Source organism: Zosterops lateralis (assembly GCF_965231275.1).
Source record: "Zosterops lateralis genome assembly, chromosome: 6".
NCBI classification, from domain to species: domain Eukaryota; kingdom Metazoa; phylum Chordata; class Aves; order Passeriformes; family Zosteropidae; genus Zosterops; species Zosterops lateralis.
The window spans coordinates 28,139,680-28,211,768 of NC_139761.1; the positions used below are offsets into that span (position 1 = coordinate 28,139,680).

At 35.0% G+C, this 72,089-nt stretch overlaps 1 long non-coding RNA gene across 1 annotated transcript; it reads left to right on the plus strand.

Moving 5' to 3' along the window:
- The first annotated feature begins 20,072 nt into the window (after window positions 1-20,072).
- On the plus strand, window positions 20,073-50,153 carry LOC310910224. The gene is made up of 5 exons (XR_014590257.1): window positions 20,073-20,158; window positions 23,227-23,370; window positions 41,540-41,654; window positions 48,323-48,470; window positions 49,260-50,153. It is a non-coding gene; the product is annotated as an uncharacterized lncRNA (long non-coding RNA).
- The last annotated feature ends 21,936 nt before the right edge of the window (window positions 50,154-72,089 follow it).

The window sequence follows — 72,089 nt, forward strand, 5'->3', positions numbered from 1 at the left end:
AGTTTGTAATATTTTTTCCTTTGTTTTGTTTTTTTTAATATTAAAAAACCCCATACAAAACATTGTACCAGGGTTATTTTGACTCACAGGTCTCTTACCAGTAATTTTTTATATTACATATTATTTAGTCAACCTATCAATTAATGCTGATACTATCATTTGGTCCGTTCTATTCAATATCCAATACTTCCTTGATGCTGCAAGAAATCCCATGAACAGCCTTCTACCATGCATAGCTTATTGTTCCATGTTCTTCAGAGGTCTTGGTTTCTATCAGCTTTTATTTTTTTTTATATATATATATATAGGTATGTATGTATATATGTGTGTATATTAGTTTTCTTAAAAAGGTAATAAATTTCAAAAAAATAAACCTTATTTCACATATCTGAGATATGCAGCTGTTTCAAAGATGGAATACAATTGCTGAATAAGACCTAATGGCGATTGCATTACAGGTAATTGGGACTTAGGAGTATACTTTACCTGAAAATATTAATACCTGATTACTTACATGCAGCCTAACATAAAAAATAGGAAGTTATTTGTTCAATCCTACTATAACATATTCTTATTGTGCATGTGATAAAAATTTTTAGCAATTTTTCATGAGTTTGTAACAGGGTCTACAATTTCTCATTAAATGAGATTGAACTGCAGCTGCAGACAGCTGCAGACAGCTGCTTGAATATGGTGACAGACATATGAGCCCAGGATACTAAAAAAGACAATTGCTCTCCATGTAAGTTGCACCCACCCTTTATGATTTTCAGCTACATTGCTCACAAAAACCATTTTGTGGGTTTTGTTTTAAAAATTATTTACTGTGATCTATGGAAATATTGCTGTGCTTTTCTATTGCAAGTTCTTGGATCAAAAACATATACTATCTGTTTAGAGTATTTTGTATACCTTTAGCAACAGAAGCAAACATGTCTTCAGGTCTCAATTTTTACCACTATGTGACTCAAAAAAATGATAATAAAAAAGCAGTCTCTGAGTATTACCTTTCTTAGTCTAGCTCATCCTTGGAAATTTCCCCCATTATTACTATCCAGGCTTACCCTTTATTAGTTTGTCAGATCTAATAGAATCACAGCACAAATGGTTGTTACTGTCTTTCAAGGCATTCTGCACCTCATTTCTGTACTACTTCACCAGTTTGGTTTTGAACTGGCAGATTAGGCACTGTTAAAATGAGGTAGGTGGTCAGAGATCAAGAGTAGATAAACCTCAACACAGACTAGATCTGATGGTGGGTACTTAAGATCAACACAGTGAAATCCAGCTGTGAGAGTGAAAAAAGAAAGAAAACTGACGCATTAATTTAAACATGAGAACAAATGCAATCCATATATTTTTAATACCTGCATAGAATGTGCTATCAAAAAATAAAAAGGATTTGCACTGTGTTTTTTTGAGGCAGAACAAATGAATAATGTAGTTATTATTACAGTTGTCTTGCAATAACAAAAAAAATCCTTTTTGCTAAGGTGACACAGGATGATGTCTTTCCAATAGACACACACAACATAAGGAGAGAATGTAGTAGCTGAAATATTTCTAAAATCTTGGAAGAACTTTCTTATTGAAATTGGAACAATTTGATATGATTGCTGCTCCTATCAAACCAACATAAAACCACATTAACAAAAACAAGGCATTAATTGTAATATTTCTATCATTATGAGTTGATTAGCTTTAGTATCTCCTTTGGATTTAAATGCATAGTTCAGAGGCAGTAGTGCTGTACCTAAATTGATTTCCCTCAGAGTAGTACATGATGTGGTATTTGATGCCCTTCAAAGGACACTATTAGCCAAGCTATAAAGTGTCTGATTTTATTAGCTTTGCTGGATTTTATCAGTTTGTAAATGTGTTATTTTCTCCATTTATTGTGCCTATGGGATCTAGAGATAGAGTGAGCTTCAACTTAATGTGTTGTTGGAAGGTAGCAGTGGTCACACTTTAGCACTCTGTGCTGTGATGCAATGACATTGAAGGTATAGTCATGAAAACGTTAATGTCAGGGCCATTTATCAAGGCAATTCCTCGCTGCTATAAACTCTGCTGTGACATTGAATTCAACAGTAGGTTTTTGTCTTAAATAGAGTATTCCTGTGCTGTATAACTACCAAACCCCAATAAAGGAATAAGATGTAGCTAATAAGAAGAAAGTAAGTCAGAGATGTCTGACAAAGGAGAGAAAGTAAGTTGATAGCATGGAATTCTAGGATTTAGGAGCTTCAGGAAAGGTTTAGTTATCATCACTTTTATTTAAGATTTGGGAGGTGATATACTGCAGCAGAATCCAATTTTCCTTATAACCCTTATAAATAGCACAAGTATTTACTGGGGTGATCAGCCGAATTCATCTTTTTTGCAATATGCTGCTGTAAAGGGCCCACACAGGACAATTTAATATCATGCCCAGTGTTTTTCAAAGCCCTCTTAAAGTAGTTGCCAAATGAAAATATAAGTATGTACCACATCTTTTGTGCAGTCCTGGTCTCACATCAGTCTGTCTTCACACTCTATTTTGATTGCTAGATGGGTCATATTTACAAGAATATGTATTTTAGAAAATTTTCTTACCTACTCAAGATTTTATCTGAAAACCAAGGCAGATACCACTTGAACATCTCCACAAAAAATGATAAGCCCAGAACTCTTGTCTGTGAACATACTTGTGAAGTATGTTCACAAGTTTTGATTAGAAATTTTCTTCATAACAATGAAAAAAGAAATACAAAGGAAATTAGAACAAATGTAAGAGGAAGAAGATGCCTATAAGTTATTACATGAAGTATATACTGTGGACTTATAAAGGGTCTTTTAATGTACTTGCATATATATAAAATATTATATATTTTAATACTCTGTTTAGCTCAGTAGCTTTTAATGACAGTAATTTCTTTCATTTAATAAGTATTTCCAGTAATTTTAGGTACTTGCATTTATTCCTCTGTTTAACTACAGGAATTAAATTCAGAAATAGGACTATTGATGCAACAGTAAGACATATTCAAAAAATGAGCTATGAGAGTGAATAATTTAATATTTTGAAGTTAAAAGCTTAGAATGGACATTTTAAAGAGTAAAGTCTCCAAGAAAAAAGGTTGCATAACACATGAATGGATTTAGAAAAATTGTTAGAACAAGATAGAAACCATGAATACAAAAATTATTTAAGGCCATGAAGATGATTCAATATACTGAGCTTCTATTACATTCATCAGTGTACAATGCAAAAAATGTAAATACATGACTACAGATAGGAATTATTAATGCTACTTTGTTTCTCATCCTAAAAACAGCTTTGATTTTTAAATAATATCAAATTTGTAGAAACAGGAGAGTATCTATTTACCATCCCTATTTACCATTCCTTTTGCTATATCTGTAGTTAAAGCCTTTTGCTTGAGGTTGTATTAGAGACGATAATCCACCAGACACACTACCAATGTACATGAATAAAGTTCCATGAAACTGAAATTGCCTAACACTGTCCTTGACCAAAGAAAAAGATAGGAAATTTACTTATTTTTATTATCATATTCTTTATACAGCCATATTTATATATTCTCAAGATCAGTCTACCTTTATGTGCTTCTATCAAACATGGTTCTTCTGCAATGCTGTCTAAAATCAATGCAAGATAATCCATTTTAGAAGAGGAATAAAGATTCAAGCTGTCAAATTTCAAAATAAATTTTGTTGGTGGTTCTCAGTAACCATTTGGAAGTTAATCATAAAAGCGGTCAGCTTGAGGTAGTTATTGCTTGAGATAAATAATACTTGGCAGGTTTATTTTAGTTTTCTGCCTACAGGCCTACCATTCTGCCACTGGCCGTTTGCCTTGATGTCTGTCATCTGGTTTTGATCTCTTCCCCATTAGTGTACAAAGTAGATCAAAACTAGGCAATAAGCCATTTGGACTCTGTAAGGTCAAACGTTTTCACTGCAAAGGATATGAAGGCAACTGCTTGCCAATTATTTTAACAAAATGTGAGAGAATTCAGAGCAAGTACATCTTCAACTGGATTTTAGCCATGAAAACACATAATCTCCACTATAGTGTTGTAAAATTTGGAAACAGATACCTAACAGAAGGCTATCTTGAGATTAAGAAGAGACAACTGTTTGGCTCATTATGAAGTCAGATGTATTCTATGGCATTTGAGTGGACAGCAGAGACCCTGACATTACGCATGGTCCATTAGAAGTGAATTTGAGTTTGGCAATTACATTTGCATAAACAAAATATTTAATATATGCGTGAATTGTCCTGAAAATAATGTGCCACCTCTTTAATATGTAAAGTCTTAATTTAAAATTAAAGTATTATCTATTTCACTTTGCAATTAAAACAAATGATACTGGCTCCCTTATTCTGATGATACATCCTCTGGTTAGGCCTTTCCTTGTCTTGCCATAGTTATGATGACAAACAGCACAGCAAAGTGTTATATTATAGTATCACATTTAGTGCATCATAGGTAGTTAAGGGTGATGCATCTTTTACAAAGTTTGGTATTATACTTTTGCTATTCTAGTTTGCATTTTTCTGCAGCCTGCCATCCTGGGCTATGGTGAAATACTAGCCACACTAGGATCAGTGACAAAACTCTCACTGATATCAGTACGGCCAAAGTTTCAATCAGGATATTTGAAATAATGTGTCTCTTTCAGCTAGTCAAATATTCCTGTCTTATGCTTGATGGAAAAACAATGTAAAATGTTTATGTGATGCTTCAATTAATTTGATTGATGGAGTGTTTATTTTTAATAAAGAAGGGAAATTCAGCCCCTGGACCTTATATAACGGCATAGATTACTACTTTGGGTTGCAAGTACCTGTTGCAGATCAGATCGTGTCACACTTGATCAAAAGCAAATTACTTTTGCTTCTTGGTTAGGCACATGGATAATTAAGTCTCTAAAATACTAATATATTCAGATTAATTGTCAGCGATTATTTTTCTAGTAACCTGATATAACATTACTTCTTGTAGATTTGCACAGTGGTATTGCCAATACTGTTGACTACCTAAAATATTACAGTGCACGCATGTCAATGATTCATTCAAGAGAATTTCTCGTACATGTATGCTATGAATACCAAGGGATTTCTACCTGCAGTGAAGTTTCATCAGCATTTTCATTCTCTTTTGTTCACTAGTCTTGCTCACCTTGGCATTCAATAGCTGTGAAACACAATGTCATTTTTAGACTAGGGATTTTCTTAGATAGTAAAGATTAATCTGTTTTACTGAGCAATTCCTGATAAATAGTATTGACAACTGCTAATGTCTATGAAGAAAAAGAAATTGCAAATACTACAGACTAAATTAGAAATTAGCTCTGCTAGTAAACGTAACAATGATTTATTCTGGTCTCAGCATGATATGAGACAGGGGATGTATTGCAGAGTTTATTTATTCATTTATTTATTCATTAATTGAACAAAGTAGTTTGGACAAAGTAACATTGACCAAACTGGAGACATTATTCCTGAAAGATACCAACATGAAAGGATATGCTATTTGATAAAAGGAAAAGGCTAAAAAAAGAAACCTTGATAGAAACTAAGTAGTAGCTCATGCTAGAGCTTTTTGTTTACAGCCAGACAATAAGTTAATAGTTGCAAAGTTTTACTGAACTGTTGCCTTAAAACTATATAAAATAATTTCTATTTAGAAAGACTGAAGGTCTTTCATAAGTTTTGAGCTGCCTCAGGAAGGTACAAGTTTAATCCAAATTGGACAAAAAAAATACAATTCAAAGTTTAGGACTGTCTTTCAAAAATATTTTATGTCTTTCATTGCTGCGTAGAATAAATCAGTGTGTTGAAATACTTAATCTGTTTCCCATGAATGGATGGAATCCATATAGATCAAGTAAATACAATTCTCACTAAGAATTAAATTTACTAGAGCAAGAGCTAAGGCTTTTAGTGGGTAGTGAATTAACAATTTCGTATCAAATAAGCATGAAATGTATCAAAATATATTTAAGTGGTTTCCTTCTTTGAAATAAAAAGTCTTACTTGCTCTAAAAAAAATATAAATATTTCCCTTTAAATCTCTATGAAGTTAAATATTTTATCCCGATTCTTAGAATATTCTTGTCCACACAGTCTTTTAGTTCAGTGATTTTGCTTTTATGATGGTAGCACTGAAATACTTTTCAATAGTTGAAAAATAGTATTGTTTTTTCTCAGCATTTTCAATATTCAAACTAACATTATTACATATTCCTTAACTATCACTTGTGTTTTTTAAATAATTTGTCACATTTTCACTAAGTGAATTTGATTCTCTTCTAATTCTGAAAGAGCAAAAATGCTTAGAAATGCAATGTTTTCCCTAGACTAATGTGGGAAGTGCAAAAGGTCTGTTGGAAATGTTAAAATCCACTTCTTCTTTATTGCCTGTATTCATTAAAATTTTGTAAGTAAAATCAATTTAAAGTAAGTTTAGAAACTTTTTTCTTTAAATGGATGAAGTTTAGAAATGACTACACAGCTCCTAGACAATTGATTTGACAACTATTTTATCTTTAATCAACATTTCCCATTTTTGAAACATTCATTTTTAGTAGTGCCCTGCAGTTTTCTACTTTATTTAGTTTTAATTTTATTTTCAAGACACAAACCCAAAGCAGTCACTTCCATGGCTGAGAAAAATTATGCAATAATTAAGTGTACCTAAGAAGAACCCAAGCAAAATTTGAATTTATGCTATGTTATATAATGTAGATGTATGACATCACTATACTTTGATATGAGGCTGTTATATTTCTGGAAGCACTACTGTTCAGGCATTTACATGCACAATTCATTTTATGGGAAGCTGAAAAATAAATCTTTTTCAGCAACTTAAATACAGTTTACAGAAAAGACCTAATGACTGGACAGAAACAAGTAAATAATGGTATTTATTAAAAGCAAATGTGGTGAACTTGGCTGTGAGGTGAGGTGCCCAACATAGGGAACAGCATTTTTCACTATAATGATTTCTTTTTCTACTTTGTATTCTCTCTCTTAAAAGTAAAAGGAAAAAAAATATACATAAGAGTGAGGATAACTTTGAAGTATATGTTTCCATTAGGCTTAAAAATTCCCCAGTAACCTGTAGATTTTAGTCACCTCTAAATTTATATTTGTGGTTTGTTAAATTTTAGAACATATTTAATAAATGCAAAAATGCTAGTATGCATTGTTGAAGTGTTACTAAGTTGATACAGCCTATTACTGTGCTGGCAATGAGACATGACAAGGAAGTAGTGCAGTTGTAGCCATCAGCAAAATTTGGGCATAAGTCAGACATACAGCAAAGTGCCTCCAGCATTTGAAAAGGGTGTACTTTTTAGTGGTAATAAGGGCCAATCTTGAGTTAATTGTTGGAGCTTAAGAGATATCTGGAATTGCAGCACTTCAGTGCAGTCCAGAGGCTGACCCACAGCACACAACATAAAGCTCTAGTAACACCAATCAGTAGGTATTGGTTGGGATGATGGCAGCTAGCATGTACTGAAAAACAGATGAGGATTTTTGGGTTTGTTTCCTTTCTCAGCAGTTCTTTTTATACTCCCTTGCAACACCCTATTAGCTATTTTTATAAAATGGGGTAAAACCTACTTGTCTAACTTAGGGGTAGGGGAAAAAAGCTTGAATCTGTTCAAATTGATGCAACCTTTTTTTATATAAAATATTTTGGGGACACGTCTAGCACAAAAACATGAAAGATGAGATCCATATGCGCTCCAACTCTAACTACAAGTGCAAAAAGGAAAGATATCAGTCAATCTCTAAAATTCATTGGATTGAGATATCTCAGAAAAATAAAGAGGTAGCGTAGAGAACATCACTTCAAAACGGTGCAAGAACAATAAATTTTATGTGTTCTGTTGTCACTTTTCTTGTAATGTATCATTCTACTCTGATAACAGGAACATCATGAGGTAGAGGTCATCAGGAAATATGTACTGGTGTTTGTCTAGGAAGACAGCTGCCCTAGTTGCTTACAGTTTTCATCCTGAGGACATTGTTTATCTTAACAGCCATTTCATTACAGCTCATAAATAGATCACATCAAAACTAGTCATAAGAAACCCCTGCATTTCTATGTCAGCCTAGCTGAGACCGACACTGCATCCTGTGATTTGAAAATGAGCTATTCCAAAATGCTTTAAGGATCAGAATTGAATTTAAGCCATCTATAAGGTCAATTACACAGCCTTGGGGAGAGTAATGTTCTTTATGAAGTGGGGAAATAGGCAGGAAAAGGCAGTTGTATCAAATGCATGGGGAAAATATCTATTTAATATTTGTGGGTTTTATAAAAAAGTATCCACTGTTGTATTTTGCACGTGATTTGATTCAGAGAACAGTTACAGCACCAAAATCTTTAATGTATTCAAAACCACTTACTTTATAGGTCCCTGTCAGCTTTTATCAGAGTATTGTGGTTTTTTCCTAACTCCTCTGGCTACACATATAGCCAGAATTCAAGATTCCCAAGAATTTCAGGGCAAAAAGATGTTGCTTATTAATGCAGGAATTTACAGGAGAGTTTATAAGGGTCACAATTTTCTTTTTAGTTACCTTTGCAAGAGGTACAAATCTTTTATAGTTAGTCTGTAAATAAATAGAATTGCAACATATGTCTAAAATTACAAAAATTTATAAAACCAGAAAAGGTTTTCCTTGTTTTTCTATTAGAAATGGGTGCTTGTGAGCAGATTTAACAAACATGACAAAATCAAATTTTTTATTCCTATCTAATTTCATCATAGAATGGCTTAGGTTGGGAGATACCTTAAGTTCATCTAGTTCTAACCCCAACCATCATGGGCAGGGACCCCACCCAGTAGATCATGTTCCTCAGGGCTCCATCCCAACTGTACTTCAACACTTCCAAGCATGGTCCGCCCACACCTTTGGGGAACCTGCTCTAGTGTTGTAAGGACTTTAAGAATACAGTTTCCTGTCTCAAAACACTGTCAAGGACACAGAAGGAATGTGACATAAGATAAACCAACACAGTGGGAATTTGAGATAAGCATAGAATATGCAACTAGTTTGTGATGTGAGAGAGGCTGCATTTTGGTTGCTGCCATTAAAGCAGCACAAAAGGAGAGATTAGTTACTCAGGAATCTGAAGATAAAATAATACTAACTTTACAAGATTTGGTGAAAGAACTGTACTATTATTTAAATGAGGAGAAGGAGAAGAGGCAGCAGGCAGTGTGATCCCTTGTAATGCTCCAGAGAGAGCTTTGCAATGTGCATGAGAGGAAGAAAGAATCTTACTGGAAAAATTGCAGGGTATGGAACACTTCTGTACTGTTTTCAGAAACACGGTCTTATAACTCAGATTTTTTGTGTCCAGTGGAGGATTTTGGAGAAGGTGAACAGATCTGTTGTTCTGATAAAGAGCAAGATGTAGCATTTGCATTAACATTTGTAAATGAGGAAGTTTGCACTGACATCTAACAATGAGGAAGTAACATTATGACCCTTTCATTAAAAATAAACCCACAAATGATTGTCTAGGTCGGCAAACTGCTATTAAAAAGTGCCAATATGCAGCTACCAAGATATCAAAGTTTGACCATAAATCGGTTGAGACTGATATCCAGTCAATATCAGTGGAGTGGGATGGTGGGAAGCTGGGTGTACTACCCAGATGGCAAAGAGTTAAAATCATTGGAGTAAGTAGAGCAAGTGTTATCTGTCAAACTGATAAGGTTAATTTATGGCTCCAGGGTGAGAAGTAGATGCCTGCTAATCTTAACCCTAAAAGAAACCCAGAGACTGCACTGCACTTGCTCTGAGCAGCACTTACAGTCCCTAAATAAAGAATTGCTGGTGTATCACAGTGCTGAATTTTTGCCGCAGCAGAAAATGGATTTTCTGAAGTTACAGATGATTTGGCTCCACTAACAGCTGCAGCACCCAACATCACAAACCTAATGGCCACAGAACAAGCACCTGTGTACTTGGACATTGTCAGGATGGTTTCACATTCCCTTTCTAATTCTCTTATCTGGCCAGTTTATTGCAGGAAATTGAATGATAATGCTGCACCTTTAACCACTGCTCTGCTAAATTTTCTGGAACCGGTAACTCAAACTCAGATAGCAGCAACCGTAGATATAAAAGACATATCTTTCATTATTCTAAGCCAGAAACATGACAAGGCTCAATTGGTGCTTATCCGGAAGGGAGAACAATACTTGACAGATGCCCTCAGAGGTGTAAGCATTTACCCTCCACAGCACAGGTCGAACTTCTACAACTGTTCTCACTCTCTCTGGACATGAAATTAGCCAGAGATATCTTGAAAAGGTAGGGGGGGTAACAACAGCAATATGCAAGCATTTAATGAACTAGAATTTCAGAGTTCACCTGAGAAATATAAAGTCCAAGCTGTTAGACAGTTTGAACCACTAAAGGGTGACTTGTCCAGGGACCAACCCCTTTGAGACTTGCATTGTTTTCTTTTTCGAGGAATAATGCCAGCACACCCTCACTGAAGGAATCAGTTCAGAGTGGGGCAACTGCCAGTGGATTTACACGAGAAAGTTCACAGGAAACAGAAGGGGAGATGTGATAATGACTCTTTCTGGAAGTCCTTTTAACTTTTTGGTTACTTTAGTAGTAGACACAGGAACCAAATCAGCACTTAATAGGTTGTTTCTTCTTTTTAATAATTGCTGTGTAGTAGGCTGAAATTTCCCTTTTCTTTTTACAGAAGTCTGTTAACAGATGAGACCAAGCTGCATGGAAGCACAAAGTCTGAGGCAAATAACTAATTAAGTACCTCAGCCTTCCCCATGTCTGTTGCCACCAGTCCTCCCTTCTCATCTATCAGTGACCTTTCTTATTCCTGACCTTTCTTTTTTGACCTATATACTTGTAGAATCCCTCCTTATTACTCTTCATGTCCTTCGCCAAGATCCATCTGTGCCTTGTCTTTCCTTATCCCATCATTACACATCCAGGCTACATTCCTCTGTTTTCTTCAGGTCACCTGTCCCTTCTTCAATTGACAGGATTTCTTTCTTACTGTTCAGTTTGAGGAGTAAATCCTTTCTTAGCCATGCTGGTTTCCAGCCTGCACTGCTTACCCATCAGGATGGAGAGCTCTTACTCTAAGAAAAGTGGCCTTAAATTAAAGAGCTGCACACTCTGGTCAGCTTCTCTGTCTATAAGGACAGTTTCACAGGAGATTTCATTCACCATCTGCTTCAACAGCTAGGATTTGCTCTTCCAAATTTCAGGGTCCTGACTTTGTTTCTTGTCCAGCTGAGGTTCTTCCGGATCACAGACTCAACCATGACGTCGTTGATACAGCCAAGGCTATCTCTGATCTTTCTTATCATTCACACTGATAAGCACAATGTTGGCCCAGTAACTCTTCTTCTCTGGGATAGTTTCTCTAATACCTGGACCAGGAGTTCAGATGCTCTCCAGGAGTCTCCTGAATTGCCTACACTCTGCTTTTCTAGCATCTATCCAGGTGGTTGCAATCCCCCACTGGGACAAAAGCCTGTGAGCACCATGATTCCTGTAGTTGAAAGAGGAGGCCTTGTCAACGCTCTGCCCCTGATCAGGCAGGCTGGGACTGACACCAAATACAAGGCATCCCTTGCTGCTCCTGTCCTTGATTTCTACCCACAGCTCTCAGCCTGTTCATGGCTCTCATTCAGAATCAGTTCTTTCTTATCTGACCATTCCTGAAAAGAGAGAACCTTCTTAAAATCCTGAATCTGCTGAGTTGGAAGGAACCCAAGAGGATCACTTGTCTAGCTTGTGGCCCTGTGCAGGACACCCAAGGACACTTGGATGAAAGGGCTCAACTCCTGGCCCCTGCATAGGACACTTCTTCACAGAATCTCTTCTCTTAAAGTTTCCACTTCCTCCATTTATATTCTGACTGTAACAGAAGCATTATTTTCAAGATTATATTCAAAATATACTATGGGATTTAACCAGATTTAACTTTTTTTTTTGGTAATAAAATTAACAAAAAATGTATATCTAAAATACCTAGATTGCTTAAAATCCTCACTGAGAAAGGTTTATATGAGGTGATATAAATAGCTGTGATATTATTTTAACATTAAATTCTTTAATATTTCTGACATCTGCTCTAATTTATAAATGCTTGATTCTATATAAATGAACATACACTGGTATATAGAAGTTAATGCACTTTATGACTGCATTGACCTATAGATCATATAAAGTATTTATTTAATCGTAATAGTGAGTACATGCATGCTTTATTATGGCTGCAGAATATTCAGAATTAAAGGTGTTTTTCCCTAAATAAGAGCATTACAGCATTCCCACGATACAAAGCAAACCAAGTTCAAATTCTGTAAACCTATTAACACTGCTTTCATTAAGTTTACTGCTCACCAGAGTGAAGAGTACAGTGTCATGATCATGGCTAGATAAACTCTTGGGTGAAGTATAACAGGCCTGGCAGGTTACTAAGTTCAGAGAATTCACAGTGCATACTGCTTATAGCACCAATATAGCAATTGTAGGTGGTAGTAAGGGAAATTATGATTATACCAGTGCCTCTAATATCAGATCTTTATGCACATATCTGGTAAGTCATTCTGGTAAGGAACATGAACTTGAGATCAGTGAAGCTTCCACCAGAATGATCTGTATTTGTGTCCAACAAGCAGGAAAGTGCTACTTTTTTTTTAAATTTTGCTTATTCTTAATGCAACTTCACTAGGTTTAGCCTGCTAAATTATAGCACTTAATGATATAGATTTTCAAAGTGTCATAGAAAAATTTAAGTCTAAATCCTGGTATTTAATTTAAGACTTCTCTTTTATATCCTGGCAGCTTAGGAGATTGGGAGACATGCAGTTTTTAACTTCTGACTTTTTTAGCGGTAAAGCTTCTGGCCAGAACTCATAACTGATGGTCTGATTGACAGGATGGACTGATTAAGACTCTCGCAGAATTAAATTCCAAGAGTCTCGGTGCAGATTCTTCTTGACAAAAAATTTTCAAATTGTATTGAGCTTCATTATTTACCACATACATTTCCTTCTGCTACTGATGAGTGTTTCCACAAGTTGTTTCACTGTATTAACAGGGAACACTCACCTCAAAGGTGACCTTACTGGCCCAGGATAATCATCTAGCTAGTCACAGTGTCAGACAGTGAATGGAATCTATTCCTATAATGAGTGCACCAGGGATGGCACTTCACGATAAATGGATACAGCTCTGAAATGGTGTCCAGGCTATAGCCAGAAGGGAGGGCTTCTATTAAAATTAATAGCTTGCTTGCTCTGTTTTTATCAGTGTATTACTGAAATGGTGTTCTTTCAAGGTTGCACAGCTGGTTTAATGCTGATTATGTTTTAAGCTGGAGTGGATCATTAAAAAGGATAGAAATGAGTGTCGGGTTATTCATAACAGAAAAAGATGCCAAGAACTATACAACCAAAGCATTTATCAATAAAAAAAAAAATCCAAAGATAAATTTACTGCAAAACCATTTGTTTCTGGGCTCACTTTCTTCTTCTGTCGAAGAAAAAAGCTCTATTTAAACAATTTCAACACATTAAAACAAGTCTCCAATTGTTACTTCTGTTGCAGAAAGTCCTACATGAAGATAGGAAAGCAAAATCCCATAAGTTCCCTTATTTAGATCATACAATTGGCCATACAATTAATAAACACATAAATTCTGAAAGAAATTGTGCTATTACAAAATCTATGTAATAGACTATAAAGTTCCATGTTATAAAGTTTCATTTCATTTATTAGTTCTTTCCAGGGAACGGAGATTTACTGCATGTACCAAATGCAAAGTCTCATTAATACATCTGCAGTAATATTTGACCACACTAGTCCTATGAGTTTGGTCAGGAAAGCTTATTCCCTCAGTTTCTTTCACAACCTTTTGGAAGTAGTAAGAAGCTAATTTTATGACATTACTGGAATGCTGCCCAGAGAGATCAAGAGATGCTACCTTCACATTTTTCAGTGAAATCTGCTTTGGTTCCTCTGTTTCCAAATTAAAGGAAAATTGCCTTGTTCCAAGTGTTTTAATCCTTTTTTTTAAATCTAAAACTGAGACAAGTTAAGCCATTTAGATGGTCTGTTACCATTTCAGAAGGGTTTATGAGACACCACTATACATACACAAAATAATGTGATGGCATGCAAATCTGTAAAATAACCTGAGACAAACTCTTTCGGAATTGATGGTTTTAATAAATGATATGATACAAAATGTATTTCTGTGAGTCAATGTCTTCACATAAAAATTCATACCAATGTGTAAGTATCTGCAGCCACTACATTTTGTGGAAGTAAAATATGCAGTCAATGGTGCCCTTCGGCGAGCATCTTATGTTGTCTCATTTCATCAGATGAGGCGTGAGCAATGTAGAATCAATGTATAGAAAATATTGTTTCACAGTACAGAACAGACATGGATAGAATTATGCTTTTCAAAAAGCAATTTTATAGCTTATGTAATTGTCTATAAGGAAAATTAGTTTCACAATATTTTGCTGACCAGCCTACTGGTTATTCGCACTGTCATAATATATAAAATGTCATTACTGTTATACCACTGCATCAGCTTTTCTAAGGTACTGCAAAGCAGACACAATTAAGAAATAACTAATGTCCTCAGAATCTACTTCTCTCATCTCAGAAAACTCTTCTGTGAAAAATAGATTTTTTTTCCTCTAAGCCAGGATTTTATGTGTCTTTTAAGCACTTTTTCCAAATCCTCCTTATTTAAGATTTCACATTCATTACTAACTTTCAAGTGGATGAAAATTATTTTGCCTGAACTTCATCCATTTAATATCTGTAGTTATTTGCCTCAGGCTCTATCTTTGGAGACGGAATAAAATCCAAACAGGAAAAAAAAAAAAAATCAAGAAATATTTTTTGGATAATACCAGGATAGAATAAATTGGTATGGAGTAGAATTGAGATTTCTTAGCTCTAGAACTCAAGAAAAGCTGATTTGTATTCTTCCTTATGGAGTTTATAATCCCTGGGAATGGTTGAAAGCTGCGTTCAGAGAAGGTTCAGATGACATTAGTAAAAATATCTCTACCAAGAGTGTGGTCAAGCAGGCTTCCTGGAGAGGTGGCTGAGGCCTCAAGCCTGTCAGTTTTTAAGAGGCATTTTGACAAATTTTCTTAAAAATATGCGTTGACTTTTTGTCAGCCCTGAATTCGTAAGGTATTTGGACTATATTTGTATTTGTATATTGTAGGTCTCTTCTAAGTGAAAATATTCTATGTGTAGAAGTATTTATATATACTATATATACTTTAGTAATATGATATGTGGAGCACTTCCCAGATTAACTGTTCCAGTGTAAAAGAAGCCTAATGCTTTTAGAGTCTTCAGGCAAGCAGTAATCACAAATTAGGTGTTACAACAAGAAATGTAAATAACAAATATGATTTTTAACATTTCTCAGCATGTGAATATAGCCTTTGGGAATCTCATTTATTACCTTCTATTTACATAGTGACTCTTACAAGAATTTTAAGTGGAAGTAGCTCTAAAGCCTTACTGCATTAAATATATATGACACTTATGACTTCTCTTTACTCTGAAAGACTGTTGCCCTCTCAGATGAAGAAAAAAAATTGAATGTATTGCCTATTTTTTCCCACTTTGTTTCATATTTAGGACTTATTAAAAAATCTTTTAGTTCTGGACTTCATTTATACTATATTTATGACTTGAACCAATTCTTTCACAAAAAAGATATGGACCTGCTAGAATGGATGAGAAGGAGGGCCATGAACATGATGAGAAAACTGGAGCATCTCTCCTACAAAGACAGGCTGAGAGAGTCGGGGTTGTTCAGCCTGCTAAAAGGAAGGATTTGGGGAGGTCTTACAGAACATTCCAGTGCCTAAAGGGAGCTTATAAAAAAGGGAGGAGAACTCTTTAGAAGGGCACATAATGATAGGATCAGGGGGAGTGATTTCAAACTTTAAGAGGAAAGATGTAGATTAAATGTTTGACAGGAATTCTTTCCTTGAGAGTGATGAGACACTGGAACATGTTGCCCATCCTTGAGTGGCCTGTCCTTGGAAGTGTTCAAGTCCAGGTTGGATGGAACCCTGAGCAACTCAGTCTACTGGGTGGTGTCCCTGCCTGTGGTGATTGTGGTTGGAATGAGATGGTCCTTAAGGTCCCTCCCAACACAAGTAATTCTGTGATTCTGTGATTCTATATAAAAGTGAAAAAAGAGGTAACAAACAAAGATGAAGATTCTGAGACATCTGGGATCATAAAAACATTGTCAAGCTGAAAAACCATACCGTTGAACAAACAATGACAACAGTCAAAATGCATTGGAAGATAGATGTATTAAGAGGATTGTAGTAAGTAAGGCATTTAGTTGGGGCCTATGGGTTAAGGGATATAATTGCAAACACTAACAATGATAATAAGAGAATAGAAGAACATGACTGATGAGTAAAAATTCAAGGAACTAAAATAATTTCCTTTTCAGGGGAAAAAACAAAACCAAAACAACCCTGCCCCCTCCTAAACCTCCAAATAAAAAGGTCTGCAGGGGACTTAATATGAATTTTCAAATATGTACAGTTTGATTTATTTACCTGCTGCTGATTTTGCCTTCTTCTGTTGTTCTTCTGTTGCAATTAAGGTTTAAGTAACTGTAGAGCCTATGATAAAGCACAAGTCAGTATTTACTGATTCCATATAGCTAGATTTTTCATATAAAAAAAGAAAAAAACCCAGGAGTTTTTTCACTATATCCACTGAGGTCAAATTCAGCTGAATTTGAAAATTAAAATAGTCAGTTTGGGCATTAACAAAAATATACTTTCTTACTATGAAAGAAATTAAGTACTGTCAGTAGAATTTTAAAAAAATATAAAATCTACATTTTCTTAGAAAGACTTCATAAAACATTTGCAAACCAGAACATTTATTTTTCAAGTAAATATTTGAGTCATGTTATATTTCAGTTTGGTACCTGAACTATGACTTCTATGCATAGCTTGAGCTCTTACTCCACTGGAGTCAGTCAGCTGTATCATATAAAAACAAGCATTTGCTTCTGCACTCTGCAGTAGATTTTCTCTGAACTACTCTGAGGTTACAAGAGGAACAGAAACTACCTTCACCTTGCTGGCAGATTCTGTCCATCCCTTACTCCCTACAGGGGAATTAAGAGCTTTGGACAGGGGAACAGAACATCAGGAGAATGGCTGGAGTTCAGCACTAGCTGGTGTCATGAAAAGATGTAGAACTTGGGCACAGTGGCTTGGGGTGAAAGTGGGGCCTTTCATGAAATTGCTGAGAAAACATCCTACATTCACTTGTTTTTCTCCTGTATGAAATGAGAAAAACACTGAAAAGTATGTTGTTTCTTCTGAAGTGCAAAAAAATAGCATGCATTGATAATCACTTTACTTTGTGATACTGTTTTAGAAATATCCAAATAATGCTAATAATTACTGAGTTGGTTTGCAATGAAGACAGTCAAATAATTTATTGTATCTCTGCAAGTAAACAGCTTGGGCTTTTCTATATAAATCATGTTCACTGTTCTGCCTAATACTGTGTTGTTCCTTATTCTCTCCCTGCTCTTGAGATGACACTTGCCACACGAATGTGAAGAAGGTTATGAAGTCTGTCTCCAAAGTACACAGATTCTCGGGGATCTTGGAGAAGAAACAGGGATAAGAAAACTGGAAGAGTGTTTCAGCAATCAGCGAAGTCTGGGAGAATAGGGAATCTGACAAAGAGTAACCATTTCTCGAGTTATATCTGTGACTGAACACAGTACCAAGCCCATACAGTAGTATTCTGGACTTGGGTGCAGTGTCCTGTATTACTGCAGTGCTTCTCCAGCAGCTAACATGTACAGCTTCTCAGCATATTTAATTAGTTGAGGTACAATCCCACAAGTCCATATTTTCCAGTTCCAGAAGCATTCTGTTTGGAAATAGCTCCGGTAGCTCTGAAGAGTATAGCACACTTGCATTGAGCTATACCTCAAGAGCTTTACCACTGTCAAAGTTTTCTGGACATATATGGACTGTTTTTATATGGATACCACCAAAATCAAACTCAGATTTTTCAGTCATATAATTTAAAGATTATATTGCAGCAAATAAGAACATACAAAATCAGATTTTAATTACAACCTGTGACATTTTCTGCATGAAGCCTATACATTTATTTCCTCCAAGACAGACTGTAAAATATCATAACCCATCAAATAAGCATGGTTTCATTATTACTTATTTATTTTGCTTTAATATTCCAGAAGATTAATAAAATGTTCTTTTAAATCCTACTGAATGTAAAGGTCAATTAGTGTATTTTTCTGGTACTCTGAAATTCTGAAGAGAAGTAACAAACCCTTCTGCACTCAAGAAAGAATCAGATCAACATCATTGGTATTCGCCTTAATGTCTGATAACTTGCCAAGTGTTTTAGCAATAGATTGCACAAATACTTTGAAGTGCTGGAAATCTACAGTAGTATATACACATATGCAATACAGAATTCAAAGTAACTGATTTGGTATCTCCTTAGATTAGATTTAAGGGTCTCTCCACTGATGCAGAAAGAAGGCATAGCAGATGTAGTATAGCAACATTAAAGAACAGTCCTATTGTTATGAGAAACCTGAAGTTTCTGAATTCTTCATTATATTGCTGGGAGATGAGATTTATCCTAAGAGAGTTGGCAACTGCAGAAAAGAATCTACGTGTACAGCATTTCAAATCCTCTTGAAAGTAAATTTCAGTGTCTGCTTTGTTTAGCTGCAGCTTGCAGTGTAAGGCTTGGTTTCCAAAAACAGTTCTGCACACACCTAACACAGCTGTGGATGCAGAAATGAAATGGAAACATGTTTGTATGTAACAGAAAGGAACCTCTGCCCTTGAGGTATTGTGATTTACGTATTGTGATTTACGTAATATTCAAAGATAACGAAAGGTATAATTTATCAAAGTTGCTTTAATGCATTCAATATATTCTTCTGAATACAATAATACATTCTTCTGAAATTAGAAAAGGAAGGTTTGTTAAACCATGACGTGGCAAAACTGGTCCAAAACCATCTATTGCAAAAACTACCAAAGGAAGAACATTATATTTTTTTGTCCAGCAGACCTTATTTTCCCTGCATTCAAAATGTTATCTCCTTTCTCAATAACAGTTATTTTTGTCAGCTCCATTCTAAGTTGCAAATGGAAAAAAAGGAAAGAAATTCGATTCAGTGAATACTATCAGTGCAATCCTTAGTGAAGCCTTAAATGCAGTGCCTAAAATTATTTCTGCCAGAATTTTTCAGTATAGTTTCTTTTGCACATACACACAGAGAGAAAATTTGTTATTGGCATGAAAAGAAATGTGCTGAAGATCTGCTTTTAAACTCCAAGATAAATGAGTTCAGAAATTCCTTCAAAACAAACCTTTTTTTTTTTTTCCATGCCTGGCATATGAGTGCAAGTTCAGGGTTTTTTTCTTTTTAATAATTTGTTTTGAAAACACTGAGACATTGGACAGTGAAATCTCTCATTAGTATTTTCATATGATTATTATTCAGAATAACATGTAGAAGGTTGTGACTAATGGTTTCTACTGCATCTTGAGAAAGATACAGCTAATTTGCAAAGCATGTCTGATACACAATCAGCCACAGGGTCCGCTTAGGCCGTGTGCAACTAGTTAATGGACTATGACTTTGGGAAAACACAGCTGAAAACCAAAGAAAAACACTCCAGCCACAGTATATTACACTGTCCGCATTAAAAATTTATGCTTTATGTGCATGCTTCTGTTACAGAAGCTAGACTCCAGTATACTCATACTTTACCAAAATCTTACACTGAAAGGTGGAAGCAGAGTTTCCTAACCAAATGTTGTGCTGGCAGCTTAAATGGCTGAAGTATGGAGTCATGCTGCAGAACAAAGGCTCTCTGCAGCGGGAAGCAGATAATGATTACTTTTCTGATGAGTTTGTGAGTTGCTTCTCTGGTATGCGTTTCTCTATGATTTATTAACTGTCTTGGAAAACTCAGCCTGAAGTTCTCTTCTTGCTTGTTTTCAATCCACAAGCCAGACTCAAAACAATGCAGAGTAAGTTTGATTTTCATTAGTAAATTCTGGTTAGACTAAAGAAGTTACAAAGGCCTCAGAGATTTAAATCTCTTGCTTTGTGAGTTTAACTGAGTCACAGTTATACACTAAAATTGTGTCTTTTCTTTGATGCTTCTGGAATGATGGATGACTCACATCGATATTAAACTCATTAAGTATGTCTTTTGGGAGAAAAACAACTACAAAACAGGTTTCATTTTAATTCCCCTGTTCTTCAAAGTGCTTATTAAAATAGAATATAATCTGAGTCTCTGAGAAAATGGTAATAAAATGTCCTAATTGAAAGCTGTATTCCTTATCTTTAATAAAGAATATTTCTCTGCTAGTAGACAAGACTATTTACTTATAATGTAGGAAAAGGTCACTTATATTTCTTTTGCTTCTATATTTTTGACACCAACGTGGATTTTTTCATTGTTTGGACTATTTACTTAGCACTTCTCTAATACAAACTCCTTTGGCATTTACTGGACCCTTTTCCCTGTAGTCTGAAGTTCTCTTCCTTTTTAATTAGATTGACCTTTTGGTTCACTTGGTTGCCCTCAAAATGACTGAGAATGACTTCTCTTTTAGAAGACAAGTTGAAATAAGCACAGAGAGACTGAAAACAGTCATGCGAAATAAAAATATTTTATGCAGCTATCCCAGCACTATAACTGAATAATCGTTATGTTCATAGCCTCTAACACAAAGAAATACTAGCCTCTGCAAATTTTGTGACATTTTAATGATGACAGTTTCTTTCTCATCTCCTTGAATGAATACTTTTATACTGCACTTTGTGACTAATGTTTCCAGAGTATATTTTTACTGTCCCATAATGATTTGCCTTTTTACCCTTTGAAGTTACAAAGGGTAAGCTTTAATTATGAAGTATAAGTTCATTTGCTACTGTTTATTGCACAAAGTCTATTTCTCTTCTTTCTGCCACCATCATAGAAAGAAATTACTGTTTAAGTTACATTTTCTAGGTTAAAGACTGAAATAAATGGATTTTTTGTTTTATTCTGAGGGTGATTAGACATCATTCAAGTAGTTTAGAAAGAAATAGGAAGACATTCCTTTACAGGCTTATATAATTGCCCTAAAAATTTAATAGGTGAAGCACAAACTCTTTTTCATTTTTCACTAGGAAGACAATAATCAGAAAAATTTACATTTTCATTTACAGCAGTTACAGCAATGTACCTGAAGCTAGGGAGTGAAGAACATCTCTCTTGGTGTCTTGAGTGGTGAGAGGAAATTTGTATCTCATCTCTCCACTCACTTGAAGATTCTCTAGTTTATAAGTGAATATTGGGTCAGGAAAGTTTCATTCCCAGGCAGGTAATTCTGGAGAGTTCCCAATAATTGAAAGGCATCTGAAAAATTAAGTATGAGTTACTCAACCAAAATTAAGTTATTATGTAAGGGCTTTAGACTATTCAAAGAATCTGTGAGAAAAATCTGTCTTTTTGGTACTTCTGCATAGAACCAGAAAAAATTATCTTTCTGCATCTGAGTTGCATTCTCTTATTTTCAGGGGCATGGTTGATTTTCAAGAAAAGTGACTAGAGTGGCTGATGTAGCTAAGCACTGAATACTGTCATACTTCCACCATATGGCCCCTTGTGCTAATGGCTTGTGTCTTTCCTGCCTGTATATGAGCTTCAAATCCGGCCAGCTCTCTGCCTTGGAACAAGAGGTCCAGCTACCAGTGTTGAACTGCCACGAGCAGTTCCTGGAGGCTTCACTTCTTCCTCTTGGTGCTGATCTATAAAACCAATAGTTCAGTGAGAAACATTGCTATTTTTGGAACAGTAGAATCACCATCTGTGTTTTTTGTTGTTGGTATATTTCTGCTTCTCTAAAGCCACATGTGGCTCCTATATTCATTGATCATCCTCTAGCCAATGGAAGTTTCCTAGATGCACTTAGAAGCACTTCAGTTAATATCCCACTTCTATTATAACCTTTCAGAATGTCCACTTCATCCATTTTAAACAATAATAAGCACTGTTATTTTTCAGGATTACACCAAGACATTTTAGTTCTTGTATATAATAATCTAGAACCACTACCATCAAGCCTGATCACTGTTGTCATATGAGGAAGCAGAAACATTTTGCTTACTTTGTTTCCCAGTCTTTTTGCTCCATTTCTGAGTATTTTTCTGTGTAAAAAAAGGTCACGGAATCTTAGCTGTTTGATCCAAAGGATTTGTCATAAAATAAATTTTTACACCTCTTTAAGCAGACAATTAATGTACTCTTACAATTGGGTTTTTATCCCATCTGTTTCTGACCAGTTACTTAGCTGCAGCTGAAGAAACAACTGTGCCATCATTAGGGTATTTATTAAGCAGTGTAGGACTTATACTTCCACCATGGTTTCTATGGAATTTTGTGTAATGAGGAGTTTGCTTTTGAAGAATTTTTAGAGTGCATGTTCCTTTTGTCAGTCTAGTGAAATTCAGATTGTTGTGGGAAATGTTTATATAAATAGTTTTGTAAATGAATACAGTGAGTTTTATTCTTTTCAGAGGAAAGGGAAAAGCCCTTCATCTTCTCAAGGATTAGATAGGTGTAGCTTAAATAGACAAAAGGGAGTAGTAGATCATGTTGTCCACACTTTCAGTGATGGCAAGTGAAAAAGATAAACAAAATGAACAGCTTTTCAGACAAATTATGTTCTGAAGAGATTTTATGTGACTTTAAAGAATGAATAAAGATTTAGTGTTCTAAAGAGCAACAAAGTTTAAGGAAGATAATCCATCCAATCTTAAGGCACTAATTAAGTAAAATATTAATAAAACTTTTCACATAACTGAAAGTAATCAGTGCTTCATTCCTTAAGGACCCAGACAAATTATTAATTATCAGCCAAGTTTAATATTTTCTCAAAAGCTCTGAGACTTTTTATAGCAAAATAAAATTACATTTTTTTCATAATTCGTGCCATAACAATTTTTAAGAAAAACGACTGTATTTTTGAAAGCTGTTATAAACTAAGAAGATTGTCTTACATGTTTAAATTATTCTCTATATGTGTGTATTTTCACATTACAGGAGAAACTGGACCTACTTTTCTAATAATTCCTGAAAACCATACTAAGACATACCTTAAACACATTAAGAAAAATCTTACTTCCTAAACCTCCACAGTATGCTGTTTCCACCACAAGGTGCAATGTAGCAGAATTCAAATGTAAGGTATGGGTTTCTCATGAATTCAAGAGTTATTATTTCTATTACCTGTAGAACTGACTCTTTTCTGCTTCATCAATATAGTGACTTGGTTGAAAATAAGTGTTTCTCAATGTACATTTTTGAAATGGTTTTGTTTAATGTCCTCAGGAATTTGATGAAGGATCTTTTAGGACATAACTGAATTATTTTAAAGACATTCAGCATATCGTAATATGTTTATGTATTTTATATTGGTTAGTCCTCATAGATACAGAAAATTGTGAATTTACAGCACTTTATATAAAGCTATGACTTCACAATTTCCCAATACTTTACTTAAAAATGTGATAAATGATTTTTTTTTTTTTTGGTAGATGCACATGTAAATACTACAGCCCCACTCCCCTCTGCGACTGAGTAAACCCCTAGTGGCAGAATGAGACTCACTGAATAAACTTCCTTAATGGAGGAAAACTCAGAGGAGACAGACAAGCATCCCTGTGAAACTCAGGGATGAATGCAGGATGTCTGATATGTCTGATCACAGATGTTGCAAAAAATGACTTTATTTCCCCACAAAGAGGACTGGAAGATGGCCTCAATTTCAAAATCTATCAACAGCTGAGTAGATAATGTGGTGGTATAGATTCTTCTCCCTGAGTTCATTAAAAGAGTGTGAAGACACCAAGGGGCTTGAGCTGGCTGCAACACACATATGCCTTCCCAGCCAGTGAGGGGACAGTCAAAGTTTATACCAGCGTTGCCAGCCATTATGAAATCCATCTTTTACATAAGGTGTACAGGCTCAACATCATCTCTGAGTACTTTTAGTTCTCATACCCCCAAAATCTTACCATTATAATGATGGATTTCTTGGCAGCAACCTTCTGACACAACTGACAGAGAATTTGCAGGAGGGAATTCCAACTGGACTTATTGAGACCATTATTAAACCTTTAATTTAGTTAATTCCCTTAGATATTGTTTTGTAGTATTCTAGGACTTGTTTCTACTGAAATTTTTTTTATTTTTTCAAACTTAAGTATACTAGTGACAAACTTTGCCATACATTTATAAAGATAGATGATTAAAACCAGAAGACAACATTTAATTTAAAAACATAAGTTTAAACCCAATGTTGTTAAGTGTGCACCAATACAATACTTTACAATCACAATTGAATTATTTAATAATAATATTAGAATGGGTATGAATCTTAATCCTAAAAGTAGTAAAGAAAGTTGGATGAGCCACAGACATGGATATTTTCAGAAGAGCTTTATTGTTACTACCTCCAGGAGTTAGTGTGCATGGAGTTCTTTGTCGTTTGTCACATTAATAATTGAGGTATTGTGCTCACCTTTATGATTAGCATACAGCTGGTATTCTGGGAGCTTGTGAAATTCCAGGAGCACATGTAAAAGCATTTTTTCATTCAATAAAGATGGAAATATCATTGCCAAAGAGAAATATTATCTTTGGCTTAACTTTTTAAAGTCTCTTTAATTCTGGAAATTTTTATATTTAGAAAATACCTGCTATTGAATATTCTCAGAATTACGGTACATAAATGCATTGAAAGATGAGCAAGAAGTGCTACCTACTGGATTTTGTGCAGCATTTACCAGTACACTCACTGTACTTTTACCGTCTCATAATCTTCCACCATACAGAAATCCAATGAAAACAAAACTGGACTCTTTACTTCAGTTTCAAATTTTCCTTAATTTCATTGTAATGACATTTAAAACTATACTGTATATATCTATGAATAACATAATGTGGTCTTTCAGAAATCTTATTTCCTTGTGCATCAAATGGATGATGAAAGGCTTGCTGATCTGGCTGTTCACATGAACTATCAGACACAATTCAACTGTATTCTTTAATCCCAGAGATAAAAATCTTGCCATTCTGGCACAATGAGAGATTATTATGATCCATATCAATAAAGTGCCAAAAAGAATTCTGGGAATTCCCATTATTGGTACATCCAAATTCAATTTAAGAATGTTGCTTGTTTACCGTCTTTGGGAATGATTCATAGCAAACTTATATTTTGTGAAATTTGCCTTTATTGCTTTATAAATCTCATTAAAATCAAGGACTTCCACAGGTTTATAAATTTAAATTCTATATATTCAAAATATAAAATGCAAAGCTATGACAAAAACACGTCTCTACATATTATCAATACAAGACAGTATGCAACAATAATCATGGCATTCTGCTTCCAATAATACTAATAAGGAAGGAAATTTACCTCTTAGAATCCTTTTATTGTAAATGAATGCAGAAGAAATGAATGCAGAACAAAAGTTTTCCCAGAAAATTTTTTTTTTTCATTTGTGAAGGGATAGAAGGAAAAGTGCTTGGTTTGGGCAACTCTATCAAACAATCTGTTTTAATACTTTGTAGTTGGTTAAGCAAATACTGATAGAATTCTAGACAATAATGAAATTTAGGTACTTTAAAATTAATTCTGGATTTTAGATTTTTTTAAAACAAATTCTTTTCAGAATGCATTTCTGAAAAATAATACTGACAGAATTTGGAAAATAATTTGTCACTAGTGTAACGATATCCATTTATAGCTAATGTGTTAACTTTTTTACTAATATTTTAGGGTATTAAGAGTAACATACTGCTACATCACTTTGTTATAGAGATGGAGAAAAGCTCCATTTACAATTATGGCCATGTAGAATTACTCTCAAAATGTGGGGGTAGCAGGGAAGGATCAAAGAAACTGTTATAGTGACTTCATCAGAGATTTCAAACAGGGTTATGCAATTTCACAGAAAAAGAGCAGGGAGTTGTAGAATTAAGATCTAAATTAGTAGTATTTTAAAGTATTTTCTACAGACAAAATCTGTACAAAGTTTAGGAGAGTGAAAAATGATGCTAATCACTTGATAGTGCAATTACCTTCCAGGTTACCCCTTTATAGAATATAAACTTGATCTGTTCTTGCTACTGTTAAAGCAAGGTTTAACAGGAAATGCATAGATTGGTTAATATATCTGTGGAAAACTTCTTAGTTTTTGTTATCCTGGTTGAGGTTTTGCAAGACTGATGCCATATTATGGGGAAAACTAATTCAAAACCCATCTTTTCATTTATAACATTTTCCCAAGTTGCACTTCAGCAAGATTTTAGCAAGATCTTGTTACAATATTTACTTCTCTAATATTTGACAATAGAGCAGAAGATCATCTATTTTTTGAAATCTTACTCAATTGAGTCTCTTTACTATTGCTGTTTGGAAGTTTATACTCTAATTCTCCAATATGTTCCTACTAAAAAACAGGGATGCAAGAAAAAGGGTAGGGTCATAAAAATAGCTAAGGAAATTACTCCATTGAAGTATCAACTCCACTATGCCTGAAGCCTCAGGGCCAGCATCTCACTCACCATTGAGCACTCAACTAAACCCAGAGATAATCCTCAAAAGATAGGAAAAAGGAGCAATTTATGCTCTTAAAGCACTGAATTATCTCCTTTGATTTGGTGTTTTTTTCAGTTGACTGTATGGAGATTTGGCATAACTTTTCTTCTTATATTTTGTCTGAAATGGTGTGGGAAGGATTCATACAAAGCATTAAAAATGGCAGTAGTGGAGGGGAATGGTCTAGTGCAGTTCTGCTCTGCCCGGTCATAGGACCCTGTGTCTGACTGGATCACTCTCTACAAGAGGTAACAGCTCATTTCAATGACCAATCATTGCTTTTGGAAATGAGGAAATGTTCATAGCAATTCAGCTTATCAATCAAGAAATTTAAACTAATCTTTGCTTCAGGAAATTAAACATTTTCTTGCATTTGTTATCTTCCTTAAAAAAAAAAAAAAAAAAAAGGTGGATTTGTAGAGATGTTTGATATTTCATTGGAAGTATACAGCTTTACAGAGCATGCTTACAAAACTTACAGGAAAAGGAACTGTGCAGATGAAACTGATGAAATGCTATTGAATTTCATTGATTTATCATGCAAAAGCCAAGAGTATGTGGTGGGAGAAATTGTAAGCTTTAATAAGCTCCCTGGAAGCTTGATAAGGATATGTTCAAAAGGGAGAGAGAAAACTATTTAGATAAAGCCATATTCTATGAGACTATAATGTGATTATTTGTCTGATATTCAGAGGCATTATAAAAATTATGCAGAACTGGCATTTGGCAGGATGACCAGATTAAGTAAAAATGGGAGCTTTTGTAAGGCAAGCTCTGTGTCTACAGATTTTTATTTTCAATTTTAATTTAAATTTGGTGCATGAGAAAGAAGCAATACAAAATACAGACAAAAATTTTCACTTCAGATTTCAGCCTATTCTGCTACAGGAAAAGAAAATTGGAAAAGGATAGAATTAAATAAACAGTGCCCTAAAGACCAGCAAAATCCATTAATAATGATATAAATTATATTCTCCATATGTTTGATCCATTTAATGACGATTATTTATTAGTATTGAATTTCATTTCATATGATATGCAAGATATGCAAGATTCTGTGACCAAATTTCTCAGTGATTCGTAATAGATTAAGATAAACTGCTCTCAGGGAATCCCTATGTGATGAAACTTCGTACTTTCCAAACTCACCTTAGTTATATAATATGTACGGCTTTTTGTGGGTTTGATGTTGTTCTGAACATTGTGCATGGGATGAAATAGAAATGCAGGTCTTGGCACAGTATTTCATAAGTAATGGATTTTAAAGTAAAGGTCTCTGAGTCGTTGTGTATCACACTTCACATAAAAGGCAACAGCTGCACTGCATCATCACTGCAGCTCCAGATGTTCAGCGATGACAGAGTTTTCTTTTTTCATTACATATCAATGATGTAATGCTTGATAATGCATGTCTTACAGACAGAAAAAGAGAACACATTAATTTGATGAATGTTTCAGATAGATAACAGCTGCATGTTTTGAAACGTCGTCCTCAGATATCATTCACATAGTACTTGCTCCCAGAAAAGAAAAGAAAACAAATCTTTCTCTATCATGCGCACTATTTTAAACTTCATCATCCTTCCTAAATAAAGAGTAATTTTTTAAAGTCCATCTTCATCAGGAAAGATTTTGAAGCAGCAAATGATGATCAACAGATGAGTCCATAATAGTAAATGTTAACAGACAACAGGTATGACCTTGACTGAGTTGTGTCAGAAATATCTCAGTAACTAATGTCTTTGTCCCAGGGTGACAGTCTTGTAAACAATAACATAAAACTAAGGTTTTGTTTTCAATCTTTTAGTACTGGTAATAGTGAGCATTAGCTCAGTTATTCACAGACCCTCTTTTATTTCTAGTAAGTAATAATTTGCATCATCATGTAAGGCATCCTTTAGTCTTTTCAGCAGAAATAAAAATAATGTTTTTATATTAAAAATAAAAGGGTGCTCATTACTCTTTCATTTCTCAGAATTCCTTAAGAAACCCATTGCATTTCAGTGGCAAATCCTTCAAACATACATCTGCTAAAAATATAAAGTAATATGATGATTTTTCAACATAAATCTGCCATTTATTGAGTCGCTAAAGGAACAACAAAATGCAAATTTATAATAGCTGTTATTTTATCCTTAGGTAGTCCAATTATTCAGGTACCTATCTTGTATACAGGAGTTAGCATGAAACATCTCTGTTTTTAAGAGCAAGCAGTAGTATTAGTGTCAGTTATGAAAAAGGATGCAAAGGGTGCCTTAAGGCATGATTTGTGTATATATATATATATATATATATTTAATAGATAGATTCAATAATGATTGTAGATTTAATTTTTTTTTTTTTTTTTTTTTGATATATGTAATTCCTACTTCAGTTGTGAAACAGAGCAAGCTAATATCAGATTTAGAATACACCAATGGGTCTTAGTATTACCCAGTTATGACCATCATTTAAGCTGCTGGGATAAAAAAGGGTGCGGTACTTGGGGAACACAGGGGAGATAATGTCACTATCCATGAAATAAAAGAAAGACAAATGTCACATTTGGGACACTGAGAAATGAGGTAGGAGGAAATTAATATCTAATGAAGTCACTACTTTTGCTGAGATAATAATTTCCATAGCCATTGCTGCTACAAATTGTAGCTTTCAGACTCATCACTTTGAAATATCCTTTAGGTTCAGGATTGAAGTCAGAGGTGGAAAAATATTCCACCAAGATATGCTCTACTGGTAAGCAGATGTTCCTGTTTTTTATTGATCAAATGTGTTCATTATAGGAGGTATCAACAGCGTCAGTTGTTAACGAAGGTCTACTAACTGAAGTCTAAATTAAAATGTGATTGCTAAATTAAAAAAATTGAAGAATAGAGACTATGAATTTTGTTCTAAGCTCACCCTGAAGTGATTTATGGATTCAAAATATGTTTCATTTTCTCAGGAGAATAAAACATTAGTAGGAAAATAAAATGACCTATTAATAATAAAAAAAACCAACCAAACAAACCAAAAGCAACAACAACGAAAAACCCAAACCTGAAAAACAAACCCCCAAGCCAGTTATAAGAAAAGTAGAGAAATAAGATGTTGCAGATGTTACTTAGTAACCGTTACTGCTACAAATAAATAGAAGAGTAGAAGATGAATCTGAGACAACTGGAAATACGCTATTAAAAATATCTTTTGTCTTGCACTTGAATTGTTCTCAGGACATGCAGCAAAGACAGGATCATATTATAATATACTGTGCCTCTGTTTCTGCTATTATTGCATTTTCTCAGTTGGAGAAATCTCAGCTATCTCGCTAAAAGCTCAACAAAATATTTAAGACTGTTTCTAACTTTAAGTAAGTGCTCCATCAAAGCATAATCCTTGAAGTAACTTACTGAATCTAGACATGAAAACTTGCTCCAGACAATAGTAAGTAGTAAAATTTAAAAAATATTTTTATAGGGCTTAGGCTAAAATAAAAAGGCTTTGACCTTGCTTAAAAATACATCCTACTGAGGATACTTTTTCACATGAATATTTAATTCATCTACATTTTGGCTTTCATGTTTACTTTCTAAAAAAAGTAGGTCTTCAATTTAAAGTAAAAAAGTGAAATTTATGGTATTGAAAACAAAATCTAAAGTGAATATGAACAGCGATCCCCACAGCTATAAAAAAAGATTTATACAACATTAATCATATACATATGTGTGTGTGTGTGTGTGTGTGTGTGTGTGCGTGCAATTTGGTCAGATAGCATATAAAAATCCAAAATATGTAACTAGACAACCCAACAGCTTTTTCTTAAAAAATGTAAAATTTGTCAGAAAAAAGCACCAAGAGAAATAACAACATTAATTTCAAGATGTGTTTTAAAATGTAGCTGCTTTTGAAGATATTGTGAGATTTTCTTTTTGTAACTGCAAATTAATTCATTGCTGGAAGCATGATTATTTCTCAATATAAAAGTACATAGTCCTTCTTGTTGACCTAATTGAAACATGCAGAAACTCCCTTATGTGTCATGAAACAGATACATATCTCCTTTCCAACATATTGCAGTATAGTTATCAAACTGATATGTCCACCATGAATTTGATAAATTATTCTCCGAAAGTATTATAATAAATATATAATAAATAAATAAATATTTTTTATGCTTGAAGTTGAGTTTAAAGTATTCATAAATAAAATCCTATTGTGAATCAAAAAAATCTCATTATCTTTAAGACAGTCAGATAATATCATATTGAAACTATGTAACAAAAAACCGTACTGGAAGAATTCCTGTATGACTTCCGGACATTAATGTTAACTAGATTTGTACTTTTATTTATGTCATCTCAGTGCCCTAAATATGAAAGAGAGACATTACACCAAAGTGTTTCCAGTGTGGCCCTCAACAAAGTATAATTTCCCTGACAATTTTATCTTAATAAGACCATGTTTTCAATCAGAATACACTGGGCATGTCAAAATAACATCAAGATGTAATCTGTGATACAGATTCAAAGAAAAGTTTTCTGGATATTTTTGTTGTTTTGCTGGATTGCTTATCAGTATGTGCAGCAATTCTTGTTAGAAGACATCAAGTCAGAAAATGTTTGGAATATAGGGTTTATGTTTAGGAACCAACTTCAACTGGCCTTTGTGGGTTATGATTCACCATTTTATGTTGCCAGTAATTTCAGCTGCTTACAGGTAACTTTCAAGACAGTGGTGTATAGAAATGGTCTGTGAAGTTGGTCATGAGCAATTGTAGCAATTTGCCAGTGTTTCAGTACTTACAAACAGGTACTGAGAAAGAGTAACTTGGCTTGGAGATTTCTATGGAAATCATACATACATCTTGGTGTACAGGTGTCTTTCAAATATAATTTTAATATGTAAATTCAAGAATAGTTGAGATGTTCAAGCACCTCACCACTTATGGGCTCCATAAAGAGTCTGTTTTTATATACAATAGGATATTCCCAAATAATTTTTGAGAATGAGGTTTGAGTTTCTTTTTCCTGAAACACTGTCAAAAATGGTGCCTCCTCACGTATTAACAGCTAATCACACACTGAGAGTTCTAATGAAAAAGCAAGTTCATATGTGAAACAATAGAAAACATTGTTAATAGTTTGTTGGTGAGTTTATGGAGAAAGGATTAAAATTGTATTTGACTCACTAAATACTGACATTCTAATACTTATTGTACTTAATGAAAATGCTACCACTCCTTTTAACTGATTGTTTCGGATTGATACAGAAAATGTATCTTTCTAATCTCATCCTGTAGATGAAACTTACTGAAAAAGCTCACAATTAGGCAACCAACTGACCAACCAAAAAAAGATAATTGAAAAACAGATCAAATTATTTTGATAATATATTTTTATTGATATGAGCCATAATAATTCTTTTCATAACACAAAAGAAAGGAAGGTATAAAGAAAATACTATTCCATATATAGAATCTCAGAATCACAGATTCAATAGGGTTTGAAAGGGTGTCTAAGATCAAGTCCAACACTTAAAATAACACTCCAAGCCCACCAATAAACTATGCTCCTAAATGCCACATCCAGATACTTTTTTACCATTTCCAGGAATGTTGATTCCACTACTCCCTCGTCCCTGTTCTGACAGAGAAGGCATTTTTCCTAACATTCAAGCTACACTGAATGTTGGAAGAAGTTGAAGCTGTTTCCCTTTTCCTATCACCAGTAGAATGGGAGAAGTGACTGACTTCCACCTCCTACAACTACCTTTCAGATCCCCTCATCCAGATCATCAATAAAAATATTACCAGACCATTGATAAGAATATTATACAAGCCTGGCCCCAGTACTGAGCCCTGGGGAACTGCACTTGCGACCAGCTGCCTGCTGGATGTAACCCAATCGACCAGCATTCTCCAGGCTGCCCAATCAGTTTTTTATGAAGCAAACCGTGGACTAACTCAAGCCAGGACCTGCCAGTTTCTCCAGTAGAAAAAGAGTTTATTTTATAATAACATAGGAGACTATAAGCAGATTATTATTATTTATTAACTGTTAGGACTTTTTTTATAATATATTTTTGCATTACTGATTTAATTTGGTTTAATTAGGTTCTGAAAAGTTTTCAGGCAAAAGATATTCTTCCTAATTCAGGCAAAGTTTTCAGGCAAAAGGCTTCTTCCTAATTACCAGTTATGGCCCTTACACTATTTTAGTGCCACTTGACCTTTCTGCAGCATTTAATAATGGGAACCGAGGGATAAATTTTTGAGACCTACAATAGCTCTGGTGTTTTTGACTTTTTCAGTTTGTGTCTCCCTCCACTTTACTATTTATCCAGAGTTTGACAAAATGGTCTTCTGTGCCTCCCATTTTGTAACTATTTAACTGAAATTTTCTACTTGGATTAAGGTTTCCTATAAAATACTGCATAAGGTTTTGCCACCTTTGGTTCCTATCAGCATACATGGAGAGTAAAAAATTGGTGTTATTGTGAAGTTCATTCAACTGACTTTTAACCCTCTAAACAAGGTTCAGAAAGACTTAGGAAAAAGGAATATCATCATTTTAAGACTAGAAAGTCATGTATTTCACAAAATCATGAAGATTATGTATTTGGTTCTGTTTTACTCAATAAAACAAAACTGAAATGCAATAAATGATGATGTAGGTAAAGGGTGATATTTGCCTATGTTCAACAGCCTCTTTTGTCCTGTTGTTACAGTGAGCTGGTCCTATGTACTAAAGTAAAACTTATAATTTAAAGCAAACTCAGATGTTCACCAAGAGAATGTGGAATAATGAATACCCTTTATTTCCCACCTTACAAGATTAGCTAATATGGTGCAATCTATGCCTGCTTCTCTTCTGAATATTAAAAATTAATTTCAGCTATTGAGAACAAGATTTTCATCTGCTCATGTGTTTCTATAAATTTGGGGTGATTGACAAAAGTTGATTTTGAAAGAGGCTTTAACAATGGCAGTAATGAATGGCAGATGAAAAAGAAATAGGAGAAGCTGATGGGACTCTAGAGGGACTTGAGCATTAGATATTGAGCTAGGTTATATATTGACATTTAGGAAGGGTTGATACTTAAAATTAGAGTAGTCTTTAGATGTCTTCACAAGCAAAAACCGAAAAAAACATAATCTGAATTGAGAAGTCATCTGTTCACAAGAAGTTAAAAAAATATTGATAACCAAGTTTCCCCCAACAAGCTTGCCTTTTTTTTTTTTTTTTTTTTTTTTTTTTTTTTTTTTTGTCATTTGGACTGTATTTTTAACTCTTCAGAAGACACTAGATTAGAAACCAACTTACACCAAGTTTGTTTATGTTTATTGACAGCCAGGATAGTGTAGCTTTTTCTGACCGCCTACAGAGGAAATCAAAATTTTCTTGGCTAAAGACAAGCTACTGCTTCTCTAGATGTTCTCATGCAATATCTGAGAGGTACTTTATTCAAATTTCTCTTATATGGTTTTTACGGGTTAACTCTGGTAGGCAGCTATGTTGCACACAGCTGCTCACTCTCTCCTCCCCACAAGGGATGGAAAAGAAAATCAAAAGTGTGAGAAATCTCATGGGTCAAAATAAAGACAATTTAATAGGAAAAGCAAAGACTGCACATGCAGGCAAAGCAAAAATAAGAATCAATTCAGTACTTCCCATTTATTAGCAGACAGATCTTTAGTCCCTTTCCTGGAGAGCAGGGCTTCATTACGATTAGCAGATATTGGAAGACAAACTCCACAACTCCAACCATCCCCACCTTCTCCCTCCTTGTTCAATTTTTATTGCTGAGTATAATGTACTATGACATGGGATAACCCTTTTTTCAGTTAGGGTCAATGAGTCCCTTTTCAATTTCTTGCGTACTTCCAGCCATTTAGCTGGTAGAGCAACATGAGAAGCAGAAAAGGTCTTGAAACTGGTCAGCAAACTCCAAAGTACAGCACTATATACCTTGTCTTTCTTATGAGATGGCTATGGGAATGAAGACAATGAGCTGTTTTGATGTTCTTACAATGCTAAATTGACAAAGCTTGGCCAAAGACAATGTATGGGAGTGAAACAGAAACAGCTTACTTATAGGACAGAGCATTCTTGTGGATATTGGATAGAACAGACAGAAAACAGTCTGACTGTTTCTAAAGCCTTTAAAAATTACTTCAATATTCAGCTTCATGTATTTTGTTTAGAGCTTTGATTATGCAATGGAGATATACCAACATAACGTGGCCTTTAGCTCCTGTTTATCATATTTGAAAGATTATCTCAGCCCAAACCAGCACAATTCTCTTACAGAATATATATCTTAGGATGCAGTGAATAAAATTATATACTTATGATAGCACAGCTGTACACGGGGGCAGTATGCCTTGCAGTTACTCATTGAGTCTCATTTGTTATGCATTGGTAATAATGCCAGTCTCATTCCTGTAATATTAATGGAAAGAACATGCTGGCATTTTAAATAGAGCCTCTGATTTGTGGTGTTATTCAGCTGAATAACTATTTAAAGCTTGCACGCAGAAATATTTGCTGTACAGCACAATTACTGAAGTGCATTATCAGCATGAGAGTGTTATAAGATCTGTGGATTCTGAACTTTAAAGATGGGAAATGTAAAATTCCTCTTGAAGTGAAAATATTACTAGGCAATGTGTGATGACAACAATGGTGATACATAGATAACGGCACCAAAGAAATTTAAGGTTTTTTAAAAAATTATTAGTTTTTGCTGTAAAGTATACCTTGAAAATGTTGAAAACACTCTTTTGCAAAAGGAGGCAATAGCAGAAAAGATTTTACAAGTTGATAAGAAACATACTGAAAATTTGCATGAGCCACGAGAAATTCCTGACTTAAACATGGAGAAAAATTATTATAATAAAAACATCTATCAAAAATTAGCTTTTAATTGTGTGACAAATAAAATGAGAACTTACAAGGAGACTATAATACACTTTTTAGAATTACCTTTACTATGCTTTATCCCATTACTTGTGATTTTTGAAAGACAATAAAGTTGACATAATTTGCCTTTACCGTTTTTAATGAAAAATAAATATGCAAATGTAGTTCAGGGTTTTAATTTTACTAGTCTTTTATATCCCTAAAATATATGCTTCACGTCAAGTAGATTATCTAATATGTATAGGAGTTATCAGAGTAAATTAGTCACATATCCTGCAAACATAAAGTATCAACACATTAAGCATTTTACCTATTATTGCAGTAAGAATCAGATATTTCAGTTCTTCAGCATTGTAGTTCTCAACAATTACTATGTATAAAATATACTGTGTTCTCTAGAATTTTGAATTCATTTCTATGCTAGAATTCCAAACATATATTACTTTGAATATGATTACTATATTAGAATATTTTATTATCAATTATGATATAAATACAAACATATGACTATTATAATAAATAAATTTAAATAGCTGAACTAATTCCTTTTGATTTAATTTGGTCTTGAGGAAGTATTCTGCAATCGTCCCCTCATTTTGACAAACTGACATAAGGTAATATAGTCCAAACATCAAGGTATTTTAATATTAACTTCTGCTCTAGATTGATATATACACTGAAAACCAGAAATTCTTTAGCCATGTTTGCCAATAATCACTTTTTCAGTTCACTTTAGTTCCTGTCTCCTAGTTTCAAATTCGGAGTAAGGCTCTTTACTCTCAGAACTTGTCCTTCTTTATGTAGGTCCTGCTTGGGTCGGTCATTCATCACAGATCCATCTGACTGTTTCATTAATGCAATTTTTTACCAAATCTCTTAATGTCAGCCACTAACAAATCTCCTAATGTCAGCAACTTACTGGCCATAATGTCTACTTATGGTCACTAAAGCAGAATAACAAAAAAACCCCAAACAAACTAGTTTTACTTCATATATATTTAAATGCATTTATTATTTTAACTTAAAAGAAAATGTTCTGTTCTCAGATTTAGAGATGGCTGACAAAATTAATAAGATTCATTAATTAATAGTTTGAAACAAGTATCTCTTTATTCCATTAATCCAGGGATTAAAAAGGCAATATATGTAAATGGTAATCTGGCATAATCATTCTGGTCAAAATGGAAGCCTTATAATGTAAGGAATATTATCTCAATTTACTTTGTGTTGCTACTTCTGCAAGAGTGATTTGCAAGGGGAAGCTTCCAGAGAGACAATCAGACTTCCAGACCTCTGTGATCATTGTACCAGTGACAGTGGAACTAAAAGCAAATTTCCTTTAATCATCTGAGTAATTTATAACATTATCAAAGCTTTATATCTTGTTCCTGCTTTTCCACCTACACATTGTCTTTGTTGCTTCCCTTAATCCAAAACGAAAAATATTTTCAAACAGAATGTGTAACATTAGCACATTTTGGACTGAAAATGTAATTCAGAAAAGTTGCTCCAATTAATATTTTTGTTGTAAATTTTATTAGCGATATCCAAGGAGGAAACAGCAAAAATGGACATCAGATGAGCAATCACTTCAGTTTATCTTAGTTTAGAGCTAAAATAAACTAAGAGGCATAAAACAGAGCTGAATGGTTAGTCTAGAGCTGAGATAGCCAGACCTGAGATACCAGCAGTCTGACAATACTCCCTGCAGTGCAAAAAATTCCATCAGTCTGGCAGCAATGAATTCTTTTAAGGAGGGGCTCGTGATATGTGCCTGATTTCTGTAGCATGCATATGTAATTTGTTTGCTCTTGGCTAACAACTTTTTTTTTTCCCCATTTTTTGTTTTTTGTTCTTTCCACCTTATCTCAATCTTTCTTGAAACAGATGACTCTTAAAAAATAAACAAAAAATACTGGCAGCTTTCAGGCTACCTTTCCATCTTGAACTTAACAGACAAATGGTATGAAACTTGTAATCACAGTAGTCAAAGCTGCCTTTGCAATCTGTTGTTTGGCAATTTTCAATTAAGGGGTGGAAAGATTTAAATGTTTTAAGAGATGTAATTTTCCTATGGCAGCTCAGCACTTCAGCTATGATCTTCAAGGAAAGGAGTGGGAGAAGCCAAGGAGGAGTAGAGTTTTAGAGGTGGCCAAATTATCTTAGCACTTTAAAAATTTGGCAGTGTTCATGCCCTGACTCTTGCAGACAGACCTCACAGCCCAATTCAGGATTCCTGAGTGCAATATATGGAAGGATCTTCTGGCAGGAATCATAGCAAAATCGACATCTTAGTTACAAAGGAATTACACATCAGGTCTTGGCTCTGTAGAAATTTCACAGCACCTCTCTCTTACAACCTTAATTCTACAAGATGCTAGAGAATTGGATAATGGCATGAAAACAACATAAACCAGATCTCTGTATTTAAAATCTGGGAAAATGTTGAGACTGAAGCCATATTTGGATATATTCTGTATTGAAAACTATTGAAGTTATATTCAGCATAAATAAATCAAACAAGGATTGTCAAAAAATAGCTCTCCAGATGGTCTTGTTAGGTCCTGCAGTTTTCATGCCCGGAGTGCCAGCTACTGGGGGAACCAACGTGCGTGATTTTAGTGCCACCAAATGGAGTCAAAGGAGGGGGCATAGAGAACTTTGGCCTTTGGTGATGGTGACTGGAGAGAATGGGTGGCCTCAATGCCAGCTACTGGAATGGGTCAAAGGCTCTGCTGCCCAGATACTGAGACAGGCATATTGTGTATCCTGAAAACCAGCTCTTGGGAGGATTGGTGTGAATGAAGCTAGTGAGGAGGTCAGTGCTGGTGGCTGGAGCAGAATTGCACGTTGCAACATCTGTACCCTAGTGCCCCTCTGCCTGCTGCTGGAGAAGGTCAGGTGTCTGTACCTCACCCAAAATGATGTGTGATGGGGTTTGTGTGCCTCATTCTCCAGCAAGCTTGAAGACTGATGAGCCAATGCCCTTGGTCCAGCAATGAGTATCAGAGAAAAGGGTCATGCTGATAGTCAAGGGTGACCATGAGACAAGTGGGAATTCAGTGTTGTTTCACTCCAATCCTCCTCAAAGGATCTCTTAACAAGAAGCTCAGTTACCCTGCCTCAGGGGTGGGTTGTAACACTTGCCCCTTCTCTTCCCCTTAAAAGGAGGTTGCAGACTGCAATGATGTCTCCCCTCAGTCTCCTCCAGACTGAAAAAAGCAGTGATCTGTCTTCCTCATAGGGCTTCCCCTCCAGATCTTTTATCAACCTCATTGCACTCCTTTGGATGCTTTCTAATAGCTTCATGCCTTTTTTATATTGTGGTCACCAAAACTGCGCACAATATTTGAGGCTGAGTACTTAAAAAAGTAAACCAGTTAAAATTTTAACCATGCGGAAACCAAGGCAATTGCTTCTTCCTTTGTCGCATAGGAGCATCAAAGACAACAGCTGTAGAAAAAGCCCTGAAAATAAGGAAGCAGTTAATGCCAATTTTCAAAAGCATCTTTTATTCCAAATATTAGAAAAACTAGAATTTTTATCTAAAATATGAAATCTACCAGAATAGTCCAAAGTGTTCAGTCCATATGATTGTCCACAATAAAGCTGGTTGGGACTTCAGAAGGTTTATAATTCTAAAATTTTTCTGTGTGGGGAAAATTACTTTAAAATACTAAAAATAAAAAAGCTTATTTGTATGTCACAGTCTGGCTCACTGCGACCCCAAGTCCAGTCCCCCTGGATGAGTGTGGCAGAAATAGAGGGATGGGAATAATGGAATTGCCTGAAAAATAAATAACCTTAATAGCGAAAATAACAAACACAGACCACACGATCTCAGGGGCAACATCCAAAGATCAAGGGGAGTGGTGAACTATACAATATAGAGGGGTATCTGAGGGCAGGGGTCCAATCCCAACCAGAAGCATGGCCCATAGTGGAATGATTCTAGTAACATACTAACTTCCATCCTTTCAGTATTTCGCCTCCCATGGTCTCAGGTTGAAGGCTCCTGCATAAGCCACTGTAGTTAAACCCCTGCTCATCCCAGCCAGTTTGGCTCCCACATTTGTATTCCAAAGTGAACCTCTGATCCAAGAAAATCTAAGGCAAAATGGCATATACAGTAGTATAAACAGTGTTTAATGCACTGTCCAAAGTTTTCCTCATTTTTATTCTTCTATGATGTCTTCCTTTGGGAAACTAGTCAGTTTTACATATGAGTGAACACTCTTGGTCATGACTGAGACTGTGTTTAAGGGTGTGGTTTATTGTTCTCAGTATATACTAACTCACTGAGTGTCAGAAATGACTTAAAATTTTTCTTCAAAGTTCCAACCTCAAAATAATTACATGCACAGAGAAGGGCCAGATGTTGGTAAACAGAAAGACCCACAGAATGGATGTGGCTGCAGGAAATCTAACATGGAATAAAGCAGAAGTGAAGCAAACATTTAAAACTTTTACAAAGTGTATTTTATGTTTCCTTTTTATGCTTCCTCTTTGGCCAGTTCTTGTGTGCAGAATCCTATTGTTAGAGGCAGTAAAATGATTCTGTGAGGAACAGCTGAGAGAAGTGGGGTTGTTCAGGCTGGAGAAAATGCTATGGGGTGATCTTATTTTGCCCTTTCAGCGCAGGAAGGGAGACTACAAGAAAGGTGAAGGACTTACAAGGAGGGCAAGTAATAACAGGAGAAAGGAGATGGTCTTCAAACTGAATGATAGTAGGCTGAGATTAAATACTAGGTTGAAATTCTCTGCTGTGAAGGTGCTCAGGCACTGGTACAGGCTGACCAGATTACCTGAGGGTGCCCCATCCCTGGAGGTGTTCAGGGCAGGTTGAATGAGCCTTTGAGCAACCTGATGCAGTAGAAGGTAGCCCTGGCTGTGGTGTGGTGCTTGGAGCTGGATGCTCTTTAAGATCCCATCTTACCCAAACATTTTATGGTTCTATTTCATAATGGAACAGAACCTACAATGTGAAAAATACAGAATTAAGGTTATTCATGTTATTGCTGATATGCATGTATAATCTGGCTTCAGTAATGTAGCTAGCACTAAAGATTTTCCCTGTCTTTCCATTAGTAAGTGAATTATATAAAGTTATCTCCAAAAATACAGACAGAAAAAAGTATAATTTGCAGTTATAAAGTTCAGCTTTATTATTCTCTTTAGTGATAACATTTTTCAGATTACTCATTAGCAACAAAACTGTTTAGATCCCTGTGCTTGAATCCAGACATATAATTTATTCAATAAGTTAACCAAATATAATTTATTTTTCCATAGTTTAATCACCATTTTTCCTGTAGCAGTTGCAATGGCTAATAATTTCAGCTTTTTTGTCTCCTGTGTTACAAACATTTTTCAAAAAACAGCAAACATACTGATGTAAGAGCATAAAATAGTAAATTACTTGCAAAGAAATATTCTGCCTTCCATCTAATTCTGTATTTTTATATTAAAACCTCTTAACTCACTAGCTGCAAATGGTAAGTAGATATCTTCAAACTACTTCAGTCTGAGTACTTGATATTAGATTGGTATGGTCTGATCTACAGTAAAAACAAGTGATTATTTTCCCTACAAAAGTTTTTTCAAGAATTTCACTATTTGTCAAAGTCCAGCCCCATTTGTTGAAGTACCTCCCCAGTAACTGCATCATGAAGTTACACTTTCATAACTATGAAATTTGTTTTGGAAAAATGAATCTTTCTATGTAACTGAAAATTTAAAGCTATTCTGTAGTAATATGTATATATTTTTTCTGAGTGACATTGAGTTTAATTATTTGACCTTGCTCACCGTTTTATCAATCTTGTCTTCTTTTTCCATTTTATACCAGTGCATCATATGAGGAAAAGGCTGAACTGCAATGCCCATGACGTATGTAATTCTAGCCCAAGAAAGTGAACAGACACAGCTCTGAACAGTGAAGAATTTTATGACCACTATGCACAGTTAGTCAGCATGTAACTACTTCATGAAAGAAGATTAAATACTGGGAATAAACTTGTAATACAAATCACATACAGAACTATGAAAATGCAGGTGTATACAAATTAGTGGCCAGTCAAAATGAAGATTTCTTCAGAAAATAAGGAAAAATTAAAGTATCAAAAATATTAAATTATCAAAATCAAAACCTTTTCATTTTAACCAGAAATTTCTGAATGAAGGTTTTGACAGCAAAACTCCACATCACAATATGGGAAGGAAACTGCTGCAGAAATTATTTGGCATGACAGATAAAAATTAAATGTATGCATTTTCTGCAAGATTTTTTGAAGATAAAGTCTCATACAATTGAAGAAAAGGATGTGAATATATCTGCTGTCTGTGACCTAAAATTAACCAGTTTTTAGTTAAAATCATTTTGAATTGTAGGGTGTTCCCACAATAATACTTTAACATTCCTAAAGTGTTATGAAATTTCCAACATTTACTGGTTGCCTTGGTTGCAGGCAGTAACAGATGTTTCAAAACATAAGCCAGGTCATGAGCCACAGGACTGAATAAACAACTTTAAAAAAATAAATATATGAAATGCTATATTAATTATACTAGCTAAGTTGCAAAATTTCCACTGGCTTGACTCTTTCCTTTCTTCTGCTGTAAACAGAGCCAGAAACTTAGTCTGAGTCAGACAAGCCCCAGTTTACATTGTTCTGCCAAGTTGCAGATGTCATTTATTCTCTGCCATTAAATTATAAACAGACTTTTATTTTACGTAATATTGAGAAGAGAGGAAGTATGGTCTGAAACGTTTACTTTGGAGCAACAGGTTCTACAAAAGTTTGAGATTTCTAGTAACCTTTGATCTCTAGAGGAGAGGAACAAATAGTGTTTCAAAAGTGTATTTTGTTCTCAAATGTCCATAGCATCATTTTTTTCATAAAATAACCCCATTCTCACGTGCTGTATCTTGGGTCATTCATTTTGGTTGGTTCATTCTCTCACTTGCATATATGTATTTGTAAATGCTAATGGAAATATTTGCATGACACCAGCACTATGCTTTTGTTTTTCTCTGCTTTTACAGGTACTTTCTTAGTTCACAAAAAAATTGAGAGTCTTACTAGACATGAAGGTGTTTATTACTGATATTATATTTTAAACTCCAAGTGTTTCTATTGGGGAAGCAGAAATATATGAAAAGCAGTGTGGAATTAAAAGTATTGTATATTACTACAATGTTTTTCATCAAGTGATTTTGATATTAAACCTTCTTTGGAATTTATGTTGGGTAGAGGATAAGGTCAATAGAAAAATTATTTCATATATTCTCCTGCTATGTGTGTCTAAATTTGGCAGGGAATAGTGTTGCAAAGAGTGACCCAGAGGCCAAAACATTTAGAGTGCTTCCCTCCTAATAATTCTTTTTCCTATTGATTTTATTGAAATTTGGAGGAAAGTAGTGAATGCTACAGGTCTATAGACTTTGGAATAGAACCTAAATCTGTGTAAAAGAGACTCTCTGAATCCAGTTAAAACAGTTTTATCTGTCCATTCACCGATTTGTCTTTGCTGGTCACGAGCTGCCTGTGGCAAAGCACTTCTCCTTGGGATTGTGAAGACAACTCTCCACAATGCTTCTTCCAACAGTGTGAATATTGACCTGCACTTATAAAGGTCAGGCAGCTCCTACAGTTACTGGAGGGGAGAATACTAACTCCAGCAATGCTCTCTGAGAAGAATTTAACCTTCAAATGACAAAAAATGCTCACAAGAACTAGGATTTCAGCCAGCTTGAAAGTTATCCTCTCCAAACCGATATGTGGACTTCAGTGTTTCCCCAGCAAAGGAAAAAGAAATAAGTCAAACAATTAAGTGGATAAAGAATCCAAGAGTTATGCACCTCTCAGCCATTTTATTTTTCATTTTGAAAGGTTGGTAGATGAATGGAAAGAGTAATTTTTGGACTCCTTAGCTTCCAAAACAAATAGGGTCTTCAACTTTTAAGAGATTTTTTGCAGAAAAAAAAAAGCATCCCATATATTTCTTTTCCCTGTTGTTCTGACATCTGATCAAAGAAGCTGATTCCCAGTGAAGCACAGCAACCCAGTTAGCTTACCTTTGAAAATTCTTCTTTATTTGCCATCATACAGAGTCAAGCTCAGAGCACATCTGAGGTAATTTAAGGTCTGTAGGAATCAGGCTGTTACTGATCATGTCCTGTGGTACAAGGCAAGAAGGATGACAGTGTGGTGGCACAACTGCAAATGAGAATGAAGGCTCACTTTTCATCTTGATGGAGTGTAAAAAATAATATTTTTAATTTTTAATGCAACACATTTATATTGTGTCAGTAGTGGCAGTAGGCTCATATTGCATATAAATGAAGATGATTATTTGGTTTGTAAGAGAGTAAAGAAGACATTATGATGAAGAGTATATCAGGAATGCAATAAAAAGGGAGAAATATGTGTAAGTTTTGGCCATTTAGGAAAAGCATTGCTTTCTGAGTTTGGGCACTTTTTAAATGCATTATAAATTTCACAGTTTTAAGTTTCATATCTGGCAGATTTGAGACTCTAAAAATCATCATTAATGGCCTTTTCTGCTTCATCAGTAGGGCCACCATTCAAGTAACAAAGTGCCAATCAGCTGCTCTTGTTTTCCTTTAGGTTCAAGATATTGCTGGAGAGCTTTTTGCAGAGATCATGATCTCTCTGCTTGATATACCATTTATTACAACTATAGCTAAAGTTCTTCAGGCTTATCCCTTAAAACTCCTTACTTTCTTGAGTGCTTTTTTATTTTTCTCCAGAATAAGACATAACTTGCTAAGTTTCATTCCCCCTTTACCATCCTCACCTTCCCTCACAGAACACGTTTTATTATATCTGAAAGACAAGGAAAATAAAAAATAATAAAAAAGATAACTGTGTAGTTTTATTCAAAATACGGCAGTAAAAGATGAACAAACAGGTTTTTTTAAGGTGCTACATTCTACTGCTACAGATCTAATTAAATTGATTTTTTTAAAATGAAAATGAAATTTCATGGTCAATTAGTAAGTGAAATAAATCACTTCTTATGAAAAAAAGAATACAGTATAAAATCAAAGAAAATATGTGAATTATACACAGTTCTTAAGCTGAATGAAGAAAATAACAAAGTTTCTTCCTGTTCTTTGGATGTTATTTAAAATCACCTGGTCCCAGTTATCACTTATTTTTGTATTATCAAGTTAATTGTGGTTAGCATAGTTTTACATTGTACTGGATAATACAAGTATTTATTTCCAAAACATATGCCAAAAGGTTTCATTTGTTTCTGAAAATCAACTAGAAAAAAATTACAATATTCTCTTGGTATAAAATCAAGCAAACACTGGTCTGATTTTCAGCCATTGCTGCAACATGGCAGTTGTTACCACAATAGAGCAAGATAGTGAAATTCAATCACATTGAATTAAATGCAATAATATTTATCGTTTGTGATCATATTTGCTAATACCTAATTCATACAAAAGTAACATAGTATTTAAGCATTTGCTTAAGCTTAAATTCCAAAAAGCTTTTTGTATTTTATTTTAAAACTTGCCTTACAGTTTACAGAACAGAAGGATGTGCTTTTTATATACCATTGTGAATAAAAATATCCTAGTCAAACTTTTTAGTTACTTGAGTGCATACCAAAGACAAACTAAACCAAATTCTCAGAGTAAACAATGAAATCTCTGAGTTACTTTATTAAAAAGAAAAAATCATTCTGCAATATAGGACACTTCAATTCCAAAATTAAAGATAACAGAAAAAAAGTACCTGATTTCTTCTCTTATATTAAGTTCCAAACAATTCATTTCTAAATATTTTCATATTTAGGAGATTACACTGCAGATGAATATAATAACATTTTATTGGTCCACGTGCAAACTGAACCACCTGCCATTCATATCCCTCATTTTGAAACCCAAATTGCATCCAGATTTCTTCACCTAAGTTGTGACTTGATTTGTACTAGGACGTACACCAAGAATACATGATGTGAAGCATAGGAACTAAATTTCTTACATATTAAAGAATTTTAATGTTAAAGAGTCAGCTTGGGATTCCATGAACTTTGAACTGCAAACTCCAACTGAGAAAGGAATTGTATCTTTTGTTGAATCCTAATTTCAGCTACTTCAGTAATTACTTGCAATAGCATCCCCCCCATAATTATTACCTCACAATTATTAAGATGAATGGGCAAGCACAAAGTGATCAGCTTTCCAAGAAAAAGGTAGAAAAGTCTTCCTTGCTTGAATGTCATTAAAAAAATTCACATACTTTTTTACCAGTTCTTCAACACATTGCTCTGGCATTTCTTAGATTAACCTGACTGCTTCAAGTGGTGGTGCATAAAACTTTTAAGTCTACTGTATCAAATGTACTTGAATTGATCAGGTAAACCATAGTGACTGAAGCAATTACTATCTTCTTTCAAATGACTTAGAAGAAGCTTTCAGAATTGGCTTTATCCTGTTAGACAGAAACAGTTCAGAAATTTCAATTGCAGGACTGCATTTCCTATTATATTATGGCTTTAAAGCACTCTTTAATTTTAGTTATATTTTTACATCATTAGTTAACAGTACATTAAATACATGTGATTTAGAAAAGATATATCTTAAAGTGTCATTGAAAACTTATGACTTCCTTCACTTTGTAATTAATTCTTAACTGGTGGAAAAAAGGAGCAGTGATCTTATAGCAGAAATTGAATTGATATACAGAGATACGTCACGCTACTGAGATTTCTGGCATAAGGCACTGCTGTTTAATAGATACTCTTGTAGTTATTTAGGAAGGATTAAATTGCAACAAAGACACTTAAGATGTGGCTTTTAGATTCTCTAATACTAATCATAATAGAAAATAAGTTATGGTAATGATTATAAATAATTTTCTTGAAGCATTTTCTAGAGGAAAAATTAGTCTTTTTCCTCAGCCAGGAGACTTTGGTTTAGATCCTAAACCTGGGGGCTGCTGCTTAAATAGAACATGTGAGGAAGAGGGTTATAAGGACACCCTTAATAGAGGAGACCAAAAGTCCATCATGTTCAGTGGCCTCAGTCTAGCAGGGACCAGGAGCACATACTTATGTAAAGACTAGGAGAACAGGTAAACATATGATAATATTGCTTCAGAGGAAATACTTCACAGCATTTATCAGTTTGCATTTGAGGTACATTCTGCATGAATGACTGTAGCTATGTGTTAACTAGTGCTGGCTGGATTATTTTTTTCTTCAATTGATATAATTTCTTGAACTTTTAGTTTACACAATAGCTTACAGTACTTTGCTCCAGTTTAGATATCTAATGAAAATAAAAAATAAATTATTGTACAGTCAAGGAAATCCTGGACTCTACCACTAGTCATTATTTTAATTTGATGTTTCTTGGGATGTTCTATTACTGGAAATAAATAGAATCATAGAATATCCTGAGTTGGAAGGGACCCATAAAGATCATCAAGTCCAACTCATGGCTCTGCACACCATGTGTTTGAGTGTTGTCTAAATGCTTCTTGAACTGTGTCAGCATTGGTGCTTTGGCCACTTCCCTGGGGAGCCTGTTCCAGTGCCCAGCAATCCCCTGGAAGAACATTTTCCTATTCATCTCTCTGCCTCAAAACTTTGTAGACCTCTAGCATAAAGTTGACTCATTGCAGTTGCATATCTATACTTTTTGGGTTCCTACAACTGTATGATTTCAGTTTCTGTGAATATCTGGCCAATATCAATATCTTGAACAGTTAATACTATCTTTAATGAAAACATAACTCTCCCAATTTTCTAAAAAATCTTTTTTTATCCATCAAAAAAGTCCTCTACTATGACACCAATGTTTTTGAATACAGATACAAGGTAAAAAAACCTTAAGCATTTTGGAGACAGAATATATCTCATTTCTATGACAAAACTGTATTTTCATTTATGGAAAACACTCATTCACCACATCTAGGTATGAAAATACTGGTGATGAATTTTGTGTGTTATTAGATATTTTCTCATCCATTTCTTATATTTGTTAAAACTGTATTTAAAATTTGAAGCTTCTAATATAAAATACTCTTTACTCTCTGTTGTGGTTTTTTTTTTTTTTTCCTTTTGCTCCTAACAACACCTAACACAGATTAATTAAGAAAAGTAACTTTAAGTTTGAAAAAAATAGCATTTGAGGGAGTACAGCCTTACTGATGCAAATATGTTTTCATTTCCTTTGGTTATTTTTCCCAAGTGGTAGTTACTAAGTGACTCACTAATAGCTACATTATGCCTTTCAACAGTATATTGATTTATTTCGTTTGCAATGACAAGTTTATTCTTCATGTTTTTGGAGTAGCCTACCCAACTTTTGGGTTCTGCCAGTTCAGCAAAACTTAATTTTTCCAGCAGCTACCCCAGAGGTTTTACTTTTTACAACATATGAGTGGTTTTGTTGCACTAATGAAACAGGTTTAGATAGAAATAATTTCAAAAGCTACCTAGCATAAAATGCATTGTTTTAACTGACCTGAACATAAGATCCTAATATATCCACTATGTTTCCTTATATAAATTTTCTGTTCATCCAAATGGATGGAGACATTGTAGTTTAAATGTTTAATTGCCCCTGTTCTCATCTATTGACCAGGTCCACGTCTATGGCCAGGATCTCTTCCCTTGCTAAGCTATGATTTGATATTATGGGAATCTCTGCACATAGAATTGAAGCTGAGGTGGGAAACTAGTCTACATAGGCTATGGACACTTAAGACATTAAGTACGCAACTGTTACAAAGGTATTATTTTTTAATATGTAATATTCTTCTCAAAAGTAGTTTATGACAAAAACAAATGCTTTTCTATGAAATTTAATTTTATTGGAAAATTGTTGTTATTTAAACTGAAACCCAGTATAAATAGAAGTGTTCCAACTATGTTTCTTAACCTTAGAGATCCAGGCTTAGGCTGTTAAAGCCTTTGTGCAACCTCATAGTGCATCTTTTGCAAAAGAGCAAAAAGAGCTCCTTTTTTTTTTTTTTTTTAATGTCTGTAAATAAATAGTTTGAAAATATTTCAGGAAACTGTACATTTTTTAAAGCTTCATTTTCATGTGTTGTATTTCTCAGTACATGTAATTGCACTAAATATTATACCACCTCTATGACGATATTCTATAACTGTCTATTATCTGTGAACTATTAAAATAAGAGTAGACAGTCTCTTATTTAGTCTTTTTTTTCAAGAGGACAAACTGTTTCTTCCAGTTGGAAGAAAATTTATTAGTGCAAGGGGCAATGGGGGCACAGAGAAACAAAACCACATTCTCTTAGATTTCTTTTTTACGTTGTTTAGTAGGAGGATAATAGCTTGGAATCCTTCATTAGTTTAGTTGTCGTGCAGATCTTGTACTCAGAGGAGAGAGTGATGATCATTTTGTGACAGTGCCAGCTGGAAGCAATGTCATGTACAGGGTGTAAGCAGCTATCTAACACCCTCGGTTCTGAGCTGGAGCAGAGATTTTTATCTGTAGGAATTCTCAAAGAACACTGTTACTAAATGTTCAAACTCCCTCTGTGTTCCCTTAGGCCCATCTCTAATACAGGCCCAGCTGCTGAAGTTGAGAGAAAGGAAAGCACAAGGAAGATGTAACTGGCAGGAGCAGAATAGTAACTGCAGCGGTGAGGAGGTGCTGTGGGGTTATTAAAGCTAAACTGCAACATGTGCTGACATCAGATGGAGCAATCTGCCTTCTGTAGCATCCTAGAAATCTGTATAAACATAGATGCTTTTCTGTGGACACTAAAAAAAACCAACTTGGCTTAGTGAGAGTAAACACATTACATCAGAAAAAAATATGTTACACTTATAATATTATGTTACTGTCTATGCAAGATTGAAAACATGACTGCTGATTCTGCAAAAAGTAATAAAAAACTAGATTTACAGGACTTTTGGCTTATTTGCTAAACAATGCTCAATGACCAGAGAACATCCACCACTGCTAAACACTTTCTGCTTCCTGCAAATACTGGCTTCTTGATAGGAAAAGTCCTGTTCAGATGCAAATAATGTAACTTTTGTTCTCATGTTACTCATTGTCTCAGAGGAATCTTGAATATGTTTTTCAGGTGAACTCAATATTTTTTCTCTGCTTTTGCACTATGGCTCCATAGATCCATGGATCCAACAATTATTAGCATTAATCTGCCCCCTCACATAGAATATGTCTTTACAGTAACCACTGGCTGTTGTATTTTTACTTTTATGCTGTTTATAAATTAAAATGCTTTCCTTATCTGGAGAAGGACAACCAGTGGTCCAAAGAACATGGGACTGAACAGTGAATTTGTTCCTCTGTTGTGGGGAATTGACGTATGACTGTATGCAAGTCAGTAAACTGTGTTCTGCTGCAGTCATCACCATTGGTGAAACAAAGATCATAAGAAAGCTGTTGGATGAGAAAGGATGTATCTTAACACCGAATAAATGCTTTCACTATTGCCTTTGTCTTACACTGAGAAGTCTTAACTGTGTCTCGAATAATGTAGATTTGCATACTGGCAAAAGCCAGGCCTTGTAGCCTCTTTAATGAGATTCAGCTTCCTTCATTCTGACACCAGGTATTACTAACTGGCCAGTGGATCCCTCACAAGCTCTATAAGTCCCACTGAGAAAGATTTCTCAGCTGTCTTCAGATATCTCAGTCCTGTGATGTTTTGTTGTACAATTTGAACATTACAAGTAATGCTTTATTTTCAGAAATATATGATTTATTTTTCTATTTGTTTTATATGTGGAACTTCCATTTTAAGGTAGCAACATAATTATTACAGTGGTCTGAATGCCAGTGTCACTGTGTTCAGAAAACTACTTGTTCCAAATAAATCTAGGACTCTCTTAGGTCAGTAGAAGAGTCAAAATCTCTGCCAGAGAGATCCTTAGTTCACTACCATAGAGACCCTCGTTCACTACCATAGAGAGGATATTTGCACCACACCAGATGCAGGACTGCAGGAAGGAGGAAACAATGCTCTCTTGTGGAATTAAAGAGAGAAATAGTGTCCTATCTCCTGCTGCACTTGTTCTCTGCCAAGAAGGCACACTTGTACTGGGACCAAAGTGCTAAAACCGGAGGCACAGAGGGCAGAAGTATAATAGAGAAACAGAATTTCAAAAAGGCTTGTTTCTTTCTTGCATAAAAAAGCCTAGAAGTGTGGAATTGGCTTTTCTACTGATAAAGACCCATCCAGAAACATAATTTACAATGTTATTATGAGGCATAATTCAGGAAGAGATAAGAAAAAGACTTGCAGGGCCTGCCACTAGAATGGAAATCACACAGAGATTGATAATTTTGAGATCTAGTTATCAAATCCTCACAGAAAGAAAAGTTGTAAGAACTTACACTAATTTCCATTGCAGCAACATTGCAAAATTTATGGTTAGATCTTCTCTTTGGCAGCCACTAGAGGACAACCTGATCACATACTTTTAAGTTAGTCTGACGTTTATGCCCACAGCAGTACACAGGCACCAGCAGCCTTTAATCTACTGCCCCTTCCCTCTGACAAAGCTGACTTCTAAATGCTATGAAATGCCAAAATTTTTAAACACACGAAAAAACAAGTGTCTCTCAGGTCTCTGTGAGAATCTGTATGAACCTGATGCATAAGTTTTGATTGTAAAGAAATGTAGAGTTTTGCACAGCTGTCAGGAAACAAAGCAAAGGAATTTTCGTGAAGGTAAATAAATAGGAAATATGGAATAATGTGACCTCTCATTTGTTTGGCCTGAACTGAATCAGGTATTTTTAAGTACCTTCATCTTACTTTTTAATAGCATTTTAAATAACTACCATAACTAGTCTACTGGAACATATGCATTACAATATTGCCAAAAAGACTCAATTTACCACATGTAGCAATAATGTACAGAGACAGCTTCTTCTCTAGAAGCCCTGCAGTCTGAGCAGTCAAGGCAGAAAGGGTGATAAAAGAAAAAGGTGGGGGGGAGAGTGAGGGGAAAGGTTTCAGCGCCTTGCACCAGCAGAAACAAGGGGATGAAAAGAGAGACAGTAACAGGATCAGTTCATGCACCTGGTACCTCAGAGGTGTCAGTGCAAGGAATAGAAAACACTGTCTCCCTGTAGAGATTTCTCTTAACTTTAAGAAAAAAGTATTTATAATTTCTACCTTTAAGGAAAACAAGAACTTTTAATTGTTTTTTTCTTGAAATCATTCATTTATATAGTTATATAAATAAGCCTGGATTTTTGTTCTCATGCTCATCAGAGATGCTGGCAGAAGGAAAATTACCCATTCTTCTAGCATCCCTTTCTCTTGTGTACTAAGAGTGAATTTTTTTCTGACTGCATGGAATCCACAATCCAATTCTTTTATACACTAGGACAGTCTTACTTCCACATATTTACCTATGTAAAGCACATTGTGCAGCCTGGAACTTCCTTATCTCAAATGTATTTCCTTCTTCTTCCCATTTCTTTCAGACTTTCCCCCATAATAACTCTCATTACATCCAATTTCCATTTGTCCACTGTTTGCAAAATGGGGTATATAAAGGACTTGTGTTTTATCTCATCTTACATTGAATCAGATTTTTCTACAAAAATCAGGGCTTCTAGCCCTTAAAGGGTTAGTAACTAAATGTGCACTGAAAACTCACTGGGGTGGGAGCAGCAAAGGCACAAAGCATTAAGTCAGAACAGCAACAGGGAAACAATGTCAGCACAAGGACAATAAACACTGTTATTCTTAGTGCTCCAGGAATAACAGTAATTATTGTTCTGGTTTAAACATCATGTTGTTTTCATAATTTTTTCTGGACAACAGCATAGTGTAAGAGGAAGCACTGAGTTGACCTATAAGAAGATTTTAAAATTATAAAAGGAAGAGGGAGAGAAATGTCTTTTTGCTCATGTTAATTTTGCATTGATGGAACTTTAAGAATGCTGAAACCTAGACAGATGTGCATACATATTTATTTATTTCTTCTTGACAATAACAGCTTCTGAATTACCACAGCACACAAACAGCCATGTGTATGGCCCCATAAAAGATCCCTTTCCTCTCCCTCATCTGCCCCCTTGGTGATACATCACTCTCTTATACCTGCCTTTCAATGAGATTGTAAGATTTTGAAAGGAAGATCCTGTCCATAAATTATGCACCAAGATAGTTGAAAGCTGTTGAATAAAGCAGCATATTGATAGTATATCACTATTCCCCACATGAACACAGGTATTGAACAGGTACCAGTGAGATATCTGCCTTTTATCTGTATTTCTATATTTACATTCACTGCCACTAAATGGGTGCTTTGATTCACTATAAAATTTATCTACACTGACCCTAGCTCACATTGTAAAATACTTTCAACACTTTCATAGTTAGAGCACATCCAGTAATGCCTCCCTGCTGCTCAAACACCCCTTTGGCATACTAAGGGAACTTGCAAATGGCAGTACCTTGTTGGAGGTGTCCATTGTGCCCCACTGCACTGTCATTGGAGACATAACAACACATAATATAGTGTATAGCAACTGAAAAGTAACAGCTCAATTTTCCCAGTGCTATTCCAGAAAGTTCCAATTCACATTTCAGCAATAGTTTGGACAGCTGAGAGCCAAATGCTCTCAGGCCTGAAAGCATAAGTCAGCACAGCTCAGGCTTCTAATTTTCCTAAGTATCTTTTTGAAACACTTTTGTTAATGCCTGGTTCTATCAAACAATCTTCCATAGGTTTAATTCCTGAAATACTAAGACAGATCTCTAGAGAAAATATCAAAATAGTTTTATAGAATGAATACGTAAAATATTTTTTTCATTTTTGTCTTGAATTTTGCAAAGTTACTAAACCAACACCACAAAATAGGACAATTAACTCAATTTATTAGGTCGTATTGGGATGTGTGTTTCTCCTAGTCTCTTGAAAAATCTCTCAGAAAATAGGCACAGGTATGAAGTAAGTCATAATGTATTCCCGCCAAAGGCTACTGTGCTTCTTCTTTCTTTCCACAAAGCCCAAATTACTCCTATTATCTCATAGTGTTCTACAAATGCTTTGTCTTTGTTCCTTTTGATTTCCCCTACTGCAGACCTAAAGAAAAGACGTAGCATGAACTGAATTATATTGAGGGAACTTCCATCTCCAGAAATATTTTAGCTTTGCAGCACAGTCCCTTCCATTTCAAGTCCTCATCAGTAATCATATAAAAGAGAAGTGTAATGTCTAAGGCCATGACCAAGCAACAGAAAGAGGCATCAAGGAGAGAAAAGCACAAACAGTATAGACTACACAGGCTTGATCAAAAGGAACATAAAAGAGACAACTTACAAAAATAACTCAAACAAAAATCAAACTACTTTTTCTCATATGAAGCACTTGGACAATCTGAAAAAGGCATAGTTACACAACCCTGCCCTAACCAGGGTGATCATTGCCATTCACAAGTCATGAAAATATCTTTGTGCAGGCCATACTGTTTCAAATTATGGAATAAAGAAAATGGTTAGAGATGCAACAAGAGATTTCATTAAAAAGGCAATTTACACTTGTGCTGGAAAGCAGTGCAAGGCATTGCAGGGGAAGCATGAATCTGAAAGGACATTTAACCTACAGTAGATCAGGACTTTCTGCATTGGTGCTAAGCTGGACTGTGCACAAGAGGCAAATAGTCTTTAGCTGATAGAACTGCCTTCTCCAAAACTCAACTGTTTATAGGTGAATCACCTACAGAAAGAGTAGGAAAAAATAGTGAGGCTGACATACAATAGGTTTTGCCATACAGTAGTTTACTTCAAAACTTCTTGAGCACTGAGTTCAATCATAAAATGTTTGTGAATACAGGACTCAAAAAGTACCTACCAAAAGAAACTTTGAAGCACAAGGTCCTGTCTCCTTCAAGGTAACCAAATGGTTGTGGATGTAACTGCCTGTTTGAGACAGATGTTCACGTAGAGTGTCAAGCACATAGGTCTTTATAACATTTCCATGACTGGAAAATACACAGCAGACTCTATTGCCAGAAAGAGTAAGATTTTGCAGTTCATACAAAGCAATCTAAGCTGGCACTAGAGTGTTAGATTTCAGTCTCATTTAAATCATTACACATAGTGAATCCAGCAACACAAATATTTACTCCAGGGTTTGATGCTAGTATTTCAGCTGTCCTTATAGTTTTCTGGACCCTAACTCAGATACATTTACATAACCACACCCTGACAACCCTGAAGGCTTACCAGTTTCTGTATAGGCATCAAAAAAGTTAGCACTTCCCAATTCACTCAGATTAAAGCATTTCAAAAACTGTTCCCCAATTTGTACAGTCAATAACTTTTACATTATTTCTGGAGACTGGCAGAAGTTAGCAAAGGCTGACTTTTCATTTACCATTTCCATTAGGTTGTGCCCATCTCTTATGATTAACCTTGGTGAGGTTGGCCAGACCATGCCAGCAATCACATGAATGAGATAATTATAGACACAAAGGAATTTTACTGTGTTGGCTCTGTTAGCCAAATTAGCTGTTGGTGGTGAGTGCTGCAAGACATCTGTTATTCTTTTACTTCCTAAAAGCAATTTGTCAAAACCAGTAGTGTTTATGGCTATAAAATGAAGCACTGGAATAAATTCTTGATTTCAAACAGTCCAGGCATATTAAATTATTCTGTGCCTACTTAACATCTCTTTAGAAATTAATAAATGAGAGTAAAGAACTATTTCTATCAATACAAGCCACTTAATGTTTCTTGCAAAGAAAATGCAAAAGTACCTATTTTAGTAATGGAGAAAGAACAGAATGGAAGTAGAAAAGTAGACAAAGAGAAAAGAAAGTAAGAGCAATATTACGAGAAAAACCAAGAGTAATTGACTTTAAAAATCAAATAAACTCTGGAAAGCTTCCAAATGAAACTGCTTCACAGAAACACAAAAGAGTGTGAAAAAAGAATGCAAATGTTTCAGAAGTGGCTGCAATATCCCCACTGGATTTTATGTTTCAGATATCATGAAGCCATCTGAGTAAATGGAATTATTTCTCAGTTTTTCCATTGCTTATTTGATTTGCTGCTCTTTTTCATCCCAATCTTAGAACAGTCACTTTGGACAACTATCAGAGTAGGACTTGAGTAGTATCAACTAAAATTTTAACTTTAAATCATTATGGAATATATCAGCAGGAACTCCAATTCTAAGTAATTTTTTTTTTCCTGAATCCTGTACTTTTCAGTAGATCTCCTCCTGAAGTGTGGGTGCAGAGGTCAGAGTGTGCTTTATGGCTGGGTTGACTTTATTCTGTTAACTGTAACAGGGAATGCACCAGTGCTTTCATGTGTAGGTAGATTTCCACCAGAATTTTTTTCTTTTTCTGTTTTCTTTTTGGTTTCTGTTTCTTGGCTTTTTTTTTGGTGGGAAATGATTACTGTTCGTTACATTATTTTCTTTCACTTTGATGCAGTAAGAAAAAGGTCACATCTGACTTTGAACAGTTCTACAGATGACCCTTGGAACATTTCTTGTCAGGCTCACTTAGCATTTCCAACCAAGGGCTGAACTACATGCTGAGTTTGATGGGTTGTTATTACTAGTGATATCAGACCAGCTTCCCTGCTGGATATCAAGTTCATGTATCTAACTTCCCTCCCTATAGCAGTTTTTCCCTTAACTAAGCATGCGCCTGTTTGTCCCTACAGACTCCTTTTAGACATATAGTGCTTTCTTGGTTTCACACAGAATGAAAAACTAGACCTTGGAGGTATCCTAATTTATATGCCTTATCTGAAATGTCCCTCCAGCAGAAATCACTTTGTGAAAGTGATACCATGGCATCATATAAACATACTCCCAATATAATTTTTCTATCCCAGTATTCATTTACTCATCAAAACAATTTTTATCTCCTTTCCCCTTAATTCCTATTCCAGCTCTAGTATGACAAAGATAAAATCAACACGCATCTGATTTATTTTTGTTATGTGCTAAGTCCTTTTAAGTAACTTTGATACTAACTGAAAAATTGTTTCCCAGCTGCACATAGAGAGATGTTTATAGTTTGGTACCTCAAGGGTTTTTTGCTCTGCAGTGAGTTTCATTTGATTTTGTCAGATTTAGTGAAAAGGTAATTATTTTCCTGAAGGCATAACAGGTTTTTTTAAAGACTTAATGAATGTTCACAGTTTTAAAGTTCAAAAATATTTAGATTAGGAATGAAGAATTAGCAAATACTTCTAAATACAATACATCTGTGCAGGGAAGGAATTTTCATTGCCTCTTGTCCCTTAAATCCCATGTTCATCCAGGCAGAGAGAAAATAGGGAATCCACCATGTCATGCATTCTTGAATCTATTGGCCCTATCAGTACTGTCTCGGGGAATGTAGGGTGATTTCAGCGGGCAACTCTCTCCTTCTCCCTTACATTCACCAATCTACTGATCTCCTGAAGCTCTATCACTAAGCAGAGGGATTCCTCTACCTGGACACCAATAGTACAACCTGATAATACCATGTACAAACCGGTATGATTAGATTAAGCTTAACTCATGGATGTTTTTGTTTTGCTAGACATGAGTAATGAACTTTCCCTTAAGTTTGATCTTTTTATGTTTCTGATAAAAAGTTCAAGTGCTGAGCACTTTCAGAAACTATTGTGGAGTTCAAAGTGTAAATTAGATCTACCATATAAAATCTGAAATATTTTAAACTAAGAAATTTACATGACTGATAAGCTCATAGCAAGAGTGGTACTTACTAAAAGTACTAGAAAATAAGACAATGAAAGAAAGATTATGCGCTTTAGAGTTTTATTGATTTGCCTTATTCTTTTTTAAGGAGAAAACTGATCACAGAACAAAATGTGGAAATTGGAAATAAAGAAAGTATATATCTAGAGCTTATTTCCTTGGGCTACAAAATACCTCAGGCTTATATCTTTGCCATTTCCAATTCTAATTAGAGATAATAGCTGTGAAATGAAAATCCAGATTCAAACAACATTAACTAGCACAGAATATAAATTCTTATCAGAATATTCAGATTCAAATGACATTAACTAGCACAGAATATAAATTCTTATCAGACATTAAGTTTTCAGCAGGTATAAATCTAAATCTGTTCAACTGATAACATTTGAAGCCTTGAAACGTTTTTCTTCTCATCCTTTATTTCTACTGTAGAGTGCCCTACACTTTTTGTATTTCAGCATGCCCTTAAGAGTTATAAGTCAAATCTCTTTAATTTCCCCATCAAGTGTCAGTATTGCTGATTTGCTTTATTTGTTTTGAAGAAGCAGTTAAATACTGAACTACATATCTTAACTCTCATTTGTTTCTCAATTTGGCTACAGTAAATTTTTCCTTCTGTCTCAAACCCTTCTTTTCATCTGGATCAAATGAGGAAATTAATAAATAATAACAAAAAATCTGCCAAAAACCCCTGCTGTGCTTTCACAAGCCGATGTCATTCCCACATGTTCTTCCATGAAAGTACACCTTTTTTTTTTTTGCTTTTGCCCATTAGTTTTTTAAAATACTCAAAAGTATATGCAGACCTCAACATTCTAATATATCTACTGCCTGTAGCAGTTCTTGCTCGGCAATAAAATATCATCCAGACTGTAGAGGTGTCTTGTCTCTCTGCCTCGGCCAGCCCTGACACCTGGACAGTAAAGGGCATGGTTTGGTAGCAGGATGAATATCACCCATCCCTTGGGTTCTTGTTTGCCCAAAGGGGTCAAGTGACGACAGCAGGAAATAATCTGCTCGGGGTTTATCCACTGGCTTCATTCATCCCCCAGCGGGGATAACCTCAGTTCAGGGTATCTGCCTCAGCAGACACCCCTCAGCAGAAGTGACCCCTTGGCAGAAGCAGCGGGAAAAGTGGAGAACCCCCAAAAGTAACATCTTTTACTGGGGGGAGGAACTCAGGGATGGGCTTAACTGAGGACAAATCAGGGATCATGTGGGTGTGGCTCTGCAGGTAAATGACACATATTACAGCAAATCAATAACTCGGGTGGGGAGACAGCCAAAGTCTTGTCCAATCACTTGGGGCCCTCACTGGATCTTTCCAGACTTTTGGGAGAAACCTCAAAGTGACAGACAAGACCCAGGGGCTGTATAACTTATGATTGACATATAACTGGGGTTGGGGTAAAACCAAGATGTGTTGAATATGAGTGACATGGAGCAAACCATTACAACTTACAAAAACCAATATAAAACAAGGAACGAATGCATACATAAAACTGATAAAGCCAAAAACACACCACTACACCAGGCCATGTTTGGAAAAATGCAACCTAACCCTGAACTTCAAGGCAAAATGGTGCTAAGCCATGAAGTCACTAATCCAGTGATATTCAAAGCCCTCTCTTTTGCGCATTTGTAGGGGGTTGACCTTGGCTGGATGCCACTCTATCACTCTCCAGAGGTATTGGGGAAAGAAAATAAGATGGAAAACAACTCGTAGATTGAGATGAAGCGAAGCAAAGCAAAAATTTATGAGCAGTTGCTCCAGAGGAGGAACAACATAAAATAACAAATAACCCTCCTCCCCTTAGCTTTTATATCTGAGCTGACAGATATTCATGTGGTTTGGAATATTTCTTTGGTTAATTTGGGTCAGCTGGCCTGATTGCCTCCCCTCCCAAGTACTTGCCCACCCCCAGCCCCTTGATGGGATGAATGTTGAGAGATGATGCTCTACCAGCCCCACTCAGCAGTAGCCAAAACAATGGTGTGTTATCACCACCTTTCTAGCTATCAGTGCAAAGCACAGCACCGTGAGGGCTGCTGTGGGGAAATGAACTCCATTTCAGCCAGACCCAATACACTGTCATAACTGTAAAAGACATTTTGGGACCTTCAAGCAACTCAGCACCCACATTTTATTTTCAGCATATTTAACATTAATAATGCCCTGGCTCATGTGTGTCATGGGCTTAAAAATGTACTGCTAATTTCCTGAAAACTGGAAAGGGATTATTTGAACAACTCCCTACACTGACAAAATTTCAGTTTGTGTCACAGCCAAAAGAGGAAGATTTACCAAGGGTGTGGACTATGGAGTCTAGATGAGTATTTTGTCTGTTTTTTTCCTTGTATGTCAATTCAGAGAGCAATACATGCACTGTGTACACTTTTTTCTTATTTGTTGTATCATTTACTATGATAGATACAAACATTCATTTGCCTTGTATTTTTAAATTTAGTAAAATTATGAAAATGATTGCTATAGAAATAACAGCTGCTTACAAAAATAAATAATTAATGATCTCTGTGTCTAAATAATTATTTATCAACATGAATTTGCCCCCAAAGCTAATGTAAACAAAAATAGATTGAACATTCAGTGTTGCTCAGAGAGACACCATGATGTACTTCTAACAAACCATTGCCAAATACAGATGGGAAAGGGTCAATGCATTTATATTCCTAGCTGTTATTTGGACAGATGGTCAGTCACTGCAGCTGAAATCTTTCCCCCCTAATTTAAAATTAATGAAGTACAAGAGATCCACTAAATTATTTTATTTTTTTAAAATATTTCCTGAGGGAAATAAATGTATTGCTGTCTTTTGCCTCCTTCCTCCTACAAGCAGCATTTTTGTCTCACTCTGAAGCTGCTGCTTAGAAAATTAACAAGTGCAGCTCTCACCTACATGATTCTAATAAAAACACATAATACAAAATGTTACCATCATTTTTATAGTGAAAAAAATATATCTCTATTTTGGTGGGGTTTAGGTGGTTTGGGATATTTTTTGTTTATTTGTAGGTTTTTAGTATTGTATGCATGCATGTTGTTTAGACTTGGTTTTGACAGAATAGCTTTGGCCTAAGTGAAACTGGGAAGAAACTTCCAGATTTTTAAATGAACTTAGAGTTTTTTGGATCTATTATTCTCTGAGAAGAAAGTTGCATTTTAAAAATTCTATACTTAATGTAGTCTTCCAGCTAGAACTGTTACCTCAGAAAGTCTATTCCCAGAACTACGTGAACATCATTGATGATGTAATCACAGATGCTTTTGACAGATAAAATTACAGTCATAAACAAATAAGTCACATTGGCTGGGGACCAGGAAGAAACAGAGGAAAATCAATGTTTATTGGAATGGAAATACCCAAACTGGATAAGAAAAAAATGTTTCTAAGAAGATGGTTAAAAAGACTGAAGAGAACAGAACAAATATCAAAAGTTCAAACAAGATCCCTGGATTTCATAACTTCAGGACTTAAGAAAAATGTGAATTTGAATATTAACATATCAGACCTGTCTCAAGCCATATTTTAACTAAGTTCTAGTAATAACACTTAAGTACTTGGTCCTTATCAGTCAGCATTTTTTCCATATGATACAGTGATGTTATTTTACTGTCTACAGGTGATAATCATTTAGCTGAAAATCAATAAGCTCTTTTCTCTGGCAATACTACCTTTGGCCTGCCTTTCATCTTAGCTTCACTTAAACTCTGCATTTCTAATAAAAAGTAGCAGTATGGTTGCTATATTCATGTTAGATGGCTCCATGCTAGGTGTGCAGTGCATGGAACATTTCTGCTGCTGGATAGGCAACTTCAAGTAAACGTGTAGGATTCTTTTGAGAGAGATGTGTAGAACCACTGTCTCCGAGTGGATGAAACAAAAAAATAATATTCTGGAAATAACAATGTGCCAATGTTTTTTCAAGATAAAACTATTCTGCATTCCTTATTTACCTGGCATAAAAGTAAACAAAAAATCAGAGGCAAAACATTTCTTTTTAAGACATCTCTACCTATTAATATGCTGAAGTGATTGAAACAACTGTTCTCAGGTTGAGCTGGTTGATACTCAAGGGAAAGTCCCAACTATGTAATCAGAATAGCTTAATACTTTAGACTAAACATGATAACAGATGAAGAACTTGGAGCAACAGTTAGTCAGTCTAGCAGTTATGCCTCTGCGCACAAAACAGCAGCAGGAACATAATATGCCCCTACTAGGTTGTAAGAGAAACAGTTAATACAAGACAGCGAGCTCAGTTTGAGCTTAGTGTGTTGACACAGCTGCAGACTGACAATAAAAGCAAGCTAAGGGAGGGTGGCTTTTTGCCATGATAACTTTGGGGTGGAAGTAGGCCTTCTGAGGTACCTCTGTGTGTCACTGTTAGATGAGTAAAATCACCAGCAGATATTTTCAGCAAGCAGTAGAGTAAGCAAAAATCTTTGAATGTGTCTTGTGCTCTTACTCAGAAATGAGTGCATGTGATGGACACTGTGTGTAGTAGGACATCCAAAGATTTGTTTGGGACCTTGTGTATGTTGATATGAAGTTCTGTAAGTGGCTGACAATCAAGAAGTGCTCAGTAGTTATTACTGGGATGAAAGGTTGTATCATGAAAGAGGCAAGCTTTTGCAAGGACCAGAGCAGTAGCAAAGAGTGAAAGTAGTGATATTTTCTTCTCTAAATAAGGGAGCCATTATACTAATTATAGAGTACTTTCTCACAGCTAGCAGTACTTCTGCCTTAAGTGATGGAAGAGATACTGTGTCAATATACTGTATATATACTATATCAATATACTGTGTGTATATATATACACACACACTGCATATCTATATATATATACAATCTAATGTAGAGACCTTTTATTTTTTTAATTGCTGAGATATATGGTTTTTTTTTTCCATATTTGAAAAGTGTAAAGAAATTTAAAACTTTGAGAACAGTTTAATAATGAAGTATATTTCTAAGAATTGTAGCAATGGGGATTTGTTTTTCATTTACCTTGCCACAAACCAAAAAAGAATGAACAAGTTGCATTTATTTCCATCTAGAGTCAAAGCCAGACAATTGCAAGTACAAACTTTTCTATATTGTCCAAATAATAAATCCAAGTTTGTGTAGTTTGTAATTAGCCCTGTTTACCCATCACTTTCACCAGGTCTGAAACTGCAATGTTGAGGTTCAGAGTAAAAACTGAGTGTGTGAATATAAGTTTTATGATACTATGTTTGTGGATAGAATCTCTCTGCTTCTCAACTGATGCATTTTTTTCCAAACACTACTCTGAAAACCACATTATTTCAGTAGAATAGTAAACTGAGTGGTACAACTTATACCTTCTAACTGGTTGTAAATAGAACTCCATGGAAGTTATCTCTTTTGTGAAATCTCTTAATATTAAAAAGTTCTAAGCCAAAACCCATTTCAAGTCATCCTTCAGTGGGATATATAGAAGTCAGTAGACTCCACAATATTATTATAGTCATTATTATTATAATTATGATAATTGCTTGGTAGGGAAGACACTGGAAACAGAAAACTTCAGTCTGTGTTACAAGCATTCATCTACTTGCAGTGCTACTTTCTACAACAAATACTGTCTGCATATCACCAAATAATTCTGCTCCTCTCTAATTTCAGCTTTCCAAATAATGAAGTGTACACATCTGTCAAGATGGAAACTAATTTGTTCAGAGTTAAAATGCAGCATTAAGATAGATACTTTTTTTGTTGGTTTTTTTTTCTTTTCCCTTATTAATCTGAAGCTTTGAGTATGCACATGGATGTTTTCACACATGCAATCAGTAAAGTAGTTACTTACACATCCCATAATATACACAAGTTCCTACCATGAAAAATAACTAAATTATCTGTACTTCATTTAACAGTCCAGTTGAGCAGGTGAAGAAAACTGGTATTTTACCTATTTATTTATTTATTTATCCTTTCTCATTACACAATTTTTACATTCACATTCTTAACAAAACAAACCAACAGAAATGCATTTTATAAAATGCATCTTTACATGATACTGAAGTGCAACTCTATTTACTGCAGATTTTAGAAATCTTAATGAGGTAGAGTATACTTTCAAAAGGCCAAAAAAATTCCTTCAAGGTTTCTTCAAATAAAATGACAAATTATCTTTTGAGAGAAATCTCATCACCTCCAAATATTTTTAAATGAAGAAGCAGAAATATAGTTAAGTTTTCCCATTGTCATGCACATTTATGTTAATACTTTGGAAACCATGGACAAAAATTGCAACATTGAAGTGATGGTTACATGAAGAAACTTTCCACAGTCCTTTCCAAAAAGCTTGTCTGATTAGTATAGATGTGTGCCACACGGTTTGCTGCTCAAATTGGAACAGGATACATAAGGAAAACACTTAGGACTGAGGCTGAATCTATACTGTTCTCTTAAAAGTTATTACAGAGATTTTAGGAGTGAAATTTTTGGGTTTTTTTTTTATTTGATTTGCTCTTGAAGGACCCTTGAAGCTCTAACTAGAGACACTTACCCTCATGAAAAATCTTTCAGGATTATTCAGCCTTATACGTTTCTGAGGCCCTCTGGTTATGACTAATATTTGAGTATCTCCCTCCTGAAAAGAGAGAACAGACTTCCAGTACCTTGTTCAGGTGGAGAACGTACCACCTTAGGTTCCACTATGTTTCTTTCAAAGTTCAAATCCTATAATTTAATGACCTTCCTTTACTGAAATGATAGAAATATAATAGGGTTGCAAGAAAGATACCCTCTGCATCACAACAAACTGATACATTACCTCTCCTGGGGTTTAGTTCCCAGCTGTCCCAACCCACATGTCTTTCATCATCTCTCTAATTTATCTCTATCTTTTCATAGTCCTAAGAAACAATGCTAGCAGTAAAGCAAAAGGTATGTGACCTTTGCGATGGACAAAGATATAAAATGTCTTCAGTGCTTATCTAGCCTTCGGTGTTTTTTTTTTATTTTTGGTTTTTTTTTGGTTTTTTTTTTTTTTGTTTTTTTTTTTTTTTTTTGGTTTTTTTTTTGGTTTTTTTTTGTTTTTTTGTTTTTTTGTTTTTTTTTGTTTTGTTTTTTGTTTTTGTTTTTGTTTGTTTTTGTTTTGTTTTGTTGTTTTGTTTTTTTGTTTTTTTTGCTTTTTTGGTTTTGGTTTTGGTTTTTTTTTTGGTTTTTTGGGGGTTTTTTGGGTTTTTTTGAGTTGTCACCTTTAAAACTGTGTCCCTGGTGCCCAGAAATGTGTTCAGCAATTCTTGCCAGGGTAACCTGGGACAGCACAGACCAGTTGCAATGTAATATTTTTGGCCACTGCTGTCCACCTGAGCATCCTTGAAACTCCTTCAATAGCTGTTGAATACAGAGACGGTCAATGCTTTGGATGTCTTTTCCTTCTCTGATTTATGCTGACTTTTCCTGCAGTATTATTTTGAGCAGGGAAATGAAAGCAATATTCATGATTATAGGTAGCCATGTATACAAAAGTCCAAGAGGCCTGAGCTTTGACCTGTATTAGGAATAAAATTATTGCTGTGCTTTACAGATTTTGCTTTCTTTGCCTGTTAATTTCCTGCTCTCCTTCTTCCTCATCACATGCAGCAGAAGCAAGCACAGTAGGTACTCCTCTCTGACAAGCCCAGTCTCAGGCTGGTGGGCTTTCCAGTAGAGCTATCACCTTTCCATTCATGCCATGTATTTTCATCTCTTGATGAAAAACACCAAAAGGTAATAGGCCATTGATTTGGAAAATAACACCAATACAGTAATCAGTGTATAATGTTTCCACCATCCCCACTCCACCCGTGGCTCAAATATTAACACAACCTTTCCATCACCACACCCCTGTCTTGAGCATTAGTAGTTTTGTTTTGTTTAATTCATGTGATGGTGGTGTTCCTGGCAGAGAGCTATCCACAGCTACTTACAGTCTGTCACTTCATCTGTAAATCTGGAATCATCCATTGGTTGAGTTTACTCTTCAGGCCTGGGAAGGCTGCATTTTGACAGTCTGAGAGTATTCCAGCTGGTTCTACTAAGCAGTTTGTCTACTGTTGTTTGATTGAGTCCTATTGTATGATTTTACCACCTACATGTCTCCCCCCTGAAAAACTTCATTTTGTATAGAAGCTTTAAATATTGATTTAGAAAATAGCTTTATTATGTGCTTTGGAATACGATTTCACACAAGGAATATGTAATTTCAAAGCATACTTGGGTATCTTAGTATGAAATAGAAAAAAGCCCAATGTGAAATCTTTAAAGACAGCTATCTTACACAGTGATAAAACTTGCTTGGGTTCTTTCACAGCACCATCCCTCCCCTCTGACTATCTTCCCAAAGGAGATGTTTGTCTTGTATGCTATATGGTTTAACACTCCCTTATTACATCTGACTGTAGGATCCTACCTCACTCTCCTCCAGCAATACATGAACACTTGGATACTGAAAAGTAATATGCTTGCAATAAAGGGTGGAGTGTTTTTGCCTTTTCATAGGAAATGAGACTTTTGTTCTGAAAAGCCTATATGCAGACTGAAAAAATATTCAGACCCTTCTCAACACAGATATTGGATGGTGAAAAATCTGACTCCAAATGCCTAATGGTGTCATTTGGTGTGAGAAAATCAGAATCAAAAGAAAGCAATTTTTGCAATATAATTTGAAATACATACTATTATTTAATATGTGCTAATGAACTTGGAGCTATTATTTAATAATTCGAATATATATATACTTATTCCATAATGTTTAACAATATAAAGTATTAATTACTACATTTTTTTGCATTACACATTTACTATGTTTCCAGGTACATGTTTAATCTGTCTCTGCTTTAAGTCTGCTAAGTCTTTGGTCCATGGATAAAAGCCCCTTTTCATACTGAATCTCTACTGTTTTTGCTTCCTGAGTGATTTGCCTCTTCCATTGTACAAGTTCCATGAATAGCTTTAGACAGTCAATTAAAAATAATACAAATCAAATAATAATATCTAAGTTTCTGTTAAGTTCAAGTACCACAGATAGAAATTTTGCTCCAGCAAAACATGTAAACAGGTGCTAAATTACCTTTTTTTTTTTTTTTTTTCTTTTTTTTTTTGGATATAGTTCTGTTTCTGGTAGACTTTCCCAAGAATTTATGACATTTTCTTCATCCATGTTTTAGTAAGGCTGGCATTACTTTTCTGGCCTAACAAATCCACTGCATTTTTCAAACTCTAGTTTAATTCTTGAAGTTGGACCTCTTTGATCATTAATTCAACTCTGATGTAGTATCCATCTAGGTTTCCAGCTAGTGCTAAATGTCTTCTTAGCTCATCTTTTCTGGGTGTCTTATATTCTTATTGAAGTCTTGCAGGTGGTCTTGACATGCTTACAAAAAAATCTCAGTGGTAGTGAGAGCTATATAGTGGAAAAAATTATATATTCCAAATGTAGAGAATGACATGTCAAGCAGACAAAGATTGAACCTGCATATTATACTTTTCAGAGTCGGGACTGTAAACTTCTTTAACTTAAAGAGGTTTTCTTTATAAGAATAATTATATAATTCTTGCCTAGTCTTTTGTAGGTATGGCTTAAGACAAATAATGAATTATAAGCAAATATAGATAATATATTGACCCTACATTGAAATAGGAGAGAGTGAAAGTGCAAAGAGGACATTCATATTTTATCTACAGACACGATTTAAAATTAGATACACTTAGATTGGGAGTGGAAGACACACAAGTCTGAACACCATGTCTGGAAACCTAGACGGTGAAAGGAGGTTAATGGAAATGGCAGGGAGGGTAGATGGTGTAAGACTGAAAAACATCAAGACAAAATATACCTCTGAGGCTTTAGATAATATTCATCACTAAAGATTCCCTCATCTATTATTGTACCTATTGGTATCAGGAATTCACAGACTTTTTTGTATTAAGGACCATTTTAGCATGTGTCTGTAGTAAATAGTTGTGGTTTTAAAAACAGAGTGAAATCAGGGTTCTTTATAGCCTTGTTATTAGGTTTCAAAGTTTCTGCAACAATGAAAACTGCTATTGAAAAGGAATTAAATTTAATAATCAGACTATTAACCAAGGATATTTGCTGCACATTACACAGAGACAAATTAAAAAGATTACTAAAGCTTCCAGAAAACATCTGTTAAACAATGCCAAATTGATGATAAAGAAAATTGAGTTGCCTTTGCAGTTAAGTTTAATTCATCTGTACCTAGCATAAAAGAGCCATCAAAGACAAAGACTATTCATTTGTTGTGACTTCAGAAATGTTATATCTGTGAAGCTTTAAAACCTGAGACTTAACTTACTGCCAAGTTTTTCTTTTTCTAAATTGATGGAAACAAGGATGCATGAGTTAAGCTCCCCCATCTAGTGGATAAAGCTATACTTTTATGGTCTGACACTATACAAAGATATGAAGCCAGATTTCATTTTGATTTGACTTAAAGTAAAGAAGAAAAACAAAACAAAAACAAGTTATGGGGGGGAAAAACCCCAACCAATCAAAAAAAACCAAAACACTTCAGCCCCAAATAAACCACAGATAATTTACCTAGCCTTTTAAAATATTGCTGATAAAAAATGTAGGTGTAAGATTTCACACTGATGAGCTATTATCTTGGTTTTAATCTTCAAATTTTTTTTCCTTTCTAAGTGGTGTTTTAATTTCTTGAAGTTGGTAAGTGAAGTAAATAGTGCAGACCAATGAGAAGACATTGACAGAGTGAAAGTTGCTACTGAGATCTATGTTCCTGCTATAAGCATTTCGTAAGGTCTGACTTTTTACTGGTTCCAAGTCAGATTTGTGGATAGAGTGCCCATTAGTAATTAAATGCAGGATTTTGATTTAGTTTTGTCCAAAAGAACTAGAATTGATAAGTTTGAAAAACAGTCTGCATTGTGTAACTAAATGCAGTGACAGGGAATGATCAGAAAACTGTCCTCAGACAGTTACCCAAACAAAAAATACTGATAGAAAAAGGAATCCAGTATGACTTCTTCATGAAAAATTAGATGCTATTAACTCATGCTGGTTCACACATTTCCCTACAAATAGAAACATTAATTTCACAGGTGCTGGGATGGAAAATGAACCTCAATCTCCCCCTCCCTCTCCTTACTTTTTAGTTTGATACATAGGTCAATTTGAAGACTTTGTGATCACCTTATAGCTCCTTTTCTTCAGTGAATCATTGTAGGATTTTTTTTCTTATGTGAACAACTTATTCCTGGTTTATGTATCTATTTAACCTATTCACTAACAGAGAACCACTACCAAAATTTCTGGCAGCTTTACATTTTAGAATTGCTTTTAAGCTGTTCTTTGAAGAAAGTATTTTTAATAACAAACTTCTGCTTTTACTTACCAGTAGCTAGAATAAGTAAATTTTAATTAACTTCTGAAGATGTACCTTAGATCTTTATTAGACATCATTGCCTCTTTTTTGATCTTGAAATAATATTTTTTCATTAACCTTTCCCATTCTCCCTTCCCAAAAATAATATTGGTAAATGGAATACTAACAAAAACTAAAATCTATAAACAGAAAAAATAAGAAAGAGTTAAAATATTGAAGTAATGACATACCATAGAACCCTAGCACTCCAACCATAGAACCCTAGCACAGCTCAGGCTGGAAGGGACTTCAGAAGGTCTGTCACAGCTGGGTTAATGTAAGGTACTTCCAGGCTGCTCAGGGCTTTGGCCAGTGTGGTCTTGAAAACCTGTGAGAACAAAGATATCACAACCTCACTAGGCAACCTGTTTCACTGCTCGATGCCTTCATGGAGGAAGAAAAAAATTCTCTTAGGCTCACTTTGGACTTCTTTTTTTTAACTGGCTCTGTATTGATGATCCCCTTGTAGGCAGTGGGAGGATGATACCAGCTGCTTCTCCAAGCTGAACAATCCAACTCCCCCAGACTCTTCTCACAGAGCAAGAACTCTAGCTCCCTGACCACCCTGGTAGTCCTCTACTGAACAAATACCAGTTTATTAATGCCTTTCTCATATTGGAGGAGCCCCAAATCTGGATGCTCTAACTCTTTTAGATTAAAAAAAATGCAAAGTAGAGGAGAACAATGACAGTCATGACTGTTACCATATTCTCTCTTCTAGGAACTTAGTTTTCTGAGTTCTACTGCTAACAGCCACTGTGGAGAAAGGCAGAAGTGAGGACCTGTCCCTCCCTCCCTAGGAAGTTCCTTCTCAGCCAGGGGTCTCCCAACTATTGACACTGCAATTGTGTAGCAGCCAGATCTGCTCCTAAGCCTTGCTGCCTTGATTCTCCCTCCACCACTGATCTGCTTCCTGGATTGACTCCAGACCTGCCTCACTCCAGTGGATTTGCTATGTGGTCACAGAGCTTAGGCTGACTATCTAAACACCGTATTCCCACCTATCCTGATCCTGGCTTATTGACTGAGCTTTCTGACTCCTTGTCAGTGAGGTCAGTGCCCTTTCCTGCTCCTCTGCAATCCTCAGGTCCCAGCTTGCCCTTCCTTAACAGAGCAGTCCATCGCTGCGACTCCTTGATAACCATTTCTCTTGAGTGACTGGCTCACCTCCTGCTATGCCAGAGCACACTGGGTTCTGCTCACTTCCTGACAAGATGTTCACTCAATCCCCACCTTCCATTGCTGCAAAGGGATCTTCTCCAGTTGCAGGACCTTTCATTCATCCTTTTTAAAATGTATTGGCTTGTTTTAAAAACAGCACAAAGTATTTGCATTATTTCTTAAGAAAATAAACATGCATAAACTAAAACTTCAAGACTAATATTTTGCAAACAAGCAATTATAAAAAAAATGTTCATCAAAATGAAAACCCTAAAACAAGAATTATATTCACATATTACACAAAAGAGGCCCACTTTAGTGGCATTCATTTCTGTGATACAAATTGCCTTATGGAAAGTAAACAAATCAAAATGGAAGCAGCAGCTGTGGCTTAAAATTACCATCAAACACCAAAAAAATCACTGAAAATAGCAATTAAGAGTGAAAATCCATTGATAGAGCTGACAAAGATTCTTGCAATGCTAATATCATTATCAAATGCAAGAAGAATCATGACAAATCAGATTATCATGGCTGCATTTTTTTCCCTTTTCTTATCTTTTCTCATTTTATTAAACAAAAAACACCTAAAATTTGCAGCCAATGGCACTAAAATTTATGTTGTTTTTAATATAGTCTTACAACAGGAATGTTTTGAGTGTTACTACCAGCAGCGTTGGTAGAAATTAATTCAATATTAACTTCAGTTAAACTGAAGTTAAACAAGTATCACAGCTTTAATGAGATAGGGATATTAACAAACTTACTGTTAAACCATTTTTGTACTACTTTACAGAGTCAATCTATACCAGTTAAGTCTATAGCAAGGTAATATTTTGCTATAAAAAAATTGGAAAATATTCTTCCAATTCAATTCAGAAAAGTGGTGGTTCACAAGACACAACACCACTAGTCAAAGGTGCTAACAACACAATACCCCTCCACAATCTCCCCCTCACACAACGAAGTTCAATACGGGGTAAAATAAGATAGACACACTGCCCAGACAGCAAGGGAAGAAAACAAGACAGAAAAGAGAGAGAACAAGGAATATTACCAGTCCTTAGGTCCCTCACTGGTCCTGACACATGGATGGTCCAGAGCTGGGATAAACAGCCAGAACAAAAGAGAAAGAGAAGAAAAAAAGAGGTGGGTCTGATCTCCTCTTCCTTTCATAGTTCACCTGGTGCACATCTCTTTTGTAAACTAGATTTTCCATGCTATTTTGTTCATAATTTGCACAGTCAATTCTTCCGTGGGATGTGAGTTAGGGGAGGTGGAACTGAGCATGAATCTCAGGTGGAGCAGGCAGTTGGCTCAGAACAGTGATGACCCACTTCCATGGTACCCTCTTCTCTAATCACCCCTTTCCTGTAGAGATACTCAGGATGTTTGAGAGAAAACGTGCTTAGATCTGGTTCTCTACACAAATATGTGTAAAAACACATTGTGCAACAGAATCATTCCTATTCTCCTCAGTGGAAGAGTTTCCTTCCTTGGCTTTATGATTAGCAGACAATATCTCTGTTATCACCTATTGGCATAAAAATAGGGTTTATGTTGATATAAGCTATCATTTTACATAAAACATTGTTTTTCTCAATTCCTCATTTCACTGACTGACAGGTATTAGGGTCATAATGACAGTTTCAAATTAAGGCATGGATATATGGGATTAATTGAATGTATGAGGAAGGGACAGAGTAGTTGTAGTATTTAAATTTTATGCAGCTGGACCTAAACTCTGAGTGTAAGAATTATGCATTTCACAGATGGAATCCAAAGATCTATAGGCTGAATAGAGAACTGCAGGCTTCCCAGGAATAAATGATAAGTAAAAAATGGTATCTGATAAACCAATCTGAGAGCTGAGAATAATATTTTTGAGATGATACTTCTGTCAACAGAGGAAGCAGAACCATGATTCTCACTTCCAGTTAATTTCAAAATGCTGAGCACCTCTTAGGTAATCTTGATATTTAAATAAAACTAGATTCTCCTGAACTATGTTCCTCTTTTCCACCAACTTGTAACCTAAACCATTCATCCAGAGAAAGAA